Source organism: Orcinus orca, chromosome 17 (genome assembly GCF_937001465.1).
Source record: "Orcinus orca chromosome 17, mOrcOrc1.1, whole genome shotgun sequence".
Classification (NCBI taxonomy): domain Eukaryota; kingdom Metazoa; phylum Chordata; class Mammalia; order Artiodactyla; family Delphinidae; genus Orcinus; species Orcinus orca.
The window spans coordinates 58,110,697-58,182,785 of record NC_064575.1 but is presented as its reverse complement, the minus strand read 5'-3'; the positions used below and the strand labels follow the sequence as shown (position 1 = coordinate 58,182,785).

Genomic DNA, 72,089 nt, shown 5'->3' with positions numbered 1-72,089 from the left:
ATTTAAACCCAGGTCTGTCAGATTCAAGATAATATCATCCCAGATACTTCTTCCACATGGTGCCCAGAGGAGACAAAATCATTCTTTGTTGCCTAAATGGACCTGCTGATAATCTACCCTATTTAGCCTGGCAGATAAGACCAGCTTCCTGCAAGCCCCATATTCCATGTTCTCCCCTATATCTGTGCCTTTGCACAAGCCAGTCCCTCTGCCTGCAACGTCCTTCTCACCCATTTTGTTTACTCATTTTTCAGGAATTAGTTCAGGCCCTCATCTCCTAAAACATTTCTATTCCTCCCCAGTGTTTCCATAACATCTTAAATAAATCTGTTTTGAAATTTATCACAACTTTGCTAGTCTGACACCTTTTCCCCCTACCATGAGTCATTGAGCTTTTTGGGGAAACTCACTTTAAATCCACAGTGCTTGATATAAAACATATGAATTACTGAGGGTATTTTTGACTGCAAGGAACCAAAACCCCAACTCAACATGGCTTAAATGAAAAGGGAATTAATAGGTTCAGATAACTTGGAATCTAGCTCAAAAAAATCTACAGGGATTTTGTGAAAACTAGATATTTTATACACATACATAAAAATATCTAATATCTATTGCAGTGGCATATAGTATGCACTAAGTAAAGAGGAGCTGTCATTACCTTGGATGTTATCTTTCATTTATTCACATCTGGATCACCTATATAAGGATTATTTGCAAAAACTAACTCTAGGCTGGATTTTTTTCTCTATTAGCTAGGACAGTGTTTCTCAAAGAATAAGGATCGCATATATGAGAATCACGTGAGGTACTTGTTAAAATGCAGTCAGTTATGTCTCTTCTTAAATTATTAAATTGGCAGGGTGGGGGGTGGCTAGCAATCTGGGGAGTGGGGTTGAAAAACCTTATTCAAAGCTCTGCAAATAATTCTGGTCCCCATGTCCCTCCTCTCCCTTTTCATTCATAATGGGATTATAGATTCTTACTTTATTACATCTGGGAGAAATGTCTGAAATTACCCATTTTATCAACATCCTTTCTTTTATAGGTGAGGAAAACTAAGGCTTGGGGAAATCTAGTGAAATGTCCACAGTTAGCAAAGTAGTGGCAGAGCCAAGCTTTAACAATTATTTTCTACCTTAATTTGGTTCATTTTTACCATTGCTACTTCTCCACTGGTATGTCAGAGCTCATTCTAGGTTGAGCAAATCAGATCAAATTTAGATTCTCTAATAGAAATACATAGCCTTTATTTCATTTTAGGAACTGTTTCAAGCACTTTTCAATAATATCGCATTTAATACTTGGAAAAATCTTATGATCCTCATTTTACAGATAAACAGACAGAAGCACAGGCAAGTTAAGAAATTCATCTTAGGTCAAACAGCTAGTGGGTGATGCTGGGATTCAACCTAGAGAGCCTGACTCAGCACTTAACTTCTGCATAATCTGATTCCTCTGAGGAATCAGCACATCAGCTGATCTCAGTGATGCTTCCACTCCCACCCACTATTATGATGGTTTTTAGAAACGCAGTGTTTAAAAGTCAAACTCTGCCTCCTATGCTTCAGTCTTCAAGGACAGCGATCAACTGGTGTGGAATCAGTTTTAACCGTAATACAACCATGACTCCAAAAAGAGGCAATTAATTGTTAAATTCCAGTTGAAATCATTACTTCCACTATATCCATGTGGAATATAATCATGTAGTCTTAGTGCTCAAGGAGAAACAGTAAAGGATTTTGACTCACAGTGCCTGGCCCTGGACGTGAGCTTTAGAACTGCCTCCACAATTTTATAAGCTCTAAGTTACTGATTAATTTGCTGATGCCCTCTGATTCTCAAGAGCCTCTGGCATGTTCTTCACCACATTTTAGTTTGGTGAAATCCTCACCGTCCCTTTAAGTCCTTGCTATTGAAACTGTAGTTGAAGGGTCAGTAGCATGAGAAGTACCTGGAGCTTGTTAGAAACACAGAATTTCAAACCTCACAGGTGACCCACTGAACTAGATTCTGCAGTTTAACCAGATTCCCCGGGGGAGTCCTAATGGGCGTCAAAGTTTGCAAAGCACTTCTTTAAAGTATCACCTCTGTGATTCCCTAAGACTCTTCTGGTTGGAACCCCAAGTTTGCAACCTGCCAACTGTAACCTTGGCCAGCTATTTAACCTCTCTGCCTCAGTTGCTTCACCTGCAAAATTAGGATGATTTCGACTGTAGGATTCTTGTGAGCACGAAACGAGATAGAGTGCGGAAAGTATCTGACACACAGTGACAAGTCAAAAAAAAAATTCATTATTATTCTCAATCCACCAGCAGTGATTACAATTTTGCATCTTTTGAAGATAGCCCTTAGGTTTCCGTGTACTCATCTTCAGTCCAGTCTCTGAAGGCTCAGTATTTTATCCCCATGGTGGTTGGCTCAATGCCCTATGTTGTTTCATATACATTTATTGAGTTTAATACTTGTCAACTGATTCAGATTGTTTTCTATGTGGTCAAAGGCCTCTCACATCAGAAAACCAGATTAATTCTTTGTATTTTAATAAAGTTCCTACATTGTGCAGAATCTTCAAAAGAGCACAACATATGGGCCAAGGCCCTAATTAAACACTTGTTGAAAGTAAATTAGTTAATTAGAGTTGACCGCTGCTTCCCACAGAGGGTAATCAACACGGGGTCTGTGGAGAGCACCAACATCCTGTGGGGGCAGAAACAGGGCTGGTTTTCAGGCAAAAATATGTCCTTTAATAAATGCTTTTATGTGCTTCATCCTGTCCATATTAGAAAAGAAAAGAAAAAGGTCACCAAGTCCACAAACAAATAAAATGGTAAGAACCCAGGGAATTTCTGACTCAGTTACTTCTAACATTAAGGTATATCTCACAAAAGGTGCTAACATATTTTCCCCAAGAAAGAGTTATTTGAGGAATTAGAGACTCATGGTTTCCTTTTAGTATATTTTATAAAGAAAGCTCAATTCCTAATTAGACCACTTACCAGCAATGACTGAGAAGATAATTGTAATATGTCATCAATCACTGGAATTTTCCTAACATTTAATGGAGTAGGCTAAATTTCATTTTACCAGTACAATAACAATTTTATTCATACAAAAATCAAGGATCTAAACCAACAAGAAATAAAAAGAAATCCTGATCTCATCAGTTTTTAAAAGATCAAGGATCTAGTTCAGATAAAATACGAGCTAACCTAAGTCATCATTCAGTCACTCTTCACACTAAGCTCAGACCATTTCTGAGGTTCTTTTTGATTTATTTTCATTTTCATCTGGGTATGTAGTTTGGGTTTTGGCTAGAACCTGCCATGGAAATACCACGCGAAGAAAAAGTTACTCTCAAAGTATTTTGGCCTTAACCAAACCTGTTGTTTCATGAAATTGACGTTTTGACTTTAAACTTTTTGGAGAGTAACTGCCAAATAATGCTGGTTTGGGTCATAATAGAGCAATAAATAAACACTTTCCTTCTTCTAAATGGCTGGTGGGAGATGGCTGGGAGCAAGAAGAGCCCTGGAGCTGAGACTTGGAAATCTGGGCTTTAGTTTTATCTCAGTCACTGAATTAGTTTGCCTTTAATACCAACAGCATATCCTCTAATACAAGATGACTGAGAGGTATTGTACGGGGTAGCCTAATACTTCTCTTTACCATCCCATTAAGCATCCCTTTTTTCCTTTTTTTCCTCCCTCCTTCCTTTTCTCCTTTCTTACTTCTTTCTCCTCTCTTTTCCTTCCTTTTGCCTTTCTTCTTCCTTTTTTTAAAAGGGCTTTTCATAAAACACTTTGGGAGATATCTTTTAAAAATGTAAATTATTGCAATCATTTGTTACTAGTATTTAGAAATATAATTGATATCCTATCTGTAGGTCTACTGTACTAACTTAGTTCTAGTGACATTTTTGTAGACTCTGTAGGATTTTCTAAATTGGCAATCATGTCATCTATGAATAAAGAAAGTTTTACTTCTTAAAAAAATAATAATAAACGGACTTTTCAGTGATTATTTGCTCAAAACAATACCTCAGAAAAGGGGTGGGGCTGCTTAATAGGTGTGTGTGTGTGTGTGTGTCTGTGATTTATTATAGTTTGCATACAATGTCAAATTAAGGTTGGTCCTAGGATGAAAGATGCCTACATTCTGAATTGAAGAAACTCACCAGGTGAGCACGGAATGAAGAGGGGGACACTCTGTGGCAGAAGAGAAGCATGGTGGTCCTTCCCTTACCTGACAGCCTTTGGTGGTTTTGAAAATGTTGACACAGTTCCTGCTTGTCAGAACAGCTACACGAAGTTTGATCTGAGTTGCTGTTCACTTAACCCAGCCACGGAGACTCTGTGTTTGAAACCACAAATACTATTTGCACTGAGAAAGCAGTCCCACAGCGGATGAAACCCAACTACTTCATTGGCTCATTTTCAGCATCATGTTCTTCCATTACAAACTGGTTCTTCAATTAGGGGTGAAAAATGCAAATGAAATGTGCCGTCTATTTTTTTTTTTTTGTACTCAAATGTAGAGAAATTTCAGGAGTTGAAGAAAGCTCAATGTGTGCTTTCGGTTTTTTATCCACTTGCCTCCTGTTCCTCTGAATATCTAAACAAATCACAGTGAGTTCAGATAAGAATACATTTTAGTGTAAGAAGGAATTCTCTTCTTCACTCCCTCACATCGTCTCAGCTTACCCTTTCCCCTCCCCATGTCCTCAACTCCATTCTCTACATCTGCGTCTTTCTTCCTGTCCTGCCACTAGATTCTTCAGAACGATTATTTTTTTTCTTTTTTAGATTCCATATATATGTGTTAGCATACAGTATTTGTTTTTCTCTTTCTGACTTACTTCACTCTGTATGACAGTCTCTAGTTCCATCCACCTCACTAAAAATAACTCAATTTCGTTTCTTTTTATGACTTAGTAATATTCCGTTGTATATATGTGCCACATCTTCTTTATCCATTCATCTGTCGATGAACTTAGGTTGCTTCCATGCCCCGGCTATTATAAGTAGAGCTGCAGTGAACTTTGTGGTACATGACTCTTTTTGAATTATGGTTTTCTCAGGGTATATGCCCAGTAGTGGGATTGCTGGGTCGTATGGTAGTTCTATTTGTAGTTTTTTAAGGAAACTCCATACTTTCTCCATAGTAGCTATATCAATTTACATTCCCACCAACAGTGCAAGATTGTTCCCTTTTATCCACACCCTCTCCAGCATTTATTGTTTGTAGATTTTTTGATGATGGTCATTCTGACTGGTGAGAGGTGATACCTCATTGTAGTTTTGATTTGCATTTCTCTAATGATTAGTGATATTGAGAATCCTTTCATGAGTTTGTTGGCAATCTGTATATCTTCTTTGGGGATGATTGGGTTGTTTGTTTTTTTGATACTGAGCTGCATGAGCTGCTTGTAAATTTTGGAGATTAATCCTTTGTCAGTTGCTTCATTTGCAAATATTTTCTCCCATTCTGAGGGTTGTCTTTTCATCTTGCTTACGGTTTCCTTTGCTGTGCAAAAGCTTTTAAGTTTCATTAGGTCCCATTTGTTTATTTTTGTTTTTATTTCCATTTCTCAAGGAGGTGGGTCAAAAAGCATCTTGCTGTGACTTATGTCATAGAATGATCTGCCTATGTTTTCCTCTAAAAGTTCTACAGTGTCTGGCCTTACATTTAGGTCTTTAATCCATTTTGAGTTTATTTTTGTGTATGGTGTTAGGGAGTGTTCTAATTTCATTCTTTTACATGTAACTGTCCAGTTTTCCCAACAACACTTATTGAAGAGTCTGTCTTTTCTCCATTGCATATTCTTGCCTCCTTTATCAAACTAACATGACCATATATGTGTGGGTTTACCTCTGGGCTTTCTATCCTGTTACATTGACCTATATTTCTGTTTTTGTGCCAGTACCATACTGTCTTGATTACTGTAGTTTTGTAGTATAATCTGAAGTCAGGGAGCCTGATTCTTCCAGCTCCGTTTTTCTTTCTCAAGATTGCTTTGGCTATGTGGGGTCTTTTGTGTTTCCATACAAATTGTGAAATTTTTTGTTCTAGTTCTGTGAAAAATGCCATTGGTAGTTTGATAGGGATTGCATTGAATCTGTATATTGCTTTGGGTACTATAGTCATTTTCACAATGTTGATTCTTCCAATGCAAGAACACAGTATATCTCTCCATCTGTTGGTATCATCTTTAATTTCTTTCATCAGTGTCTTATAGTTTTCTGCATACAGGTCTTTTGTCTCCCTAGGTAGGTTTATTCCTAGGCATTTTATTCTTTTTGTTGCAATGGTAAATGGGAGTGTTTCCTTAATTTCTCTTTCAGATTTTTCATCATTAGTATATAGGAATGCAAGAGATTTCTGTGAATTAATTTTGCATCCTGCTACTTTACCAAATTCATTGATTAGCTCTGGTAGTTTTCTGGTAGCATCTTTAGGATTCTCTATGTATAGTATCATGTCATCTGCAAACAGTGACAGTTTTACTTCTTCTTTTCCAATTTGTATTCCTTTTATTTCTTTTTCTTCTCTGATTGCTGTGGCTAAAACTTCCAAATCTATGTTGAATAGTGGTGAGAGTGGACAACCTTGTCTTGTTCCAGATCTTAGAGGAAATGGTTTCAGTTTTCCACCATTGAGAATTATGTTGGCTTGTGGGTTTGTCATATATGGCCTTTATTATGTTGAGGTAGGTTCCCTCCATGCCTACTTTCTGGAGGGTTTTTATCATAAATGGGTGTTGAATTTTGTCAAAAGCTTTTTCTGCATCTATTGAGATAATCATATGGTTTTTTTTACTTCAACTTGTTAATATGGTTATCACATTGATTGATTTGCATATATTGAGGAATCCTTGCATTCCTGGGATAAACCCCACTTGGTCATGGTGTATGATCCTTTTAATGTGCTGTTGGATTCTGTTTGCTGGTATTTTGTTGAGGATTTTTGCATCTATGTTCATCAGTGTTATTGGCCTGTAGTTTTCTTTCTTGGTGACATCTTTGTCTGGTCTTGGTATCAGGGTGATTGTGGCCTCATAGAATGAGTTTGGGAGTGCTCCTCCCTCTGCTATATTTTGGAAGAGTTTGAGAAGTATAGGTGTTAGCTCTTCTCTAAATGTTTGATAGAATTTGCCTGTGAGGCCATCTGGTCCTGGGCTTTTGTTTGTTGGAAGATTTTTAATCACAGTCTCAATTTTAGTGCTTGTGACTGCTCTATTTATATTTTCTATTATTTCTTGTTTCAGTCTTGGAAGGTTGTGTTTTTCTAAGAATTTGTCCATTTCTTCCAGGTTGTCCATTTTACTGGCATATATTTGCTTGTAGTAATCTCTCATGATCCTTTGTATTTCTGCAGTGTCAGTTGTTAGCTCTCCTTTTTCATTTCTAATTCTGTTGATTTGAGTCTTCTCCCTTTTTTTCTTGATGAGTCTTGCTAATGGTTTATCAATTTCGTTTATCTTCTCAAAGGACCAGCTTTTAGTTTTATTGATCTTTGCTCTTCTTTCTTTCTTTTCTTTTTCATTTATTCCTGATCTGATCTTTATGATTTCTTTCCTTCTGCTAAGTTTGGGGGGTTTTTTGTTGCTGTTCTTCTCTATTTGCTTTAGGTGTAAGGTTAGATTGTTTATTTGAGATGTTTCTTGTTTCCTGAGGTAGGCTCATATTACTATAATCTTCCCTCTTAAAACTGCTTTTGCTGCATTCCATAGGTTTTGGGTTGTTGTGTTTTCATTGTCATTTGTTTCTAAGTATTTTTTGATTTCCTTTTTGATTTCTTCAATGACCTCTTGGTTATTAAGTAGTGTATTGTTTAGCCTCCATGTGTTTGTACTTTTTCCAGATTTTTCCCTGTAATTGATATTTAGTCTCATAGCATTGTGGTCGGAAAAGATACTTGATATGATTTTAATTTTCTTAAATTTACCAAGGCTTGATATGTGACACAAGTATGATCTATCATGGAGAAATTTCCATGAGCACTTGAGAAGAAAGAGTATTCTGTTGTTTTTGGATGAAATGTCCTATAATTAGCAATTAAGTCTGTCTTGTTTAATGTATCATTTAAAGCTTGTGTTTCCTTATTTATGTTCATTTTGGATGATCTGTCCATTGGTGAAAGTGGGGTGTTAAAGTCCCCTACTAGGATTGTGTTACTGTCGATTTCCCCTTTTATGGCTGTTAGCATTTGCCTTATGTATTGAGGTGCTCCTATGTTGGGTGCATAAATATTTACAATTGTTGTATCTTCTTCTTGGACTTCTTGATCATTACGTAGTGTCCTTCTTTGTGTCTTGTAATAGTCTTTATTTTAAAGTCTATATTGTCTGATATGAGAATTGCTACTGCAGCTTTCTTTTGATTTCCATTTGCTTGGAATATCTTTTTCCGTCCCCTGACTTTCAGTCTGTATGTGTCCCTACGTCTGAAGAGGGTCTCTTGTAGACTGCATATATATGGGTCTTGCTTTGTATCCATTCAGCCAGTCTATGTCTTTTCATTGGAGCATTTAATCCATTTACATTTAAGGTAGTTATCAATATGTACGTTCCTATTACCATTTTCTTTACTGTTCTGGGTTTGTTATTGTAGGTCTTTTCCTTGTCTTGTGTTTCCTCCTTAGAGAAGTTCCTTTAGCATTTGTTGTAAAGCTGGTTTGGTGGTTCTGAATTTTCCTAGCTTTTGCTTGTCTGTAAAGGTTTTAATTTCTCCATCGAATCTGAATGAGATCATTGCTGGGTAGAATAATCTTGGTTGTAGGTTTTTCCCTTTCATCACTTTAAATATGTCCTGCCACTCCTTCCTGGCTTGCAGAGTTTCTGCTGAAAGATTAGCTGTTAACCTTATGGGGATTCCCTTGTATGTTATTTTTTGTTTTTCCCATGCTGCTTTTAATATTTTTTCTTTGTATTTAATTTTTGATAGTTTGATTAATATGTTTCTCAGCATGTTTCTCCTTGGGTTTATCCTGTATGGGACTCTCTGCCTTTCCTGGACTTGATTATTTCCTTTCCCATATTAGGGAAGTTTTGAACTACAATCTCTTTAAATATTTTCTCAGACCCTTTCTTTTTCTCTTCTTTTTCCAGAACCCCTATAATTTGAATATTGTTGTGTTTAATGTTGTCCCAGTGGTCTCTGAGACTCTCCTCAATTCTTTTCATTCTTTTTTCTTTATTTTGCTCTGTGGTAGTTATTTCCACTATTTTATCTTCCAGGTCACTTATCCATTCTTCTGCCTCAGTTATTCTGCTATTGACTCCTTCTAGAGAATTTTTAATTTCATTTATTGTGTTGTCCATCATTGTTTGTTTGCTCTTTAGTTCTTGTGGGGCCTTGTTAAACGTTTCTTGTATTTTTTCCAATCTATTTCCAAGATTTTGGATCATCTTTACTATCATTACTCTGAATTCTTTTTCTGGTAGACTGCCTATTTCCTCTTCTTTTGTTTGGTCTGGTGGGTTTTTATCTTGCTCCTTCATCTGTTGTGTGTTTCTCTGTCTTCTCATTTTGCTTATGGGGTCTCCTTTTTGCAGGCTGCAGGTTCGTAGTTCCCATTGTTTTTGGTGTCTGCCCCCAGTGGCTAGGGTTGGTTCACTGGGTTGTGTAGGCTTCCTGGTGGAGGGGACTTGTGCCTGTGTTCTGGTGGATGAGGCTGGATCTTGTCTTTATGGTGGGCAGGACCATGTCTGGTGGTGTATTTTGGGGTGTCTGTGACCTTATTATGATTTTATGCAGCCTCTCTGCTAATGAGTGGGGTAGTGTTCCTGTCTTGCTAGTTGTTTGGCATAGCTTGCTGGTGGCTGAGTGGAGCTGGGTCTTAGCACTGAGATGGAGATCTCTGGGAGAGCTTTTGCCATTTGCTTTACATGGAGCTGGCAGGTCTCTGATGGACCAATGTCCTCAACTAGGCTCTCCCACCACAGATGCACAGGCCTGACACCTGGCCATAGCACCAAGATCCTGTCAGCCACATGGCTCGGAAGAAAAGGGAGAAAAAAAGAAAGAAAGAGAGAAAAAAATAAAATAAAGTTATTAAAATAAAAAAATATTTAAAAAATTAAGAAGTAAAGAAAAAAATAATGGACAGACAGTACTCTAGGACAAGTGGTAAAAGCAAACCTATACAGACAAAATTACACAAAGAAGCATACACATACACACTCACAAAAAGAGAAAAAGAACAAATATATATATATATATATATATATATATATATATATATATATATATATATATATATATAAGGGAGACAGCAACCAAATCAATAAACAAATCTACCAATGATAATAAACTCTAAATACTAAACTAAGATAAACATAAAACCAGAAAAAAATTAGATGCAGAAAGCAAACCCCAAGTCTACAGTTGCTCCCAAAGTCCACTGCCTCAATTTTGGGATGATTCGTTGTCTATTCAGGTATTCCACAGATGCAGGGTACATCAAGTTGATTGTGGGGATTTAATCTGCTGCTCCTGAGGCTGCTCTTGTTTGTTCACACAGCTCCCAGGGTTCAGCTTTGGATTTGCCCCACCTCTGCGTGTAGGTCGCCTGAGGGCGTCTGTTCTTCGCTCAGACAGGCTGATTCGGGGGCTCTGGCTCACTCAGGCCAGGGGGAGGGAGGGGTATGGATGCGGGTCAGGACGTTGCAGCAGCCTGAGGCGCTGTGTGTTCTCCTGGGGAAGTTGTCCCTGGATCATGGGACCCTGGCAGTGGCAGGCTGCACAGGCTCCCGGGAGGGGAGGTGTGGACAGTGACCTGTGCTCGCACACAGGCTTCTTGGTGGCAGCAGCAGCAGCCTTAGCGTCTCATGCCCGTCTCTGGTGTCCACACTGATAGTTGTGGCTCCCGCCCGTCTCTGGAGTTCGTTTAGGCAGTGCTCTGAATCCCCTCTCCTCATGCACCCTGAAACAATGGTCTCTTTCCTCTTAGGTAGCTCCAGACTTTTCCCCGGACTCCCTCCTGGCTAGCTGTGGCACACTAGTCCCCTTCAGGCTGTGTTCACGCATCCAACCCCAGTCCTCTCCCTCGGATCCGACCTCCGAAGCCCAAGCCTCAGCTCCCAACCCCCGCCTGCCCCGACGGGTGAGCAGACAAGCCTCTCGGACTGGCGAGTGCCGGTCGGCACTGATCCTCTGTGCGGGGATCTCTCCACTTTGCCCTCCGCACCCCAGTGGCTGCGCTCTCCTCCGTGGCTCCGAAGCTTTCCCCCTCTGCCACCCACAGTCTCCGCCTGCGAAGGGGCTTCCTAGTGTGTGGAAACCTTTCCACCTTCACAGCTCCCTCCCACTGGTGCAGGTCCCGTCCCTATCCTTTTGTCTCTGTTTATTCTTTTTTCTTTTGCCCTACCCAGGTACGTGGGGAGTTTCTTGCCTTTTGGGAAGTCTGAGGTCTTCAGCCAGCGTTCAGTAGGTGTTCTGTAGGAGTTTTTCCACATGTAGATGTATTTCTGATGTATTTCTGATGTATTTTCCACATGTAGATGTATTGTGGGGAGGAAGGTGATCTCCACGTGTTACTCCTCTGCCATCTTGAAGGTCTCTGGGCCCAGGAAACCTTTAAAAGCCCCAGAGGTATTTTGATGTGGTTGTTTAGTGCACTACAATTGGAGAAACTCTATTCTATAAAGTACCGTGGAATATTCCTGTGCAGTAATGAGATTTTTAAAGACAGTATGCACTGGTCCTCAACTACATGGAAGTTTGAAAATATCTGTTTAATATGCAATCTGAACTTAATGAACTAATACAGTAACATTTTCAGATAAAGTCACCCTAAGTATAATAGTAATTAATGTTTATGTCCCTAGATGGTTTCGTGTGTGTGTGTGTGTGTGTGTGTGTGTGTGTGTGTGTGTGTAGCCCATCCATACAGCTGTATTAAAGTAGCAAATATCTATTAAATTCTTATGAGGTGCCAGACACTGTCAATGTGCTTCACATGAATAAACATATTTAATGCTCAAAACTACGCTAAATGATAAGTATTATTCCCATGTAACAGTTAAGGAAACTTGGCACAAAGAGGTTAAGTAATTTACTTAAAGTCACAAACTTCGAAAGTTGTTAACAGTTCAAAATGCACTAATATGTATAAAATAGATAACTAATGAGAACCTGCTGTATAGTACAGGGAGCTCTACTTAGTGCTCTGTGGTGACCTAAATGGGAACGAAATCCAAAAAAGAGGGGATATTATGTATACATAGGGCTGATTCACTTTGGCGCTGTACAGTAGAAACTAACACAACATTGTAAAACAACTATACCCCAATAAAAATTTAAAAAATAAAATAAAATACACAGATTTAAAAAGAAATCAAAATGTTACTGATTTTGCAAATGGCAAGACTTACATAGAGAAAACTAGGTACAAAGTCCTCTTCAAAATAAATCAAGGAGATCAAAGTGAAACAAAGCTTGTGAGTTTCTGTGTCTAATATTAGGTAAAACTTCTAGGATTAATTTCAAAAATAGTCAGTATACCAATATATTATTTTGGCTGTACTTTCTAGAATAATTTTGAGTTTGATTTTAGAGAAATAACCAGAGCAAAAAACAACCCAGGAGTTTCAGATTACCTGATATTGTTATAGAGGGAATATTAATTGAAATTACCCCAAACTCTGATGTGACTCCAGAAACCACAGGTGGAATAAAAGATAGAGCTGCAGGAGCCATGGCCCAGGAGCCCCAGGGAGCAGTCAGGGCGAATGACTATCGGAGCCTTCCCCACCTTTCAGACGGCCTGTGCCACCTGGAAACCTTCCATCGAAAATTGCCATTTTTTTTTTGTTTTTTTTGTTTTTTCCAAATTCAACAAGCATTAACTGAGGACCTACCCTGTGCCAGAAACTCAGCTAGCTTTTAAATTATATATTATCTTATTCCATCCTTACAACCACGGTCTGTGGTATGTTATTCATTATTGTTTTTACCGCTTGCCATTTTATGTATGTGAAAACTGAGGCTTAGTGAAATTAGGTAAATTGCTAGCAAGTGGCAAGACTCAAGATTTAAGCCCAAGTCGGATTCCAAGTTTAAGGTTTCAGCTCAACTGTCTTCAAAAGTGGTTTCAGATTATGCAACAATGGCATAAAGTTTGTGTAATCTGTGGGTTTTATAAAGCATAACTTAAAGACATCACAAAGGTTTTAATATGAGTATATTCTCCACTACTCTTTTGGCAAATACTTAAAATAGCTAAAACAATGTGTGTGTGTGTGTGTGTGTGTGTGTGTGTGTGTGTGTGTGTGTGGCGGGGTGGGGGGCAGTGATGGTAGTATGAGGCATATTCAACAAAATTTATTGAACAGTACGACGCCAGGCACTGTGTTGGGAACTGGGAACAAGATAGAACAAGATATAGAACAAGGTAAACATGGCATTTATAATCCAGCAGAGAATACATTAAGCAAATACAGTTGTGCTAAGTGCCATTCATTTCTTCAAAAAACCCATAGCATAACAGAGATTCAAACTAATTTGGGAAATAACTGAAGAACACTCAAAGACAGTGAGATTTCAGGTAGGACTGAGTGAGAAATCTGAGGGAGGCAAACCAAGAAATGGGCAGCAGAATTCCTTGGAGAATTTATTCTCCCTCCTGCTATCATCTTCTGCAGCAGTAGATTATGCAAACAACTTTGCTTGTGATGTGATCAAATCCACCCCACTCGTTATTGTATCCACCTAAGACCTGTCCAACTAGCTCAGAGTGAGTTCTATACTACAGGGGAGGTCTAGGAACCAATATTTTGAATACAAACAAAATAAAGGAAGCATTGGAACGTTAAATGCTTTTTCCCAAAACTCAATGTCTGCAAGCACTTCAAATGTACTACCTCTACTTTTAAGAAAACGTCAACATTTAGCTTAATTTTTATTATGCCTTTGAAGTCTATAAATCTCCATTGTACATTTTCCACAGAAGGCAGTTTAATTCCATTGATATTAAAGAAAGTACATGAAGCTCTCTGGCCCACTAAATGGGGAAATCAGAATGTGATGGAAGAGTGGCCAAGACTCAGAGTTTCCATTCTCTTCCAAGTGAAGCCAAATGAGAAAAATAATACATCATAAAAGCCAGAGTTCTGATTACAATTCTGGAAGTAGGGATGAAATAAGATATTTCATTTAAGAAAAAATTGTTCCTTGAATCTCCAGCTGAATCTAAAAGGTTATGCAGAGTCCACCATATCACTCTTCTAACTGGGCTTATCTATGCATCCTCCTGGGAATTCATAAAACATCCAGGTAGGCATTCAGAGACACCAAGTTAGGTGCCTTTGTATGGGTCATGAGTTAGGTTCATTAATCAGCAGTTTAATATTGACCCCCTTCTACCTTAAATTTCATTTTAACAAAACTTATTCATCTGGATTGTCGAAAAAGAAATGTTCCCCTGCAGTGAGGCCTTCAATGTAACTGTGATGCTGCGTGTGGATAGTACGTAGGGATACGAGAGTCCTGCCTCATCTAGTAATACGTTCTATCAGAGACCCAGCCCTGCACATTAGAATTATACAGGGAGCTTTAAAAAAAAAAAACAAAAAAACCTCCATGTCCATGTCCCAGCACCAGAGACTCTGATTTAACTTGTCTGGAGAGGTACCTGGGCAGCATTAATTTTTAAAAGTTCTCCCAGGTGATTTTAATGTGTAGTCAGACCTTTACCAGTTCTCTCTTTTATAAGATGAAATCCTAAAGCATTTTTTAAAATTAAGATAAATGGGTAGAGGTTCTATGCGTGGTCATGGTTTGAAAGTTTTCATGTTTACCACATCTTTAATGAATGTTTATTATTCATTAACTGATGACTCGGGGCTTGAGTTAATGTATACACTACTTGATGCTCTAGCTGCTGTTTCTACTGGACTCAATAAATGTAATCATAGATCACATTTATTGAGCGTTTGTTTGTGCTCGGCATTGTGTAAGGCATTGTTTCTCAAATTGTGGCCAGCAGACTGGAGCCCGCAAACTATTACCCGTGATGATGAGATGCATACAAAAATTAAAGTGGCTAGAAACTTTGTAGTAATTTGAGCTTCTATTATTTATTTGCCTTTATTTATATATAAATAAAAAAGAGAAAAATGTGTATATATATATATATATATATATATATATATTGCCTTCATTGTTGAGTGTGTGTGTGTGTGTGTGTGTGTGTGCACGTGGGTATGATTTCTAATAACGCATTTTATTGCATTTTTAAACAGTCTCTTCCATAGCTGTTTGGGAATTTAAAAATCTCCCAAAACTTCACCACACGTGGTTTGAGAGGCAGTGGCATCAAAGCCTCTTATGGGTGTTAATTTAATCCTCACCACCAATTCCAATGAAGCAGTTGAATGTTTTACAACTGAGGAAGCTGAGGATTGAAATAATTTGCTTAAGGTTGCCCTGTTGGTAAGATCTGTGAAGTCAGAAGGATCTGAACTCTGGAAGTCTGAATCCAGAGCCCAGAGCCAGGGGAGTGGAAGGTCACAGATGTGACTTCATTTGACTTAGGAGAGGGAAGTGTGGCCATGTGAGAGAGACCCAGGGCCAGGAAGGGCCACTTTCACACTGTGGGACCTGAAATGTTCTCTGCATTGTTTTTATCCTTTATGCATAATTAAAACTGACCCCAGTTTTGTGAACATTAGTTAAGCTCCTATAAGGAGTTTGAAATTTTAATTGCCTGGATATTTGTAAAACTAAACCAGAGTTCAATGAAAATAAACTGTTTTAAACTGGGAGACAGGTCTTTCAGTGGCAAGTTTGAGTGTTTTTTCTGCCATCGGCAAAGTGAAATTAGTTAAAGAAAATAAAGAAGTTATTTTTCTGCATACTCTGGTCATCTATATGTTAAATTTTAAGCCTGCTAAAGATGTGTGGTGGGCCTTTTTTATCCTCTCTTTATAATCTGGGTAGGAAGAAATAGCTTTTTGGATAAATTACTAAGACTCTCACCCCAGGAAAAAAAGATGTTTTACTGTCTAATATTTTCCTATTTCCTCTCCAGAACTTTACATTTTATACAAAAGATGTGAAATTAAAAATTACTGAATTTCCTCTTTTAAAATATATTTAATGTAATATTCAATATATTTAATTTATTTTAATATATTGAATATTTAAATAACATGTTTATTATCATAAGTGGTAATTCATAAGTAAGAAAAATTAAAACCAGCAATTTTTATCTTGTATCTATTGGATCATGTTTAAAATCAAGTGTTCCCTCCAAGAGCATAAAATAGTTGAGATCTGGTTTACATTCACATTTTCAGAAATGTACCTGTTATGTAGAGTGAAATGTATTGGGATGATCTAGAGTACTGGAAGAGGAAAGTTGATAAAATGTTAAGTGTCATTTGGGTACTATTATGGAAATATGGAATAGAACCAGGAGAGCTGATCTCCACATTTCTCCTAGGTGTGGACACAGCAAGTTGTGAAAAATGACCTCGTTTTGGTATCTAGGGTCCCAGTGACCCTCTCCTAGTGGTGTCGTCAGCACACCTGAAGTCTACATAAGCAACTGTTTTAGCCTTGGGTTATTATTTTTCGTCATTAAATAATGAAAAGGAAATTTAATTTTATACTAAATGCTTGCCAGTGTATGAAGAAGTATAGAAATTGGTGATGGAAAACAGTGGTTTGATGAGGGAAGAGCCGAGGAAAGAGCAAGTGCACAGAACAGGAGGCAGTCAAGTGAGTGGCCTTGACTTAGGGTGTGATGACACTGCCGGGAATCAGCCGAAAACACATGGGATTTGGAATGAAAGGACGTAGTCTTCCCTTCTCAATTATTCGCTAAGCATTTTCTTCTGAGCCTACTAGAGAATACGGTGCTGGTGATAAAAAGGGGCATAAGAAATTGTTCTCACCTTCATAGGAGGCAGACTCTTCCTCATGAAGAAAGAATTCTAAAGCGCCATGGAGAGCATGTAGCAGAATTCCTCACCAAGGCTGTGGAGAGGAAGGAGGGGAAAGTAACTAAGTCTGCTGCCAACTTGGACAAAATAGTTAACCCTTCAGTTTCCTCATTTGTAAGAATGGGGCTAATTTCATTTACCACACAGAGTTGCAGCGGCAAATTAAGTAAGCTAATATGTAGAACTGCTTTTAAGGTGTAAAGCAGTGTTTTTTTATTAATCACCTTAAAATAGCTGAAGGCTACAACAACACTCCCATAAGTACCCATAATTAGTATGGCTGGGGAGAGGCAGAAGGTGGTGCTCCCCCTGGGATGATGTGCATTGAATTTGGGGGGCGGGGTGTCCCTTGACCTCCCCACACTCACTGTGATGCAGCAGCGTAATTCAGTGGCACGGTGCACCTGCACCACTGCAAATCACAGTGCCTTGGAATGCCAAACTCTTCCCTGTGCTGGCAGTGCCATTTCCTTTACTTTTTGTCTCAGTCAGCTCGGGCTGCCATAACAAAGTACCACAGATGGGGTGGTTTAGACAACAGAAACTTGTTTTTCACAATTCTGGAGGCTGGGAAGTCCCAGATCAAGGTGCCAGCAGATTTAGTTCCTGCTGAAAGCCTTCTTCCTGGCTTGCAGCCAGCCACCTTCTTGCAGTGTCCTCACATAGCAATGAAAGAGAGAGAGCCCTGGTCTCTCTTCCTCTTCTTACAAAGACATTAATCCCCTGATGGGAGCCCCACTCTCATGACCTCACTTAAGCCTACTTACTTCCCAAATGTCCCACCTCCAGATACCATGACATTGGGGTGATGCTAGGGCTTCAACATAAGAATTTTGGGAGAATGCAAATATTTAGTCCATGACACTTTTCCAGTAGGTCTGTCAAAACACATATCCTTCAAGAATTTCAAGCATCTTTTCTCTGAAAGATTCCTTTACCCATTCAAAAAGGGCTGATTATTCTCATTTTCCCCTACTGGTGAAATCACTACATTCATCTCCCTATAATTATTGCCTGAATAAATATTTATTGTGATTATCTTGTACAAAATACTCTTGCCTTTTTCATCTTGGTCTTCACTGCTCCAAGCACCAAGACTGCACATGCATGCAAAGAAGTTAATAGATGTATACGGCATGAATATTGAAATAAATGAAGAAAATGGATTAGTACATAAATAGCCCAAAGAAGTAAAAAAGAAGTTCATTAAGTAGGAAAGGGATCCATCATGAGTTTATCTCATGAGGAACAACTCATGAGAATAGGATTGGGAGGAAAATCCCAGGAATTTTTCTTGAAGATTCATAGCCTTGGAAATATACCAGGAGAAAGTCCTGGGAGGTAATGTCAGGATAGTACTTGGACCAATGACACCTTAGGAATGAGACCCCTAAATGTATTTAGCCAGATTTTGAACAGGAATGCTGACTGCCTTTCGGTACTAAGTGCTCTTCCAAAATGAATGTAGTTTTATTTCAAATTCCAATATGGGCTAGATTTGGAGGCATTTTGATTCACTGCATGTTCAATTTTCAAAAACCTCAAGGAATGGCTTGCTAAATTTGCCCAAAGCTGCTTTCTGTTTCTCCACCTGCAATTTGTATCCCTGAAATAAATATTACCAACAGTATGAGCTCCATTTGGTGTGGTCCCCGAGCGTTAGAACAGGGCCCTGTTGGACTGTCTATAGTTCAGCACTTTTTATTGGCAGCTAAAGGAAAGAATGTAATAGTTCTACTACCTCCTGCCCACACCCCGCTCTTTCACCCTTTCCAACAATCAGCCTGCTATAAGAGTTCAGTCCTGGAATAGGAAAATATTGCACCTTATCCAGGCCATCTGACAAAGTGAGTAATGTTGTGTGTTATGTTGTGAGATGTGAAATGGACAATGCCTCAAAACCTGAGACAAGAAAGATTAGGCCAAGAGGAGATTTTGGCAATGGGGGGAAGTTGCTCTCTTGGAACATGTTAGAACTTCCAAGAAACAAATTAAATGTGACTTAAGGAAAACGGGTGTGTTCTTCTAATCTAGACATAAAAAGAAAGTTGCAACCAGGGTTAAAAGCTGTGGATAGTCTTCATGGTGGGCTCCACACAAGTCACCACGTTTCCCATCAAAGAGTGCAGAATGTCATCCTGGTGTTTTTATTTATTTGGTTGGTGGGTTGTATTTTTTTGTTTGTTTTGCTTCACAGCTTGAGACTTTCAGGACATGCATTGGATTCCAGGTTCCAATATCCACCAACTGTGCAGAAGAAAGGCAAAATGAATAGATTTTTATCTTTTTCTAAACTTTTAGATTGATGCCTACAGCAGGCTGACACTGGCCCGACTTGTGGCTTGTGCTATACGGCCCTGAGCTGGGCCTCATACTCCCGCTCTGGTCGATATAATGTATCGACTAACCTGCCTTCCGAATTTCAGCTCTCTCACAGTTTGGCTCGCTTGACCCTGCAGACTCTGTCTCATTTCAGGCAGTGGACTGACCCATCATTCCTCGGTCAGAGGGATTAAAAGGTGCCTGAGTCTGGCCAATGAAGCCAGTCAGCGTGAGTCAGCCCTATTGCTAGTGCATCTCTGAGCTTGTTCCCCACCTTGGATAACTAATCTCTCACCCCCATATTTTTCTTAATAATCAACCAACATGGTACCTCCTCTGGGCTCAGGGCTCTATTTTTTTTGCCTCTGTGTCCCATGGCTGCAGCACAACATCCTCTGCCAATCTTCCATGATCCTGACCTCCTGGCATTACTCACCTTGCTTCGCTGAATCACTACCCAAACTGTCTGCTGTCACCAGAGCCTCTGGATAACCTGTTCGTTTGCTTTCTGCCATCAGCCTCACAGCACTCACTCCACTGGGATCAGTCTTCAAGCTGCAGCCTCTCTTTAACGGCTGAGATTTGGGTGCCTTTGTTCCAGAGGGTCTTCTCATCAGGCCCTCCATGATCTTTCTGACGCTTTAGGAAAGGCAAGAAGAAAAGGCCCTTGTTTTCTCAGCCCCGAATGGGCTCATGGATCAATAGTGGGGTGTTGATACAGACTGACTTGCAAAGTCCAATTTTATGGCATAAAGGGCGGGAACACTGCATAAACCAGTCAGAGAAAAGGTAATATGGCAGCACCTTCAGTGCAGAATGAATTCTGTGCCTTGGAATTTGCAGGGGAGAAGAAATTTTGTGGTTAATCTAAAGGCACAGTAGATCAAGGAGACATATAAGACGGCATTTACCAACAAGTGGCTACTTTGAGAGTAGGTACAACAACCGACCCAGGAGAAAGCAAAGCTAAAATTCCTTTAGTCTATATCCAACCTCACTGTGATATCTGACAAGTCTCCCACCAGTTTATTATAATTATTACTGCTAATTCTTTTTTGAAAATACCTGCTAACGGTACAAATTCAAGGAAACCACAATTGTGTAAAGTGAAGAGTAAAATTTTCCTTCCTATCCATGGCCATTCAAGAAGTGTGCTTTTATGAATTTTTTCCACGAATGTGTACTATTTTTATAATTAAAATGTATATTTTGAACACAAATTAGATAAACATGTATATAAGCCACTTCCTTTTTCTGCAACATCCTTTTATTTTTTTAACTTAATATATCTCAAGCATCTTTTGACATCAGCACACATACTGTTGACCGAACACATTCTTTTTACAAGTGTATGGATCTGGATAATCTAGTTTACCCACATACTTTAGATTCTAAATTCAGAAAACTACAGAAGAAAACAGAAAGCATAATTAGTCTGTTGACGAGCTGTGCCAAAGGCCAGAGTGGCTGGGTTAACCTGCAGTCTTAATTTGCCCCCGAGAAGAATGAGTGTTTGAGAGACCAAGCCAAGAAAGGGTCAATGTCTTTTAAGAAAGCCCAGGAGAGGAGAGCTCATTTGAATGAAAGACCAGAGGGAGGGGTTGATAGATTCACATGGGTTGTTTGTTCATAAAGAAAGGATCCAGATTCTTTTCAGGTGGTTTGGAGGTCAGGAACCAGCCTCCCAGAGGACAATTTTCAGTTCATACCAGAAAAAGATGCTAATGAAGGGGTTAAGCACCACGGGATTTTCTTTTGAGTCATGATCAAAATGATGCCATGCTTTATCTAAGAAAAATCAAGACTAGATTTTATAGATGCACCAGCAAAGCAGTATCACTTCTCCAGACACAAAACCCTGAGTTCTTCTACTAGGCAAGACCTTTTAAGAACTCAGCTGTAACATTTTCTTTTTTGTTTAGAAACCTCAGGAAGAAGAGTATTGTATTGAAAGGAGCAGAGAACATAAGGTATCTTTATGCTTGTACAGCAATCCTGAATTAATAGAAGTGTGATGGGTGCTCTGTGGCACCAGACGACCCTGGAGCTCGGCTTTCGGCAGAGTGCTCTGGAGAGCTCTCTGTTGGCTATCGTTGTGATGTGGATTATGTGGAGGGAACAGCTGGTTCTGGCAGGGAGGCAGCCAACAACATGGTGTTTCGTCACTCTCCACGCCTTCAGATCTGAGCTTTGTTCGCTGCCCATTGTGATGGGTAACCTGCTGTCTGGAACAGTGTCCAAACCTGTCTTCTCAAGTAAGAGAGCAAGACTGCCAGGAGAGCGCTTGCAGGGAAGCACTTTCCTTTGGAAATCTGAGGAAGAAGTGAAACAGTTTCAAAAGAGTTTAAGTCCAGGGTGAGCAGCTTGCCAAAAGATAGATGTTGTGGATGAAGTAAGAGCTCTGCTCCCATGAGGATGGGAGATTGGATGCTTCATCAGGAAATGAGAAGCTGCTGACAGGGAGAGACGCTGTCAACTGCAAGCATCTTTTATACGTTCTTGTTTCTAATGATCACAATTCTGAGGAAGGGCACTGAAATAACTTTCACCTTGTCACTGCCTGAAAGCACTGGTTCCGTGGGGAGCCCGAGCATTGTTAAGGACAAATTGCCCTCAGTTCTCTAAATTCAGGAAAACCCTCATTCAGGATCCCGAGAAGCCAGGAAAATGGATGATTCCTCAAGTAGAATTTCCCATGTCAGTTTCAAGTTTTGATGGTTCTAGCTGGTCATCTGACATCTGTGTGTAGTTCCTTGGTTCACATTCCAGGAAAATAGGAGGAGCTTCAAACCTAGACTTCAGTTAAAAAGGAACTTGACTGATTTGGGACCAGTTGTTGAGATCTAGGTAAGATTGCTGCACAGATCTGGCTTGATTTATTTTATAAAAGAGAAGATGGCTTATGTTTTATATGACCTCAGGGAAAAATAAATTCCTTAACTGCCTGGGAGATTCAAAATTGCATCCTCTGCTGAGCACAGTCCAGCCTTTTTTTTTTTTTTTGCGGTACGCGGGCCTCTCACTGTTGTGGCCTCTCCCGTTGCGGAGCACAGGCTCCGGACGCGCAGGCTCAGCGGCCATGGCTCCGCGGCATGTGGGATCTTCCCGGACCGGGGCACGAACCCGTGTCCCCTGCATCGGCAGGCGGACTCTCAACCACTGCGCCACCGGGGAAGCCCTGTCCAGCCTTTTTGGCTTGTTTCTGGTGAGCCTATTTAAGTAATGTGGCTTTATTTAATTTGGCATAACTTTTTATTATTACTGAACAAGAGGGAAGTCAGGTTTTTGATAAAGAAATATATTATATCCTGGGAATATTCAGATGTCAGTGACAAAGAAGAAATGTAGGTGGTGTTAACAGTAAAAATCTTCACATTTTACTCTTAACTACATGGCTACCACTCATTAAGCCAGTGGCATGGTGGGAGAGTCATGGACTTTGGAGTTTTATAGAACGGGATTCATACTCTACTATTACCAAGTTGTGTGTTTTTTCACTCTCCAAATCTCCATTCTTCATCTGTACAATGGTGTTTGTCACACGTAGTGTAGGTGTTAACCATCATAACACTTACAACATGGCTCACAAATGGCAGGGACTAACAATATCTTAGTTTACTTTCTTTCCTCTTCTCCCTGCCTTCCTGGGCAGGTTCTCCTTAGTAAAAGCCAAGTTCTCTGACAATCCAGAATATTTAGGTCCGCTTCTTTTCTGACCAGAATAAGGTAGGAAAATAAAGTATCTTCCTTTCATATCAGTTTACCCAGTCAATTATTACTGAAAGTGGGGTAGAACTGTTCAGTTTTTATACATAACTTCATACAGGGTAGCCTAGGTGTTAAAGGCATGGGATTTGGACTTGAGAAGCCCTGAGTTCATATTAGGGCTAAGTGACTTGTCTAAGATCAAACTCATCATCTGTGTGACTGTGGATAAATTACTTAGCACAAACATGCCTCCATGATTTGGGAGAAAACTAATCCACTGCCATCATTAAATGTTCATTTACTCAAAAATATTTTCCATTCTAGGTACAGAGGACAGAGCTATAAAGAGGACAGATAAAAATAAGGGGCTTCCCTGGTGGCACAGTGGTTGAGAGTCCGCCTGCCGATGCAGGGGACACGGGTTCGTGCCCTGGTCCGGGAAGATCCCACATGCCGCGGAGCGGCTGGGCCCATGAGCCATGGCCGCTGAGCCTGCGCGTCCGGAGCCTGTGCTCCGCAATGGGAGAGGCCACAACAGTGAGAGGCCCGCGTACCGCAAAAAAAATAAAAAATAAAAAAAAATATTGCATTCACTGAGGCTAACATTTGAGCAGGGATGGACAGACAGAAGTATGTAAACAAACGAATACAGCAGATATATTCCGATAATGCCATGTTCTATGAAGAACATAAAACAGAGCAATGGAATAGAGGAAGAGTGATCGAGGCAGATGGCGTGACACTTTAGTTAGGATGGTCCAAGATGACCTCTCCAGAGAAATGACACTTGAGCTAAAAAGCTAAATGATACAAACAAGGCAGTCTTGTGAGAAAGTCTAGGGAAGAGGATGATGGAAATCCAGATGCAAAGGCAGTGAGTCAGGAATGAGGTTGGCAGTTGAAGGGAAAGAAAGCTAGTGTGAGCAAGGGAGAGAATAAAGTTGGGGAGATGGGCCAAGGGGAGATGATGAGGGACTTCGTAGACTATGATAAAATCGATTTTACTCTAAAAGTACTTTAAGCAGGTTGATTGGTCAGATTCACACTTATAAAAGATGACTCTAGATAGTGAGTGAAAGGATAAACTTTAGGTTTGGTGTATAAATTAAACTAGTTAATGTGTCATAAAGTTCTTAACACAGTGCCTGGCACACAGTAGACTCTCAATAAATGTTTGCCATTATTAATTATTTGCTTTTATTGATGGTGTATGTGAATGTGTGTCTGCTTCCTAGAATGAACGTGACATGGTTAAAAACCAATCATCTAACAAAGTATTCACGTTTTAAACCACAACCAGGGCTGCTTGAGGAGAGGTCAGGGGTAATTTTTAGAGTGCCACAACAGAAATCACTAGGAAGAAACTGAATTATAAATATTATGTTGGGGAAAACGAGGAGAGAGGAACTTTTGAATCAGCACCCACAATAGAATTCTTTTTTGGGCCCTTGTAGTCTAAATTCAGAAATGTCGATAAACCCTCTCTTGTTAGAGTAAAGACATCTTGCAGCAGGCCAATTCAGAGCAGTTGGCCAGACACAACAGGTGTAATCTGCAGAATGAATCGGGCTTGAGTTTCTAGCGCATATCTGTATAATAGCAATATAGGAACAGAAATAACGAGTGCTGAAAAAAATAGTTGATATAGATTCTATTTGTTGGACAAAGCAACCATGATTCCTTCATGTACTCTTGCCTATGTACAATCCTAATATAAGAAAGTGAAACGTTTTTATACGGACCAGTATGAGACACAGAATTAACAGAGATGGATGCCAACCAGGACAAATGAAGGACGCAGAAATAAAGCAGTCATAGAAATTACTACGACAGGACTAGGACTGGTTCTTAAAGCCACTGATATCATAATAAAGGGTGATTGGAATTTGTAATGGAATTATACAGTAGTTACAACTGCTTAGTATGATGGGTGTGTATGTGTGTTTACGTTAACTATTCATTTAACTGTTGAGTTCATTCCATAGGGAGGGTTCAAGCATTCTTACCTACTTTCTTTTGTTATCTTTATGAAGTCTGGACTTAAAAGAGCCTCTCATCTATCATTAAAAAATATATATCTGAATCAAGCAGACACTACTGACATTTGAATCCATGCCTCTGATGACTAGTGGGTAAAAAACATATGGGCAACGTCTCCTACAAAATGAAGCCTAATTTGGGCCTCTTATTGGTTGAATCCCTTTGAAAATCATCCATGGGTGTCCCCTGAGCAGTTGGTCAACAAATATTTGTTGAATGTCTTGGTGCCTGGGTACCAGAAGACAGGTACAGCTTTGTTTCATGTCCGTCTGGATTCTTTTAGAAACTATTAGGATAACTTACTTTTCCACTTTCAGTAATAGGGCTTCCTTCTGATCTACCAAACAATGCTGTCAGGAGACGAACCCTCCCAAATTTGATCATAAACTTTGTGTCTCAAATCTTCCAAAGAGAGGCCACTGCCTACAAGCTTGGGTCAAGTGCTTCATTTTTCTATTCTAAGCCCTTTCTCATACTATTTCCACTTCTTAGTCCTGTGAGAAGAGGAGGGGGGTAAGAGATGGGAAGGGAAGACAGGAGAAGACAGGAGAGCAGAGAAGAGGAAGAGTGGACAGGAGCGGGGTAGAGAGGAGAAGGGCAGGGAAGGGGAGGGGAGGGAAAGAAATTTTTCATGGTCAAATAAAACAGGAGCACACCATATCCTGTAGTAACTTTTTGGACATTCATAATACGCATCTCTAAGTTATCTCTGACACGCTGTCACAGTGTCCCTTAAGAGCGACGCTAAGATTGGCTCAGCGCCCCGTCCCATGACATAGAAAGTGTAATACTCACTCCGGATCTTTGGCGACTTCACAAATGACTTACATTCTCATGGTCAGTACTGGCCCAGTGGTGCTTATTCTACTGAGCTGGTTCAGCTTTCCGAGCAGAGCGTGCTGTCCTTATTCCACAGAGCATTCGGCAAAGTTCTTTTACATTTCCATGAGAAAATTACTCAGGTAAGACACTGTAAATTGTTTGTATAATGCCACAATTATTTCTCTTCCTGTATCTTCACCCCTTAACACTGTGACTTTGCAACTCCTCCCATCAAGAGTGGGGACAATTTGCCTACCCCTTGATTCTGCACCATACCTGTGACTTGCTTTGGCCAACAGAAAGCTGGGAAATGATAGTGTGCCAGTTCAAGATCAGGCTTCAAAAGACGTCGAGTGCTTCTGCTTTCTATCTCTGTCTCTGTCTCTCTCTGTCTCTCTGTCTCTCCCTCTCTCTCTCTCTCTCTCGGCCCTGCCAATACCATGTTCATGAACCAGTCTGGTCTCATCCGCTGAAGGCTACATGCAGCAGAGATAAGCCGTCCCAGTTGAACTATCCTACACCAGCCAGCCCCCAGCTGACCCAGCAGCTGATTGATACATAAGTTAACTGATGCCTATGGGCTTTGTGTAGCACAGATTTTACTCGACTTTTAGGGGAGATGGATTTCACATGTTGCATTAATTCAAACAACTTGGAAGGAACTATTGGATATCCATTTCCTGATATGCTGTTTGTCCATCACCCACCCCTGCCAGCTCCTCATTCTCAGGAGGCAATCGCCCAACCTTTCTTTCTCCAAAGTCCTTGCATCTTTGAATGCAGAGCAATACAACCCTCTCCAACCCATGTCACCAAATTCAAATCAGGACTTCCCTCTGCATACCCAAAGAGTCATTTCTGCACGTGTAGAAGGGCCACTCCTCAAGATTCATCATTATTCTGACATATTCCATGCAGTGTTTCTCCACTCTCACTTCACACTGGCCTCTTCTTTCTCTAATCCCTTGTTTTTCCTCCCACTCATGTAACACTTCCCTCAAAAGTAACGTTGCTTTTTCCAGGCACTATAGCTTATTTCCATAATTAAAACAAACTACTTGGGGCTTCCCTGGTGGCGCAGTGGTTGAGAGTCCGCCTGCCGATGCAGGGGACGCGGGTTCGTGCCCCAGTCTGGGAAGATCCCACATGCCATGGAGTGGCTGGGCCCGTGAGCCATGGCCGCTGAGCCTGCGCGTCCGGAGCCTGTGCTCCGCAACGGGAGAGGCCACAGCAGTGAGAGGCCCGTGTACCGCAAAAAAAGAAAAACTAGATTATCAACTTCTTCAGGACAGGAACACTATTTCATACTTCTTTTGTGTATCCCACAGTGCTGGACACCTAGCAGGCCCTGACAATCTATTTATTGAATTGAGCTAATAATAAAGTAATGAGAATAACTATTTTATTGAATGCCTTCCATATGCCTGGCTTTATGGCACATGATATACATTATCATATTTCATTTTCAAAACAATCTTATGAAATATTATTATCCTTATTTTACGAATGAGAAAAGTAAAATTGGCCAAGTTGACAATCAGACCCAAATCTGACTCCACAGCCAATGTACTTTAACCACTATGCAATATTGCCCCAGTTACACTTTACTGATGTTAACCAAATTTTAAGGCATCGCACATAGCCAGAGATGTCTGCACTTACCTTAACAGACATGATAAATGTGTGTACTATTTACTGAACTATCGAAAGTTCCAGGCTTAAGATTTTGCTTACTTTCCTTCTCCAGTCACAATGACAATATCCTGTCCCAGCATACTGGCACAAAAGCAGGGTCACTATGAGATAACAAGAGCAGCAAAATATACCGGGACAGAATTAAAATCATTAAAGGAAGCATTAGGAGATTGTGATGAGCCATCAAGGAGATTCACAGCCCACAAGCCTAGAAGACTGAGCTATATTTGCCATAATTATCTTAGGGATGGTTATGGTTTGCACATTTATTGTATTATACTTTGAGATCCTGTACATCATTTAAGTAAGGAAAGTTTTTTAGGGATGATATTAGTTTCAGTCTAAATCTAATTTTTTGAAAACTAAACAACGCATAGGACATCTAAACCACAGAGTGAAAGTCTCAGCTTGGTACCTAATAGCATATCTTCTTTGGAAGCTTAAAAACCCAAGCTCCCACCACCTCCACCTCAAAAACTGATCTTGATTTAACTGTGGCTCTGACACTCAGCTCTTTAATTTGGTCTTTGCTGACAGCTGACTTCAATTTTTGCCTGTTTATGGAAGTAAATTAAAAGAACACACTGTCTGTGATCCAGTGGCTCTTTGTGGCAGAGTCCTATTCAGTTCCTAAATCAAAACCCAGATAGTTGTCAGGAGAACTAATCCTTTCATAAACACATCTGCAGGGCAGAGCACACAGAGGCCCCGAGTGACCAGTAGGAAGTCTGCCACTTTCCCAGGTACTTCAAGGGTCAAGGTCTCTGTTGTTTCCGTTTCTATATAGTGAGTTTAGAACAATTCACATCAGGTTCAGAAGCTTCTGACAGTTGGTGTTTGGGCCGTGGCCTTTGTTTATGCCCACGTAAGAGCCTCTGTTATTTAGTGTTTGCAGAGCCTCCCTCTGGCGTCAGTTCTTACAGAACATGGGAGACAAATACCTGAAAAGAAGCTTCCAATAGCCTCTAACCCATATTACTTCCCTCAAATTCAAGACTGCTTTGGTAAAAGATAGCACTCAGTCTCATAAGAGGGGGCTTGATTTTAAGTATAAACCAACTGACAGTATTGCAAATGCTATTTCTAGTTTTCCTAAGCAAGTGAAAAAAAACCAAACGTGATTTCACTGGCAGCAGAAAAACACTTATTAAAGCTATAGGACTGATTACATGTTCCTAAAATCTTCAAATCGAGAAAGCACCAGGTCAGAGCGATTGCTTTTTCTCCTTAAGACATTATCTTCTTGGAAATATTTGAAATCATCACTGAGAAATTTCCCCATGAATGTCATGCTGCTTTATCAGGTGTAAACTCTCTACCTTTTAGTAATGAGACAGTGTGTTGCTCTCTAGTCTGGTGATAGAAGTATAATAGGATCTTATGAGCTGAATAAAAGTCAAGAAGGATATTCTATGATTTCTACAAGGAAGAGGCTATTTAAGTGACAACCTTTGGGTATTCTTCATGGGTAATTCTAATCCCGGTTTATAGTATAATAAAAGGTTCAAGCTCTATGATATTTTACCCCAGAAGTGGTTGCATTTCATCAGAAGTGGATGATAATTTCGCTGTAGACTTGAAAAAATTTTGAAATTCCATTTAGCTAACTGTGGACAAACATACTCCAGAAGTGCAATACGTTATTAACTTCTTATCCTTTTTAGAAAAGGAACTATGGGGAGAAGAGTTTAAGAAAGGGTTAGTGTGCTACTTCTGAAGACAATTTCCTGCAATAATATTCAAGGTATATCATATATCTTTTTCTGGGAGCTAAGTCCCATGGATTCCAGGCAGATAGGACAGCATGGTCAAAGGTCCTGAGGCAGGGAGGAGGAACTGAAAAGAGGCTGGCATGTCTGCAGCAGATCAACAAAGGCAAGAGTGGAAGGAGCTGAGATCGTAAAGGTAGGCAGTGGGCAACTGTAAAGCCACGAGAAGGACTTTAGAGCCTTTTACAAATGCAATGGGAAGCTAAGGAAGGGTTTTAGGCAGATCACTCTGGCTGCTGTCTGGGATACAAGGAGGTAAGGGTGTTGATAGCAGACAGCTAAAGAGGCTTTTCAGTCATCCTGGAGAGGAATGAGGGCGGCTTAGACTAGGGTGGCCAGTGTGAATGGAGAGCTCCAAATGCTTTCAAATCTGTTTTGTGTGTTCTATTATATATGAAAAGTGCTATGCTAGGGAGGAGAGGTAAGTGATAAAGGCCATAATCTGTGTGAGTGAATTTTAATTTTCAGGAATCTCAGCATTTACTGGAAGGATAGGTAATAAACAGAAAGTTGTACTTGAGAATGATAAATGCTATAAGAGAATCCAACGCAGGACACTTTGGAAAGCATGTGGAGTAGGAAACCAACCTACAGGAAAATATTACATGTAAAAAGTGTTGGCCGCTAACTGATTATCAACTTCTTGCTGAGAAAGCCGTGCATGAATGCAGTTGCAGCACGGTATTAGAGAATCTCAGAGCTATTTCTACAGTCCATATCTATGAATTTACTGATGAAGAAACTGGAGTTTAGAAAGGTTGTGTCTTGCCTAAGAGTAAGTAGATGGGCAATAGCAAATTCACTTAAACGTTTAGTCAACAGTGACTTGTTTGTGGTGGCAAATAAGAAACGTGGCTCTTCTGCTCACCAAGCTTTCCTAATTAAGATGGAGAGGTTGAAGGTGATGCTAAAGTTTCTTGCTTGAGCACCTGGGAGGATAGCAGTGTCAATGATTGAAATAAGGAACGTTGGAAGGAACAGTTTTTGAGGTGTCAGGAGTGCACAGGAAGAATGGAAGAGATTCCATTTGGAGGTGCCTGTGAGATGTTCACGTGGAAATATTAGAAAAGACAATCATTTTAATAAAAGACCAGTGTCCTACCTAATAAACCTAGTTTAGTGACATCAATTCACTTTAATTCCTAACTCAAATTAGAGCCAGGGGCGATTTGTTTCCAAATAAAACTGTTATTTTAAATAGGGGTATCATAATAGATGTGTTTACATTCTCAAATGTGTTAAATATTCCCAAATCAAACTGGCATGGTTTTCTATCTCCTGGGAGCTTAAAGAGAATTTTATTTTTTGTTTGTTTCCTTGCTTTAATTAAATTCACCTTATAGGCTTGAACAGCAGACACTTTGCATTGTTTTAATCATTATAGAGAAACATGCATAGCAGAATTCATTGAGAAAAAAAGCTCGTTAATTATTCCTTCTTCCAGGATTGTTCTAGGTGCTGAAATTGCTTAAAAGGACAAACTTTGGATCTGCTCCATGCTCCCTTCAGGTTGGCTATTCAACATTCATGGAATGTGTTCCTGGGTGAGGATAGTGCTAGTTAGTGACAGGGAAGAGAAAAAAGTGACGTCAGGGGACTTCCCTGGTGGCGCAGTGGATAAGACTCTGTGCTCCCAATGCAGGGGGCCCAGGTTCATTCCCTGGTCAGGGAACTAGATCCCACATGCATGCTGCAACTAAGAGTTCACGTGCCACAACTAAGGAGCCCGCCTGCCACCACTAAGACCCGGTGCAACCAAATAAATAAGTAAATAAAAATATTTTTTTAAAAAAAGTGACGTTAGTCTGCGGCATAATGAATGACATCTCTGGAACCTCATCTCTCAATTTATGACCTTGATTAATTGGTTTGCTATAAGTTTGATTAAATAAAACAGTCTAGGAATCCAAAACACACAAACAGAATCTCTATATTTGAATTTCAATTTTCCTAGAAGTGGAGTAAGTCACAAGAAAAATTCATAGCAGAAATTTGTCAAGTGAAAACACATATACACACACAAAGTAATATGGCCACTACCATCACAAGAATAATACTCCTGCTATATTTTGGCACTGTCATAATTCAAGTATTCCTTGATTTAAAACAACAGGTTTATAAATAGTCCTTATATACAAATAAAGGGAGAGGTTCCTTAGGAAGGTGGACCTTGTGTTGGGTCATCATCACGCCTTATTCTGATTGGAGGAAACCCTTGAGGGAAGGAAAGGGAAGAGCTCTACTCACTGGAAGAAGCAACAGGGATCACTACCACTAACAAACCTTCCAGGTCCTGTTGGCCAAACGAAGAGATTCAGATAAAAATCAAGTTCCTTTCCTGCTGTAGAGCTTGGATAGAAGGGACCACTTTTTTTTTTTTAATTGGAGTAAAATTGCTTTACAATATTGTGTTAGTTTCTGCTGTACAATGAAGTGAATCAGCTCTGTGTATAACTATATTCCCTCCCTCTTGGACCTCCCTCCCACCCACCCCCATCCCACCCATCTAGGTCATCACAGAGCACCGAGGTGAGCTCCCTGTGTTATACAGCACGTTCCCACTAGCTAGCTATTTTACACATGGTAGTGTATTTATGTCAGACCTAGAAGGGAGCACTTTTGAAGGTGTTTCTTTATCTTCTGTTTTTTGAGATCTCCTGGTGGAGAAATAGAGATGTCCAAAATGAGGACGGTGTGACCGGGTAAGATCAGGAGGACGTGGGGTGGGTTGTTGGGGGAGTACTGGAAGTTACTCCATTTCATTAGCTTCTTTGGTGTCTGGAAAAAGCTTATCAATCATATCTCACAAGGGGTTTAGGTCCAACACTCTGAAACGCATCTGGTTATCATTCCCAAGGGAAATTAACCCATGTTGTGTCATTATCCTGTCAAGAAATCAAAGGCCTCTTCCTGCATTAGAGACTGTGATTTGCCTTGTCCATTCTTTGTGACCTGCACCTGTGATTGGCTTGCAGTTGCCTGAATGTACAGCTATCACTACACAGCCCTTCTTTGGAGGCTGGCTGACTATATCCACTTCTCATGTTTTTCAGAGTAGTCCCCCTAAAGATGTTTTGAATGAACTTTGAAATTTAATAATAATTCGTAACATGTTTATAGGGCAAAATATGTTTCAGTTTCCAAGCAATCAACTTCAATCAGACGGTATTTCTACCACCAAATGAATTGGGACCCTTGTATCTATTTGACCTAACTTCCTGTATCTTCTTCAACAACAGTATAATACTCCTATGAGACAAGCAGTGTAGTTATTAAATAAGATGACATTAACACAGAGATTTCTTCCATTGAGTCTTAGGGCTGGAAGTTATCATTAAGTCATGTAGTCAAATTCTCTCATGTTACGTTTGATTAAATTGTGGCCCAGGGACTCATAATTTATTATGAGTGATCGTCTAATCTATTGTTCTTTATGAGTACTCTTGGAATGCTGGAGCTACAGGTGTAAAATGGGGCAATGTAGGGCACAATGAGAAACATACCCTACTCATATTCAAGCTTGCCCAACATTCTGTGTTAATGACAGTATGATAAGCCTGGGAAGCCTGAAGCTCTGTCCTTATATCACACTGAATAAAAAGAAATTTGATTCACGCAATTTGGAGAGATTTTTCATTCATAAATTTCTCTCTCGTCCTGCATTAACACAAGATAAAACATATTTTCTATGTTAATTTAACTTTATACCAAAGTCAATGTCCAAAATATTCTTGTTAATGTTTTACTAATGATAAAATTCATAGTGATGATTATAACATTTATTAAATTTTATTTAAATTGAAATATAGACAGTACATTCCCTGCCATCTTTTGATTGGTTGTGAGAATCACATGGATCTGAAAGTTTTTGATAAAGTATATACCTATACAAAATCCAAATATCAATAACCTTTTACAGAATACAAAATGAAAGTCAGTAAAAATCAAAGGGAAACTATCATAGAGAAACATCTAGTAAGTCACAGCCACAGCACTTTCAAAATATATTCATTTTATGAGAAAATATATTAAAAAGTGGTGAAGGTTATTTTAGAGAATAACTTTATTGATATAGTATAAACATAGGCAACATTCTAAACTATCACATGATTGCTGGTGACAAATTCTAAGCTATCACAATTGCAGTAGACCCCCTTTAAAGCAAATAAACTGGAGATGACCTAAATGGTGGAAACTGGAAGACTAAGAATACTATAGTCCCACTTCTTGGGATCCCAAGATCTTGGGTTTCCTAGACTCAAACCACTGACTCTTAGCAATTATAGCTCAGCATTATTTTCCCTTTTTTTTTTTTTTTTGCGGTACGCGGGCCTCTCACTGTTGTGGCCTCTCCCATTGCGGAGCACAGGCTCCGGACGCGCAGGCTCAGCGGCCATGGCTCACGGGTCCAGCTGCTCCGCGGCATGCGGGATCTTCCCGGACCGGGGCACGAACCCGTGTCCCTTGCATCGGCAGTTGGACTCTCAACCACTGCACCACCAGGGAAGCCCTATTTTCCCTTCTTTTCAACTCCCTGGCCGATGGTGGCCAACCGAAAATAAATATTCTCATTTCCTTATTCGAAAGACAGTGTCTTACATTAGAGCTACTGAAAGGACGAAATCAAACTCACTGCAATGTGAGGTGCAAACTTGGTCAAGTAAATGAATTATAAAAGAGACTGTGGGATTAATCTTGTAACAACATCCAAAAATAAAGCTAGTCTCTGGGAGATCAAAGTACCTTATAGATCCCTAGCAACACAATTACATTTTCTCTTCACAATAGTCAGGCTGCTAACCAGACCTAGGGTGTTTGATAGATAGGAAGCAAGCCACTCACATTTTTACCATCGCTGTTTAAGTACCAACTTAAAAAAATCTTTATAATTCTAAGGAAAAAAGAAAAGGACTGCTTCAAGTGAAAAGATGAAGGTTTGGTATAAGTATCCCTTGTAACTGAAACATTCATAAGAATCATCTGAGGAGTATGGCAATTTTCCGGATCCCACCTCTAGAGCTTCTAAGTCTGAAGGGCTGGAATGGAGGCCAGAAATCAGAAGTTTTGAGAAGTACTGCTGAACCTTTCTGCAATGTGATTTTGATGAAGGTGGTTCATAGACAACAATTTGATATACAAATAGGAAACTGCTTAAACTGGAAAATTTGTCTGTAAATTCCCAACAGTATTTGCCAACAAGTTTTCTAAGTTTGTATATGTTTTAAAAAATTCTTTGTATAGTTCATGAACTCAGGGTAAGAAATATTTTAAGGGCTTCCCTGGTGGTGCAGTGGCTGAGGGTCCGCCTGCCGATGCAGGGGACACGGGTTCGTGCCCCGGTCCGGGAAGATCCCACATGCCGCGGAGCGGCTGGGCCCGTGAGCCATGGCTGCTGAGCCTGCGCGTCCGGAGCCTGTGCTCCGCTGCGGGAGAGGCCACAGCTGTGAGAGGCCCGCGTACCACACACACACACAAAAGAAATATTTTAATAGTTTTTCTCATTAAATATTATCATCATGGGAAAAGTAAATATCATGTTATTGTGTATGACTAATTTTTCATAGCATAGGAACTGTGTGTGTTGTGTTGAGGGACTGAGAAATCTAGATGCAATAATTAATCCATTTTATCCTTTACAAAAAGTAAATTTCTGATAAAATTGATTTGTATGTAAAAAAGTAGTTGTTTAGATAACAACTACTTTTCTATGGGCTTCAAAATATGCTTTCTCCTAAAAAACTTACAAATTTTATCTGGTTTCTCGTTTAACTATATAAATATCTCTTCAAAAGAGGATAACATTTAAAAGGATAGTGAAGAGCAATGGAATAGAATCTCAAATAACTTTGACTTTTAAGAAAGATACAAAAATTGATATGGATAAGCACAAAAACAAGGAAAGTCCCGAGGGAAAGGTTTAGGAGCTGGAATTGTTTAGTCTAGAAAAGAGATGATTAGGGAATAATTTTTATGATGGCCAAGCCTAAAACATTATTTTATACTAAGAGAGCTGACATTTCTTCATCTCGACTGGACAAAGAAAGTATGCTTCTGATGATTTTACAAGCATTTGTTTACATCTTTTTAATAAATATATTTTTTCTCTCATCTCCCTTTTTCTTCTCCATTTCTTACTTCCTTGTTCCCTTCCTTCCTTGTGCAAACAGAGCATCTGTTATATGCCAGGCACAAAGGAAATGTGTTTGGTTTAAGTGAGGTACATTTCCTGGTTAGGAATGCTTTCAGGAAGAAATTTCCTTGGCTATTTTCTAATACATCTGTGTATAAAATGACACATAGTATGGCTTATACAGGAGGTTTCTCACACAGACCACTTACTTTGGGAAATTTCAGTCTAACTTTCACTTTGTCAATCTCCAACAAGAGATTCTAGTAACATGATTCAATTTCAGAGTGTAAAATATTATGGAAATTATTAAGTCCAAAACAGTTAAGAGGCCAACAGAAAACTTTTTTCTATTCCTAGTTTCACTGATAGCACTTGGAAAAGATTATTAAGTCCACTTTTTCCTCCAAATTGCCACTCCTTTCTTTCATTTAACAATCAAAGAAAGAGCCTATTGACCAAATGGAGTGCCCAGTCAAATTTCAGGAGTATCTGGTTCTATTTTTAGCAATAATTGATAAGAAGTTTTGAATAAGCTGCTTAACTGGTCTGAGGTTCATCTCTTCCTCTCCATCAGGCTTCCTGTAACATTTAGGTGACACCCCTCCCTTTTTAAAAAAAAAAAAATTCCTCCCACATCTTAGGGCTTATTTTGGTTCAGGTTAGGACCTGGAAATAGAGCATCCTACTAGGTACACTGCTGAGAAACGGGTTCATTAGCTCCCCAAAGAGTAAAATGAGTCAAAAAAGGTCAAAAAGAGTGAACGTATCTGGGCTCAGTCCAAGCAAATATGCAAGGCTGAAGCAGTGGAGGCTGCTGAAGAGATGCTAAGCAACATGATGGAGATTGTGACAGAAAATAATTATAATCAGTACCCAGGCAAAATGGTGGTTGGCACTGAAAAATATTTATTGTTAAGCAGTTAGTCCCTGGGAGGGAGACTGGCAGGGACAAGAAGTAGAACCATCCTTGCAGTCAACTGGGTTTTAGCCTTAGGACTTCTAGACAAGAATTTGAATGAATCAGTGAATGTCTTTAATTAGAAGAAATGTACATACCTTAAGAATGACTATATTATACCTCCTTATGAATATAATACAACTATAGGTTTTCACTAACTCAAACTTTCTCTACGTCAACTCCAAGTCAGACTTTCAACTTCGTCAGCAGCCTCCATTTCATGTCATATTTTGCCATCTAGTGGCTGATCATGGTATAAGGAGGCTAAACCTACTCAAACCCAAATTATTTATGTATGTTTTGTTGAAAACCTGAGGCATTCAACTTTGCAAAATGTTGGAGATCCTATTTGTTTTCTTTACATGCTGTCTTGCTCCAAAGAGAATACATGGTGCATATGCTTTGGGGTTGAAATTTCAGGTCATGAATAGGCAGGGAAAGTTTGAGAACGTAAAATCAAACAAAATTATAAGTACACTTTCACTCACTATTTTTCTTAGCATTAAAAAATCATTTTTCTTGGTATTTCTTTCCCACTCAAAGTTTATATAAACTGAAATACAATAGGTTTCTCCAATTGAGTCATTCTGGTTGGTTCATTTTATTATTGTATGCTAAAACCAATCTAACTCTCATTTAATTATGTCAAATGGTGTGGATTATTTTTTCCCCAGACTTTGTCCAGCATTTCTTTTCCCTTCCTGTCCCTTGTGCATGAAGGAGATATCACTTGACTTCTTTGCATTATTAAAAACAATCTACAGTTCAGCTTCTTGTTGTCTCAGGTGAGATTTTGATTATTATTAAATTAGCTTATAATTTAAATAAAATATTCTGGAAACTTGAATTCTGTGCTCTCTCCAGCACCAAGTTCCTTTAGCACTGCTTAACGCAGTGTTTGTAACCCAGGAAATGTATGAACTGCTATCTGCATTCACCATCCAGCTTGTGCCGATGGATGGTCAGACAAACAAAAGAGGAAGCCCTTGTGGTGAACAGTTTATGTGATGCTTCGAGAAGAGCACAGCATCCTTCAAAACCACATTTGCAGAAAATGCTGAATGCACAGGCATTTAGTTTAGTGGTTAAGAGCATGCTTTGGAGGGAACTGACAGATTTGTGTTCCAATTCCGATACTCAGTAGCTGTGGTGCCTTGTTTAAGTTACTTAACCTCTTTAAGCTTCAGTTCCTCTGTCAAATAAGGAAATTGTAAGGATTAAATAAAATATTTTACATAAACCTTAGTATTAGCACAGTGTCTGGCCCATAGTCAGGATTCAAGAAATAGAAGGTATGATGATGATAAAGCTGATAATGACTGACAGATAATTCATGTTTTGCCATAAATTTCTAATTCTGCCTAAATTATAATGTAATTTTATAATGTAAATTATAAAATTTTTAATGTAAATTATAATATAATTTTATATTATAATGTAAATTCTTGCCTCACTATCCTGTAATGACGAGATCCTCTTTGGCACAGCCTCCGCTCTAAGTCCTGTAGCCTGAGAAATGACTGGTGTGTGATGGTCAAAGATATTTACTTCAAACAAGAGAGGAAAGAGCGTCGAAGAAGAGGAGCCCCAAGTCATGGGTCTCATTCATTCATCACCACTGGCCCTGGCTGTGTCAAGGGGAATGCTCTGTGGCCAGTCTAAAGCATGAGCAAGGGAGAGAATCCATGTTTATATCCCTGAAATGCATTTTCAGTACTCATGAAAATTTGAGCTGCAACAGGAACTTAACAAAAAATAAAGGCCACCTGGTTTGTAATAAGAAACTCTTCTCCAGACTATGCAGGAGATGAGAAGGGAGGAGCAGAGTCTGAGAACAAGTGAGCCACGGAAAGGCAGATTGGGGCTCTCATTCTACCATTTCCCAGCTAATGTGATTTGGGGCAAATCATTGAGCACCATGAAGTCTGTTCTTTTGATATTTGCAGGAAATGACTTGGCCTCTGGAGGCAAATTACAGTCCTCTGTGGCTGTACCTTTGACACCTACGAGGAATGATGCCACCAGGATGCTCACAGGCTCACACTGTCCTGTGACTGGGGAAGCTCCATGACAGCAAATACAAACATGCCTTGCCTCTCACTGCATTTTCTGGGCACAGTACAATGCTCAACACACCATAGGTGTTCACATCTCGTTTGCTGAAAGAGTGAGCCACATGCACTCATGGCATTTATCCATCCTGAAACCCAGATCTGTATCCATAACTGCCTCAAGGAGATTCCCCACTGGACATGTTGAAGGCTGCTCAAGGTCAGTGGGCAAACCAACCTCCTGATTTCCACACCTGTTAGCCTAGTTGTAGGCTAACCTCCTCATTGTTCATGTCAGAAACCCCATTTTCACCCGTGCTTCTTTTCTTTTCCTCACTCTAAGAATCCTGTCCTTTCAGCCATACCAGGAATCCTGTCCTTTCAACCGTACTTGGAATCTATGTAGCTTTCTCAACCTCTTCTACCACATCACCATTTCAGAACACTGGACTTGCCTGAATCACTGCAACATTGTTTTCCCCACATCCACTCTTGCTCTCCTCTGATTCATTCATGATGAAGGACAGACCTCTGGGTAATGAAAACATTCAAGCATATGGTCAAAGCTGAGGGAAGGAGGCACATGTTATGATGGGTAGAGTGCTGAGATGGAAAAGAAGAGATCTAAGTTCTGGTTCTGGCTCTATTACTGCCTGCATGAGGGAGCTTGGGTATTGTCTGCCTCTCTGGATATTGGCTTCCTTATCTGTAAAATAAGACTTTGGGTCAGATGATTTCCAAGGACACTTCAAACCTTAGAATTCAATGATGCTGTTAAAGATGCTTCTAATTCTGAAGCAAATGCCTTTTATGATGCTTTAAAATTGATTTTAATAACAGAGATGTGTCAGATATCATGATTTTTGAAATCTGCAGACTTAAAACAGTGGCCAGATTTAAAAGGTTTAAGGACTCAGATTGACACAATCGCTAAATGCTGGGAAAGAAATTCACCATGTATCAAATACTGACTTTTAACATGACTCAACCTTCTCTCAAATTTGAAGATCCTCGAACTGATAAGTGATCTTTTCTAGTCATGAACCTTCTGGCAATTCTTATACTCACAGTTTTGAAAGAGGTTAACAGATTTTACATATAACCTTTTGAAATGTGAAGTGAAAATACCATATTTGCTTGTACACTACCAAAATGGAAATGGGAGAACGGGAAGGCAGGTTCTGTGAAAACAGGGATCCTGTCTATTTTTGCTCAGCATTGTCATCCCAGAGCACACAATACCTGTTCCAAAAATATTTGTTGAGTCAATTAAGGTGGATAAAGTGTTAGCTTTATCTGCACCTCCACACTCATAGCAGTACTATTTGCAGTAGCCATGGCAACAACCTGTACCCGTCGGTGGATGAATGGATAAAGAAGCTGTGTGAAAACAGACCTGTGGATCAGTGGAAGAGAATAGAGAGCCCAGAAATAAACCCACACACTTACAGTCAATTATCTTCGACAAAGGAGGCAAGAATATACAGTGGAAAAAAAGACAGTCTCTTAAGCAAGTGGTGCTGTTAAAGTTGGACAGCCACATGTAAATCAATGAAGTTAGAACACACTCTCACACCATATACAAAAGTAAACTCAAAATGGCTTAAAGACTTAAAATATAACACGTGACACAATACAACTCCTAGAAGAGAACATAGGCAAAACATTCTCTGACATAAATCGTACCAATATTTTCTTAGTTCAGTCTGCCAAGGCAATAGAGATAAAAATAAACAAAGGGGACCTAATCAAACTTACAAGCTCCTGTACAGCAAACGAAATCATAAACAAAATGAACAGACAACCTATATACTGGAAGAAAATATTTGCAAATGGTGCAACCTACAAGGGCTTAATTTCCAAAATATACAAACAGCACATACCGCTCAATATAAAAAAAAAAAAAAACAATCAAAAAATGGGCAGATGTCCTAAACAGACATTTCTCCAAAGAAGACATACAGATGGCCATAAGGCACATGAAAAGACATTCAACATCGCTAATTATTAGAGAAATGCAAATCAAAACTACAATGAGGTTACACTTCACACAGGTCAGAATGGCCATCATTAAAAAGTCTACATATAACAAATTCTGGAGAGGGCGTGGAGAGAAGGGAACCCTCTGTTGGTGGGAACTTAAGTTGGTGCAGACACTATAGACCACAGTATGGAAGTTCCTCAAAAAACTAAAAATAGTGTTGCCATACGATTCAGCAATCCCACTCCTGGGCATATATCAAGACAAAACTATAATTCAAAAAGATACACGCACCCTTATGTTTGTAGCAGCACTGTTCACGTAGCCAAGACATGGAAACAACCTAAATGTCTATTGACAGATGAATGGATGAAGAAGATGTGGTAAATATGTACATATATACAATGGAATATGCAGCCACGAAAAAGAATGAAATATGCCATGTGCAGCAACATGGATGGACTTAGAGATTATCACACTAAGTGAAGTAAGTCAGAAAGAGAAAGACAAATACCATATGATATCACTTACATATGGAATCTAAAATATGACACAAATGAACCTATATATGAAACAAACAGACTCACAGTCCTAGAGAACAGACTTGTGGCTGCCAAGGGGGAGGAGGGGTGGGGGAAGGATGGATTGGGAGTTTGTGGTTAGCAGATGCAAACTACTATATATAGAATCAATAAACAACGAGGTCCTACCGTATAGCACAGGGAACTATATTCAATATCCTGTGACAAACCATAACGGAAAAGAATATAAAAAAGAATGTATACATATATATAACGGAATCACTTTGCTGTACAGCAGAAACTAATACAACATTGTAAATCAACTGTACTTCAATTTTAAAAAAGTTGTTATGTGTGTGTGTGTGTGTGTGTGTGTGTGTGTGTGTGTGTGTGTATATATATATATATATATATAATTCAGCCATAACAGAAAATGAAATCTTGACATTTGTGACAACATAGGCAGACCTTGAAGGCATTATGCTAAGTGAAATAGGTCAGAAAGAGAAGACAAATACTATATGATCTCACTTATATGTCAAACCTAAAGACAGAAACAAAAAAATCCCCACCAAACTCCTAGTAAAAGAGATCAGACATGGGATTGCCAGAGGTGGGGAGAAGGGGAGGGGGAATTGGAGAATGGAGGTCAAAAGGTACAAATCTCCAGTTATAAGATAAATAAGTACCAGGGGTGTCAAGTACAACACGATGATTATAGTTAACACTTCTGTATGTTATACAGGAAAGTTGTTAAGAGAGTAAATCCTAAGAGTTCTCATCACAAGGAGAAGTTTTTCTTTGCTTTTTATTGTATCTATACGAGATGATGGATGTTAACTAAACCTATTGCGGCAATCACGTCACAATATATGCAGATCAAACCATCATGCTGTATACCTTAAACTTATACAGTGATGTATGTTAATCCCTTCTCAATAAAACTGGAAAAAATAAAAATTAAAAAAAGAAATCATCAGGCAAAAAACTTTGGCTATTATTTTACTTATCCAATTGTCTAGCAAAGTCAAGCATTGTGGACTATAGCCAGACGTACTTAAGCCTTATTGATGGCGTATGTGGTAGACTGATTGCAAGCGTGGCCCTAAATCTTCACCTCACATCCATATCCCTTGCAATGTGATTTTGAAACTTCTCCCATCAAGAGTGGAGTCTATTCCTTCCCCTGAGACTAGGCTGGCTTTGTAGCTTGCTTTAGCTGATAGAATGGGACAGAAGTGATGGTGTGCCATGTTCAAGCATAGACCTCAAGAGGACTTGCAGCTTCTGCTCTGTTGAACACCACCAGCTTCTGCCATGAGATCAAACCTTGGTTGATGTACTGGGGCTTGAGAGACCATATGGGGCAGAAATAATTTGACCCAGCCAAGATTATTGTAGATCAGCCAACCCTCAGCGGATCTGGTACTGACTGCAGATGAATTGCAAACCCATCTGAGATAAGGCAAGACTGGCCCATATCAGCAGAATTGGCCAGAGAACTCATAGTTTCATGAGAAATAATAAATGGCTATTATTTTAATCCACTAAGTTTTGGAGTGGTTTGTTACACAGCTATTCTGGCAATAGATAACTAATTAAGGGTGAAAGAGGCTGAAGGCCAGCCCATGGTCCTCTTGTTAAGCCAGGAAGCCTAGTGTGGATTTGTGTCTGTCTCTTTTCTAGTTTGCATTTGAGCTAGCAGTAGCCCTGACTCTAGCTGCTGGAATAGGCAGCACAATTTCCCTTGAAGTGAAGACCAAATTCTGAAAATTTGGTCAGAATAACTAATTACTGCTTCTACAAAATCATCCTTTTACTTTCACCAACCAGATGTGGAATTTAACACTACATTGTGAAAGTAGGGTTTACAAGGCTGTTTATGCAAAACCTTCTCACAAGGAGCTTTGTCTTAGTCAGGGCACCTTCTGCCAGGTGGGCTGTGTTTGGTATGTTGGTCCACTGAGCAGTGAGGCTTCCCACAGGAGAAATCAACACACATTTCCGCTTGCTGATAATTCTAGAAATACTAACACACTCTTTACAGAAACAGTTCAGCACAAACACTGATAAATGAAGTAGATAGTTTTAATGATCTCACTATTATTGGAAACAAACATCCAGGAACAATTTGGTAACTTTCCAAAGAAATCTTTAACTGTTATTGACCTGCTTAAATTAACCATGTTTTTCTGCCCAAGTATAAGTAATGTGCCACTTAAACCTCACTCTGATATTTTTTAATTAGGAATTTTTAAAAAATCAAATATTTCCTAGGGCTTATCTTGTTAAATGAGAAGGAAATCCAAAAAAGAGGGGATATATATGTATACGTATAGCTGATTCACTTTGCTGTACAGTATAAACTAACACAATATTGTAAAGCAACTATACTCCAATAAAAAAAAAAAAACTGGTTGTGTTTTTAGATATATACTCCTTAAAGGCATTCATCCATGGAGGCCATACATTGACTAATCCCCTACTGGGCTGATGATTCCAAATAAAATCTGGTCATTTGTTCAAGCTAAATCCCTGTTTTCCTTACCTTATTTTGTTTATACAAATGTTGGATGAGATCAATCTTTATGTTCTTCTTTGCCTGTCCTGTAAAGACCTTCCAGGGTCTTTAATCCATTCAGAAAAAAAAAAAAAGATGTCTGTTTATTTCTCTCACAAAATAACAATTTAACTAGAAATTGACTTAATTAAAAATAATATATCCTCAACTAGCATCGATTGATTTAATCAATTAATTAAGAGTTAATAGGGTGATCTGATTAAAAAATGGGCAGGGGAACTGAATAGACATTTTTCCAAAGAAGACATTCAAATGGCCAGCAGATGCATGAAAGGTGCTCAACATCACTAATCATCAGGGAAATGCAAATCAAAACCACAATGAGATATCACCTCACACCTGTTAGAACAGCTATTATCAAAAAGATAAGAGATAATTGTTCTTGAGGATGTGGAGAGAAGTGAACCCTTGTGCACGGTTGGTGGGAATATGAATTGGTGCAGCCACCGTGGAAAACAATATAAAATTTCCCCCCAAAATTAAAAATAGAACTACCATACGATCCAGTAATTCTACTTCTGGGTATATATCCAAAGGAAGCGAAATCACTATCTCAAAAAGATATCTGCACCTCAATGTTCATTGCAGTATTATTTACAATAGCTGATACATAGAAACAACCTAAGTGTCCATAGATGGGTGACTGGATAAAGAAAATATCATGTGGAATATTAGTCAGCCATAAAAATGAAGGAGATCCTGCCATTTGTGACAACATGGATGGATCCTGAGGGTATTATGCTAAGTGAGATAAGTCAGACAGAGAAAGACAAATACTGTGTGATCTGACTTATATCTGAAAAAAATGAACTCATAGAAAAAGAGACCAGATTGGTGGTTGCCAGAGGCAGGAGGTGGGGCAGGGGTGGGCAGATGGGTGAGGGTGGTCAAAAATGTTATGAGATAAATAAGTTCTGGGGATGCAATGTACAACATGGTGACTATAGTTAATGATACTGTATTGTATATTTGAAAATTGTTGAGAGTAGATCTTTAAAGTTCTCATCACACACACATAAATTGTAACTACGTGAGGTGATGGTCAACTAAACTTATTGTACAATATATACATATATAACCTTATAGTTATATATAGTTTGCAATATAGACATATATAAAATTATTATGCTGTATGCCTTAAACAAGTACAATGTTATATGTCAAGTTAAATGATTGATTAATTAATTAAAATTAAATGAAAGAGTTAGTAGTAGACTGCAGGCTTAAACTATACCAGTAGGAGTAGAGGGATGGGATAGAGAAGATGATGATCTCACAGTGTGACTCACTGCTTGGGCAAAATCTTGAGTTACTGTGGTCAGTCTGAGAGTTGTCTTTTAGGAGGCACGTTGATAAACTAGAATGAGTCATGAGGACAATGTCATGTTGTTGTAGCATTTGAGAACCCTGCTACATGAAACATGGCTGAAGAAGCTGGAGATATCAATGCTTGAAAAGAGGACAATTATGGGAACACCTGTGACTTCAACTTTCTGAAGTTGGCATAGAGATTTGGCTTCCTCTAGTGCGTCCATGAATAGAATTTGGGATCTTTGAAACATTGTAACTCAAATCACATTATTCTCATGTGTTAAAATCACTCCCAAGGTCTCATTGTTCTCACAGGCTTCACTCTATCTGACATCATAGGTACCACCATGCCGCTCACTCACCAGGGGCCAGACACATTGGGTTTTGCTGTTCCTTCAATACATAAAATCCAAACCAACCTCAGGACTCTTGTACTTACTGTTCCTTAACTGAACAAGATACTAAATGAACAAATACATGAAACATTAGTAGTGGGACTTGGATAAAGATAGCAGATTTTGCTCAATACAAGGAAGAACTGAGAATCAGAGCCTAAAATCCAGAGCCCTGGCAGAAAATGAAGACTGTCCATCTGGAATGATTAACGTGAGGGCTAATAGCCTCCCGCCAGTGAAGTTGTAGAAGGTGACTTGGTTGCTTTGGGTTGTATGGGACAGAAACTCATCATAAATTGCCTTAGGCCCAAAGGGGAATATCCTGGTTTATTTAACTGAAAAGTTCCAGCATGGCTGAATCCATGTAATTAAATAACATCCATAGAGAGAATATTTGTTCCAACCACAACTCTGCTACTCTCTGTCTTTAAGGCTGCCTCTAAGTGGAGGCAAGGTAGCCTCCAGAAGTTTCAGGATTACATCCTGCCTGATTAGCAACCCTACAAGAAAGACAGTTGCTACTCCCTAAAAACCCCAGCAATAGTCCCAGGATTAAGTATGTTTGGTTTGACTTGGGCCACATGTCCACCCTCAGCCAACCCCTGAGCCATGGAGATGTGATACTTTCAGTTGCTGCTTCTAGGACTGGTGATAAATCACACCTATCACTGAAGACAGAGGTAGAATCAGCCTCACCAGAATTACATAAAATGAAACTGTGGGAGGGCTGGTTGCCCAAAATAAAATAAGGGAGTAGCTAACGGAAGACAAAAGAAAGGGATGCTGAAAAGACAAAAATATGAGATTCCTGTTATAAATGATGTTCAAGGTTTTTATAACTGGAAAAAAAAAAACAGATTGCCTGACTTCTAAGAATGCATCTGACTCTGTGTTCTATAATAGAGCAAAAGCCATTCATTTGTCTTCACCTGCTCTGGTCCATCTCTCAGGAAGATCCTGTCGCATCTGGTGGCTTGACATGAAGGCAAAATAATTTGTTTGTGGCAGATGCGCGACAGATGTTAGGGAAGGGAAGAGAAAGCTGGACCTGATCTGAGATCAGAATGGGTAAGAGTTGGGGGACATGACCCAGATGCAGAGCCTGGCTCTGGAGGTACCCCCCTGTGTGGGCTACTGAGAGAACATTGTCATCTTGCTCACAATTCCAGAAATAATTGGAATCAAGAACCCTGAGTCCTCATGCTTCTTCTCAGCAGCCCAGAACCTCTCACTCTTAGGCTCAATCTGTCTATGCTTCTTTGAACACGGCTACCTGACTTAGGTTTATGGATCCCCCTACTCCTATAAAACCTATCTCAAGTCCCAGTGTGTAAGGACTTTGCTCCAACCAGTATTCCCCATGTTAAATGGGCAACAGCGTTTTGATACCTTACCCTTCTCAGGGTAGTACCCTTGCATAGTAAGATGTTTCTTTGCCAGAAAGTGTTCCAGTTGAATGTAAACTGGAATTCAGAGCTGCAAATGGTAAATAAGTGAATGGTTGACCCTTCCCTCACCGTACCACCAGCAATTTCTTTGTATAAAGCAATTAGAAAGCTCCCCTTGATAGGGAAGTTTTGGGCTGGTCTCAGGAGTTGGGGACAGATTAAAAAGAGATGGTGAGGGCTGCATTGTCCCTGGCTCAGCCTGGCTCTAGGGACTAGATCTGAACCGGCAAAGATGAAGGCTATGGGCAATTTTCATAAATAACTTTGTGAGTTACAGTTACAGAAATATTTACCCACAGCGTGGGTGAGCCCAGGTGGCAAGGTGGGAAAAGGAGCTGGAGTGAGAGACAGTCTTCATTTCTGAAAGGAAGCCAGCTTCGCTTTGGGCATTGATGAGGGCTTACATTAAAGCAGCTACATTTGTGGTAGAAAGAAGTGACCAAGGAGAGCTGGATAGAGAAGGGTGAGCGATCAGATGGGGGAGTGAGAAAGAGAACCAGGGTCACTCCCTAGTTTTTGTCCCAGTGTCTGTGTAGATGGAGATAATGGATGCCATTTACCAAGTTGGGGAATATAGGAGGAGTTTAGGTAAAATCTCATTAATTGAACATATTTATTGGTAAGCATGTCTATGCAATTCCAGTTCATTTTGAATGTAACTGATATTTGTATCCAAGAATTGAGTCTATGTCTCTGTGTGAATCTGACTGTACGTATGTGTGTCAGTGGGTCGGTGTGTACAGCCAGTGGGGTCTGCAAGGAAGGGTAAGGAAGGGTTCAGATCTGAGATTCAAATGACAGAGTGACATTAGCCAAACAAACCCACTCCACTCCCCAGGGGAGAGTAAATATTCTCATTTGGGTAGTAATATATTTATGAAATCAGGATAAAAGGTAGACTATGAGAGTGATACAGCAATAAAAGTGTTCCACTTTCTTAGATTACGTTTTGGTTGTTTGAAATTCTACTACATTGAGAAAAATGCTCAGTGTCAACATAGGTGAAGTTCTTTCAATTGTTTCAAGAATGGTTATGGTTTTGGCTTCCTTTGTGACCACTTTATGTTACATTATTTTCAGGAGTTAAAAATAAAAGCCTTCTCTTTTGAATACATATTATTAGCTAGAAAAGCTACATTATATCCTATATAATTTTTACTGAAGTATAGTTGATTTACAATGCTGTGTTATTTTCAGGTGTACAAAAAAGTTTTTAATGTAATATTAGCTAAAATTCACTGAATGTCTCCCATACGCCAGGCATTACCCTAGCTTTTGATTGTGTATTATTCATTGAATCCATGTTGACTTCTTAAGATCAGTAGGTACCATTCACAGTTCCATTTTACACATGAGGCAACTGAGGATCAAAGTAGTTAAGTAACTTATTGAAGATGACAGAGCTAGCAAGTAATAAGGCTAAGGTTTGAATTCAAATAGTCTTACTGCTCAGCCCAGTGATGAATCATATCAACACGTGTGTTAGGCAGCCTCTAAGATGCCCCCAATAATCCCCTCCTCCTTGTATTCACACCTTAGTGTAATTCCCTCCCCCTTGCATGTGGGCCGGGTCTAGAGAATTCCTTCTAATGAATAGAATATGGCAAAAATAATGGGATGTTACTTCCAAGATTAGGCTAGGCTATGGTCTAAATGTTTGTGTCTACCCCCCGCAACAATTCATATGTTGCAATCCTAACCCCCAAAGATGATGGCCTGAGTAGGTGGGGCCTCTGGGATATGTGTAAGTCATGAATGTGGAGACCCCTTGAGTGCTTTCTGAAAGAGGCTCCAGAGAGAACCCTTGCACCTTCTGCCAAGTGAGGATATAGTGAGAAGTCTCCAACCCAGAGAGGACCCTCACCCAACTCTACTGGCACCCGGATCTCACCTTCCTCCTCCAGAACTGTGAGCCATAAATTAACTGTTCATAAGCTGCTCAGTCTTTGGTGCTCCGTCATAGCAGCCAAATGGATTAAGGCAGATTACAATAAGACCGCAGCATCTAGCCTGCTCGCTCTCTCTCTTTCTCTCTCTCTCTAACTCTCTTGTTCATTTGGCAGAAGCCAGATGCCTGGTTGTGAGCTGCACGGTGGAGCACCTTACAAGGCAAGACGAGTAACTGAGGCCCTCAGCCCAACAACCCTTGGGGGACTGGATCTGGCCAGCGAGGCTGTGAGGGAACCAGGAGGCCGACCCTTCGGCCTCAGACTCGAGATGACTGCCGCCTCATGGGAGACACGGAAAAAGAGGCACCCAGCTCCACCACATCCACATTCCCCACCCACAGAAACTGTGAAACCTCAATATTTGCTGTTTTAAGCCACTAAATGTGAGAGTAATTTGTTACTCAGGAATAGATCATGAATAAAACACATCAATAAACTAAGATTCTGACCGCTTCCTTTCTCCTTTGCCTTACACCTTGCTCTGTATCTTATTTGCCTTTCTCCTCCTGACACACCCTGTCCTGTAAATTGTTCGTCAGGGCAGCGGGGGCTGTGATTTCAGAGCTCTTCCTTCACAGTGTTCCAGCAGGATGATTGTGGGATGTGCCGTCTGTGCCTAAGTCCTCTATGCCCCATCTTTAAAGTTCCCATCCTGCCTCGCAATGTTTAGAAGAACAAATACATTACATGGGTAAACACTTGGGGAAAAAAAATGACAAAGAACAAAAGCTCTATAGCCAGTTTACGGTACCATTGGCAGCAGCATCTGCCTGTTAATGTTATTTTCCTAAGCACCTAATTTCTTTTTTTTATTAAATAATGATTGCCTTCCTACAAGTCGTTCTCTGAAATACCGACTTCTTTTCTGCTTCTGACAAAAGAAGGTTTAGAAGCATGGGTTTTGGATCCATATAGACCTGGATCCAGAGACCTCCTTCACTAGCTAAACGCCATCGTCACTTAGGGGAGTGAACATGTAAACATGTCTGAGACTTAATTTCTTCATTTGTTAAATGGAATAATAACACTAATGTTAACTTTTTTTAACTGAAGTATGTGTGAGTATGTGAAGGGGATTGAGAGAGAGAGAGAGAGAGAGAGAGAGAGAGAGAGAGAGAGAGAGAGAGAAAGAGAGATCTCTTTCTTTTTTGGGGAAAGGTAAAAGGACCATTGTATTTCCTATCCTTTAGGAACCCAAACCAGGAGCTTCTGGAAGATAATCTCTCTTTCAATATTTCCTGGAATTCTCAGCTTATTTAGAGTTGACTTTAAATACCCCTGAAGAGAGAGGGGAGCAGAGAGCAGGGGAAGCCCCAGGCAGGGAACGGTAAGAAAACTGAGTGTGCACACCTGGGAAGGTGTTCTGTGTGTACCTGGGAGGCTCGTTCCCTGGTCCTACAAAGACCCTGTAGAGCATCATGTGCCCAGGGTAGCCCCAGAGTAGCAGAATCAGCTGCCTTTCAGGATACTACCGGGCATCTCAGTTCTAACCACTGTGACCCTCTCTGGATTCTTTGCTCTGCAAAAGAAACTGAGGACTTTTGCATCACTTGGAGGCAGGTAAACTAATGAGAGAGTAACTAAAGATGGAGAATTAATTCCCTCTAGGCTGCATGAACCCTAGAGCTGGATGTCTGAAGATGATTTAAAGGTAGGAAAGTAATGAGATTTCCCTTAACTCCCAAGTGGTGGTTAAAAATATACACTCACATGCTTGTAGAGAGGCATAGAATGTTCTCCCTGTTGGCACAGAGGGCCTTGGAAGCACCTTCCAAGAGGCCTGTATTGATGGAGCACTGTTATTGCTTAAGACACATGTTTTCATGGATGAACTGCTCTTATGCTCCGTGCAAAAGGCTGATTACTTTCTCCCTAGAGCCTGAGCATTTTCCAGGCTTTATTCATTCCTAGCCTGATAGTTGAGCAAGATATGCTTGTACAGATAAGACAAATATGACCTCGTTCCAGGACTCCGATATAAAACTTGTGATTTTCATCGCTCTTTGGGTTACCATCATTTAGGGTGAAGATTTTCCAAAAGGCCAAGTTATCATTTTTGGCTTATGATGACTCCCCAGAGGGTGATCACTGATTCCAGATAGAGACGCTGATTCTGCTTTGGGAGCTATTTGCAAAGGAGCTTTAATTAGGTGCTGAGCTCGTCATCAATCCTCAGCAACCTAAATTAGACATTCTATTCCCCCGAGAGTCCCTCAGTACTGAGTTCTCAGCCTCTTCCCTCTTCCCATCTCCAAAGTCAGTAGGAGATTGTCCTGTGTGAGGACCAATAACACTGTTACAAAACTTGCCTTTTAGGTCTCAGTGGTTCTAAGTCATGCTGCAGTCTGAAAGCTGAACTATAGTTAATGACTTGATTTTTATAATATTTAACAGGCTTTAAGGGAGTTTAACTATTCAGAGTTGAATCTGGAAGCACTTCAACTCAGCTATCTTTCAAAGATGTTTATTTTCTGTATTTCTGGCAGTGTTTTGTTAAGAAATGCTGCCGACACGCTCTCTCAGTAGTGGCATTCCAGACCCCTGTAAAAACCCCTGAGATGAGAGAAATAAAGGCCATGTTGGACAAAGGCCAGACTTACACAGAATGCTGGAAATTTAAATCAATGTAAGGACATCTGAGTATAACAAAATGAGTCTCCCTTCTTTGCCACGTTGGAAAATGCTTTGTAATTCTAGGAATAAATTATCAATGTTTCTTTATGAAAAACAGGACTTTCCTAAAGGGAAGACAAAAGGAGATTTTATAATAAAACTTGTGCAACTTGGGCCACAGGACTCTCATCTTAAGAAAAGCTTTGAGGACCGATACCTTAAAGGATTATCAGAAGGAAATGGAATGGTTTTAAGATCTAACCGCAAAGCACAAATTTTTTTTAAAAAATGCAGGTGTGAAAGTTAGCTGTCAGTATCATGCATTAAATGCTTCCTGGCTTGGAATTATTTTCTTAGTTTACACCTTTTCCTTTGCAAGGAGGTGGGCAAGTGTTTCCTTTGCTGGTATCAGCAAAAATACCGCGTATCTTGAGCGAAGGCCTTTTATTTTCTACCTTATTAGACTGAAATCAATAGCCTTTTGTTCATTCAAATTTCACCACTCATCTTGTTTCTTCCTAGCTGTTTGAACTTGACACATTACTAAAATAAATCCATATGCTTTCTGTGATAAGCTAAGTCAAAGAGCTTCTTCTGATTGCATTTTGAATTGTTTCCTCTCGAAATGTTCATGCTCAGTTTGTTACTGTGATCACCATCTGTACATATCTTATTTCTCTTGAATTTGCTGATGGACAGGAGAACTAGCTCTTCTCCTAAAAACTGGTCCTTTTAAACTGGCTTGAAGAATTTTCAAGAACAGGGGTTAGAGACCAACACTGTTTAACATTCTTCCTTTCATCATTGCTTATTTACTGGGGTCATATCACGTATTATAAATTTTTGGAAAACAATAATTATATCTAATAATGCTTTATAGTTTAAAACATTTTGAATTATTTTATATTATTCACACAATTTCACATGTACAAAAAAGAAACACAGAATTAGCTGACTCCCCCAAGATGCCTCAAAAATGTCATAGCAAAGTCAAGGCTTGAGCCAAGTATCTCACTCTTCAATCCTGATTCTGCTTCTGAACTTGCCATACTGGTAAACGGCACTGACATTCTCCCCGTAGCTCAAGCAGAAACCTGGCAGGAACACTGGTGCCTCTTTCTCATTATCCTCCCTGTGCAAGACACACCATTTTTCTGAATCCTCCCCTCCAGCTCTACCACCTCTTGGCTCAATTTATCTAGACCAAGGCACAAGTCCCCTCTAGTTTTGATGCCTAGAGGAGCTCTCTACAATATAACAGCCAGAGTAACCTTTCAAAATTACAAATATGATCAAGTTACCTTTCAGTTTGATTTTCTTTAATAGTTCTCTATTACCTAAACCCTGAACATCATTGCATTAATGGAGGAGTATTTTGATATTAACTAATTATTCCTTTTATTTTAAGAAAAAATTTGCAATAAAGTTTTCCTCTATTTGCAAAAAGTGTTCCAACAATCAACACATAGAGAAAACAGTAGTAAGATGGTGGAAAGAACAGTATAATGAACCCTCATGGGCTATCACTTAGCTTCAACAATGATGAACATAGGGCTAATCTTTTTTTTTAAACATCGTTATTGGAGTATAGTTGCTTTACAATGGTGTTTTTCTGCTTTATAACAAAGTGAATCAGTTATATATATACATATATCCCCATATCTCCTCCCTCTTGCGTCTCCCTCCCTCCCACCCTCCCTATCCCACTCCTCTAGGCGGTCACAAAGCACCAAGCTCATCTCCCCGTGCTATGCGGCTGCTGCCCGCTAGCTATCTATTTTACGTTTGGTAGTGTATATATGTCCATGCCACTCTCTCACTTCGTCCCAGCTTCCCCTTCCCCCTCCCCGTATCCTCAAGTCCTTCTCTAGTAGGTCTGAATCTTTATTCCCGTCTTGCCCCTAGGTTCTTCATGGCTAATCTTGCTTCATTTGTACTTTCCGACTCCTTCCCTCCCCCCACCCGCCGGTACCCTTTGCTGGGATTAATTTAAAGCAAGTCTCAGACAACCTACTGTGTTTTCCTTTATCAGCAATGTCTTTCTTTTCCCTGATTTCAGACCTGAGTGGAGGGAGCCCATCCGGAGATGGAGCATTCAGGGACTGACAGAGTATTGGCTTTCAAACATCAAAGTAGGCTTTAGAAACTCTCACCAGAGACAAGGTTTTGTTTTTCTTTTTAAAGAAAAAGCTTATGTAAAGGAATAGATCTGGAAGAATAGATCACAATGTAAAAGTCCATTTTCTTATCCCAGGTTCTAGAAGACAGAGGCAGGTAGACAGGGGACAAGCAAGCATACATACACATGAAATCCCAAGGACGGCGGCTGTGTCCTGACCCTCGGCGAGTCTTCTGGTGGAGAGATGTTAGAAAACTCCACATTTGGGGGCATAGGGGCTGAAGAAGAAAGGATACCTGTGATATTATGTCCATCTAAACCCCAGGGGGCACTTTGTGACACTACGGTGTGTAAATAATAGGATAAGAAAGGTTGCTTGGCATGTCAGGTCAGAAATGTACAGATTTTCTGGAGGATTTCAGCATTGTCAAGAGAGAGCTAGACAATCTGGAGGGACCACATGGTTGAGACAAGGAAGACAGTGAGAGATCTGAGTAGACAGAGAGTCATGGACTTCTTAGAAATTTCCAACCGTAGGGAGATTCAGCAGCTGATGGACCCTCAGATGCTGTCACCCTTTGAATCAACCTCAAGGGAAGGGGAGAGGACAGGCCCTGAGTTGACTGATATGCTGAGTTGTCTCATACTCACTGTTTTGCCATCAGATGAAATAAGAGACTAAGATAGAAACTGCATTTATCTATGGATGAGTGTGTACCCCTTCACAGAGAAGTCATCAGCATTCAGACTTTCTCCCTTTCTTTTTCTTCCCAGTTATGCTCTACCTCTGGTCCCTGTTTTCCTCTTGCTTGGCTTTGTTGTCAGGTACACTCTGGGTTGGCGATGGTTGCTGGAAGCTTCAAGCATACATATAACCTATTGGCAATTCAAGGGTAAAGAAAGCACCTCCTTTCCAATAGCTTCCCCCAAAGCACCAGCACTAAGTCTGATGGAAGTGTTTTACATAGTGTCCCCGGACCGATCACTGGTTGTTGAGTTGGATGTGCTCATATGGCTGGCCTGAGTTCATGGCCGCACTGTAGCTGGGGACGGAGTCAGCTGATCTCCACTTCCCAAGGGAGAATGAAGGTGATGTTCCCAGGAAGGCAAAAAGATATAGAAAAGGTTGAAATAACATAAATATTTAATAAAAATATTTGCTTACATGAGTGGAAGAGCACTTCAAAATCCAATGCCAGGGACTTCCCTGGTGGCACAGTGGTTAAGAATCTGCCTGCCAATGCAGGAGACACAGGTTCGATCCCTGGTCTGGGAAGATCCTGTATGCCGCAGAGTAACTAAGCCGGTGCACAACAACTACTGAGCCTGATCTCTAGAGCCCACGAGCCACAACTACTGAGCCTGCATGCCACAACTACTGAGCCTATGTGCCTAGAGCCTGTGCTCCACAACAAGAGAAGCCACCACAGTGAGAAGCCCACACACAGCAACGAGGAGTAGCCTTGCTCGCCGCAACTAGAAAAAGCCTGCGCACAGCAATGAAGACTCAATGCAGCCAAAAATAAATTTAAAAATAAATAAATTTTTTAAAGAATCCAATGCCAGGGCTTCCCTGGTGGCGCAGTGGTTGACAGTCCGCCTGCCGATGCAGGGGACGCAGGTTCGTGCCCCGGTCCGGGAAGATCCCACGTGCCGCGGAGCGGCTGGGCCCGTGAGCCATGGCCGCTGAGCCTGCGCGTCCGGAGCCTGCGCTCCGCAAGGGGAGAGGCCGCAGCGGTGAGAGGCCTGCGTACCGCCAAAAAAAAAAAAAAAAAAAAAAAAAAAAAAAAATCCAATGCCAGGACTCTTGCAACTATACTATGTTGCCTCTGTCTTTATTCCATACACTAACATCCTTTACTGAATAAGAAGTCAGAACTTGGCCACCCTAAAATGACATTAGCTCTGTAAGATGGTAAGCTAATTATGACACATTTTCTGCAAGATTTATGAATTTTTAATGGTACTTCTATGGTACCTAGCTTTCAAGATTTAGAATCTTATAAAAATTTAATACTGAGCTCTTAAGTGTCAAGAGAGTGGCAGAAGTGAGATGAGAGACTGAATTCAAAGCAAGCAATCTGACCAGTTCTAAGTGACATGTGAATTTAGGGAGACTCACACATCCTGAAAAAAAAATAATTTTATTTATTCATGAAGTTTCTGAGTTCTCCTCAGACTTACCACTTATAGTCAAGTGCCTACTGAATCTGTTGGGTAATGAGTCACCTCTGGTTATTCCCCAAGATAGACTACAAGCTCCATGAATGCAGGACCTGTCCTCACCCTGCACCCCCTGTTTAGCATAGGCTGGTCACATGGCAGAACCTCAGTGAGTACTTACTGAATGAATGAATGGATGAATGAAGTATGAGCAGTGGTTTAGATGAAGAAAAGTAGTGCAGACACATTCAATTTTGACTATAGAATGTTATTTTTAAATTGAATTTGTTTTTTCATACTTTCTGTGGGTTGGTATTAGAATTATATTGCATCTGCATTTCTTCCCTCATGGTGGGTATAATGCTTGTTCATAATAATAGCCAACATATTTTGAATCTTACAGTGTAGTAGGCACTTTTGTAAGTACAGTTCACTTCATCCCTGCAACAATTCTAGGAGCTTCTGTTATTACATGTATGGTTTCTTTTCCCCTCTGACCAGGGATCGAACCTGGGCCTTGGGCAGTGAAAGAGCTGAGTTAAGTCCTAACCATTGGACTGCCAGGGAATCCCCTACATGAATTTTTATTACAAAGCTCGTTGCTTGTAGAGTGCTGGGATTTGAGTCTGGCAGTGGGATTTCTAAGTATGTATTCTAGCCGCTAGGCTTACAGGGCCTTTCATAAATACTTGCTTGTCATATGTTTCTCTCTTAGAATGAAAATGCTGTAATACTGTCTTATCCACCACACCTGCACAGGGCTTGGCTCAAGTTAATTGTGTCTAATGAAACAAGGGATTAATTAGCTCATTTCCTTAGCACACACTGATTGATAGGAAAGGAGCTGAGCTAGGCATCAGAGATTTTACCGATTTCTTAGACGATGTAGAGAGCATATAATACATTATGACAAATAAGAATAGCTAAATATTTAATGGAGATTGAAGATAGACAGGTATAGATACAGGTCTTCAGCATTTATAGTCTGCTTTTAGTTAGAATTACTTCTTCTCAACCCTAGACTTGAATAATAAAATCATCATATTTTAGGTCCGGTGGTATACATGTCACAGTTAATCAAAATTTTGATACTTTTCTACAGAAGAAAACAATTTTTACTTTACTGGCTTTTCTGAATTATTTCTTATAAGTCCACTTGTAGACACAATGGAATGGAAGAAATATTTCTAGACCTGAAATACTTAGGTCTATTGTAATTGACATTTTATTCTAAATCATCAGCACTCTACACATTAAAAGAATGATGTAATAAGTTATGAGGAATATTGGTATCAAGTGTTTTTAAATATTCATGTTTATGAGCCATCAAGTACAATAGTCTTCAGCATTTCCTTAATTATGCCAAGTATAAGTGAGAAACACAAAGATAAATCATAGCAAGGATTACATTAATCGTGTATTTCATAATTGCCTTAAGATTTCAGTTGTTCTTTAGAGTTTTAGTCTGTCCAACAGGTGTTTTTAGCTCTCATGGGTCCCTCTAGCTACACATCTGGTTTATTTCATTTTTTTGTGTGTGGGAGCTAAAAGCAAATTATCTTTGGAGGTCCAAAACAAACTCGATATTTAATTTGGATAAGTCATCCAAACTGATGTTGGATATTCATATAATTAGGTACTTAGTTTGTGGAATAAGAAAAGAAAGGAATCTGCAATTTCAAGGAATCTCCACTGAGGTTGCAGATGCTGGAACAGAGGTGTAATTATATGATTTAATTTTCTAGTAATTGCTCGCATTTTCTACTTCAAGGTAGCAATCTCCTTTAACTCCATCCATGTTGAAGTCCGTAACTTTTCAGTCACTTTGCCTCAGGTTAGATCTGCAGATCCAGGGGCATAAGAGTGCGTATATGAGTCTGGTGTGTTATCTTCATCTCTCCATTCTCCTTTTCTCTCGGTGTGCTACCCCTGGTGCTGCTACCCTAGGGAGGAGGTAGAGGACCAATGATACTTTGTTAGGTGAAGGGAAAGTAGAGACCCTCTTCATTTGTTGGTCTAAAAAAATCAAATTAAGGACTGCGCCTGAGGTGTGCAGGATCCTGAGACAGCAAATATATTTTTGTGGGGCCCCTGTCTAACAAACAATTTGGTTAAAAATATACTACAACAACAACAACAACAAAAAATATACTACAACATTCATGGACTCATACAAGATATAGTGATTTATCAATGAAGATTAAATAATGGATTGAAAGGAGGTATTTACATATTTGTTTATTGTCCCATCAGTGCAAGTAAAGATTCTTCACAGTGTCCACACCCCATCTCTTTCTGCTGAGGTGCAGGAACCATCTTTTTGTGTTCTTTATTCTCAAGTGTGCTGTTTCCAGCTAATTTCATATCTCTCACTGTGAGATAAAGGTAGCAAGGCTGTTATTAGTCACAATGTGGGCTCCTGGGAACGTGTTTGTATTGACACAATATCGATCAGCTTGCCTTTGCAGTTCTCTGATGCCGTGTACTAATGCCAGTTGTGTCATTACTCACGAGGCTGCATTATCCTGTGGACAGTAGCTTCCAGGGACTCACTCAAAGGTTCTTACTTTGCTTTCTTGATGATGGCATATGCAACTTCATCCAGAGTATGCAGGAAAATGTGAACAATAATTTGTTTTCTGAATATGTTAAATTTATCATTCGAAATTTTACAGCGTAAACCTAGGACAATTCATCTTCCTTCCAGGTCTTTTCTTGAACTTGTCAGGACCACAATCACTGCACTCCTAGAATGTGAAGTCTTCATTGGGGAAGTCATCCAGATACAAGATACTAGCGTCCTCATTCGGACACATCTGTTGCTTATTTGTAGGGCTACAGGCCCTACAAAATTTCATGGCACGGAAAGTCCAGCTGAGGCTTTCTCCTCACCTCAGCAATGACGAAAAGTGGGCTACCTCATACTACTGTTGTCACCCTTCACCAAGCAAGTAGCCCTCTGTGGGTCAATGAAGATGCTTAGACTCAGGCACCATTCCAACTCTCTGGTTCTTGACCCACTGGAGAAAGCCAAATAATGGGAACTGGGTGACCCCTGACATACTCCCTTTCTTGGCTCTGACATCTTTCTTTACAGTAGCACCAGGACAGTTCAGAACTCAGCAAATTTCAGAAAAGAAATTCAGTATCTAAATTAGTGGAAGGAAGATGGCCATGGGTACTCCCACTCTAATAGGAAAAAGAGAACAGATTGAAGAAGTGACTGGGCGAAAGAGAGGCATGGACATATATACACTAACAAACGTAAGGTAGATAGCTAGTGGGAAGCAGCCGCATAGCACAGGGAGACCAGCTCGGCGCTTTGTGACTGCCTAGAGGGGTGGGATAGGGAGGGTGGGAGGGAGGGAGACGCAAGAGGGAAGAGATATGGGAACATATGTATATGTATAACTGATTCACTTTGTTATAAAGCAGAAACTAACACACCATTGTAAAGCAATTATACCCCAATAAAGATGTTAAAAAAAAAAAAAAAGAAGAGAAATGGGGACAGGATTTGCTTCCCCCAAACAGTTTCTCTCACAGATGCTATTTTCTAAAAAATATCTTGCTGCCCAAATTCCATCTGAGCATCTGCTTCCAGAGAGTCCAGCTGGCAATACTCCTTAACCCACTTTTTATAGACTGGGTGGCAGTGGAAGGGGAGGTGGAGGTTTCAGAGATAGTTCCCACTGGGTCAGTGTTGGGCTTCATGTTTCCATAAGGGACAGTGTGAGGTTTTGGTTTTTTTCTTCCTCCCTCCTGCTCTTCCTTTCTCTCTCACACTCTCTCCCTCTCTCCACCCCCCCCCCCACTTTCTTTTTCTCAGTTGTGGTTCTGGTTGCTGTTTCCTAGAGAAGACGAAACACAGACTCGCCATCACATATCACCTTAGTTCCACAGGTATTAGTTACTTTGTATCCCAATCAGACTGTAAGCCTTTGGAGGGCAGGAACTCATCTTAATATTTTTGTATCTTTCCTGAAACTAATACAGTTCTGAGCACATAATTAGTGCTTAATATATATATATTTTTTGCGGTACGCGGGCCTCTCACTGCTGTGGCCTCTCCCGTTGCGGAGCACAGGCTCCGGACGCGCAGGCTCAGCGGCCATGGCTCACGGGCCCAGCCGCTCCGCGGCATGTGGGATCTTCCCGGACTGGGGCACGAACCCGTGTCCTCTGAATCGCCAGGCGGACTCTCAACCACTGCGCCACCAGGGAAGCCCAATATATTTTTTCTTTTGTTTGTTTAGAACAAAGTTATCCACTTTGTTCTAAACTTCTAAACTTTGTTTAGAAGTTATCCAACTTATCTAGTTCTCTGATTGTTCTGAGGTTGTATACGTTCCTCTTTCCATGCCCACTAATGCAGCCCTCAGTAGCCACCACCCTCTCTTGCAAGGACTACTGCTCCACACTCTTGAGATCATCTTTCCTCTCTTGTGCCTCCTCAGGCTGACCTCCTGAGAGAAATTGAGAGTCTCTTTAAAGAGTCAATCAAATCATATTATTCTAGCAGCTTTCCACTAGTCTATGGTGGTATTCAGACTCCTTACCATGGTCTAGAAAGCCCTACCTAGTCTAGCCACTGCTCCCTCTCCACTGTCAGCTCCCTCCACCCTCCCCTTTGTTCACATCCTCTAGTCACAGTGGCCTCCTTAGTCCCTTAAACGTGAGCCCTGGTGCCAGCTTGGGGACTTTGTCCTTGCTCTTTCTTCTCAGAAGGCTCTTCCGACATGCAGCTGTGTGACTCTTCCTATTATTCACGTCTCAATTCAAATGTCACCGCCTCAGAAAGGCCTTCACTGCCCATCTTAACTAAAGCAGCCATGAGGACCTTCTCCCTTACATTAGTCTATTTTATCATTTGCATGTACTCCTCACTGGCTAAAATTAATTGACTATTTCTTTGGGTTTGTCTGACTCCTCTTTCTTGACTGTAAGATCCATGAGTGAGGGCCTCAGTCACATTTTCTGCTCCATCCCTAGTGCATAGAATAGGTCTTGGCATAAAGAAGCTACTCAGGAAGGATTTATTGATGACTGAACTATGAGTCCTAAATTTCTCATTCATATCTATAATTATGTCTCCTTTCTTGTTCCTAATGTTTTTGGTGGTGTATTTTCTCTCTCTCTCCTTTTTTTGCTTGATTATACTTGCCAATCCATTATATATTTACTATTTTTTCAAGAAACTGATTTTTGGTTTTATGGCTCAGGAGTCATGTCTATGTTTTCTAATATTTTTAAATTTCCATTTTCCATTTCTTGGTTTTATTTTTTATTTTATCAGCATTGACCTCACTCCAGGACTTCTACCCAACATGGCACATAATTCTGGGTCTCCTGTTTGCTCTCCTTTAACCACTTAGGATAGTCAAAGTACACCTAATGCAGAGATGAAATGTCAACAGAAGGCAGCTGGTCAGACACTGGCTGGGATGCAGCTCCTGATCTTCCCTGTCAGTGAACTCTTTTGCCAGTGAAGAGCTTTCTGATTCATTGCTTTTAGACTGCTCCATTGGATAATAAGCCCAACTACTGGAGCAATGAGAATTTAGGAATTTAGTCTAATGAGAATTTAGGAATATATTCCTCGAGTACCTGTGAGATTGGGTGACCCCAAATCTACATCAAGAACAAGAGCAGAGGGCTTCCCTGGTGGCGCAGTGGTTGAGAGTCCGCCTGCCGATGCAGGGGACACGGGTTCGTGCCCCGGTCCGGGAAGATCCCACATGCCACAGAGCGGCTGGGCCCGTGAGCCATGGCCGCTGAGCCTGCGTGTCCAGAGCCTGTGCTCTGCAACGGGAGAGGCCACAGCAGTGAGAGGCCTGCATACCGCAGAAAAAAAAAAGAACAAGAGCAGAGATGCACCCTGGCCTCTTCACTCTAGATATCTGTCTTGGTATCTCTTTTGTTCAGTCCTGCTAAAAAGGAGTTAGATCAAACTCCCACCTTGTGTGAGCCTTTGATCTTAGACTGTCCTTGAGATCTAGAATAGGAGAGTGGATTGTCTTAGATACCACAAGAACAAGTTGGTAGACATGCTCTGATGGCATGATCCCCTATTTTGTTTCCTAATTTGGGGAACTAAATTAAGAAGAATACAGGGTAAAGGCAGACTATGAAGTATTTAGCTGGGGACAGTCAAGGACTTTTGGTAGGTAGGCAAACTGCTATGTCATCTCAGTGTAGGACTGACTATTTTCCTCACCACTCAAAGAACATAAAGTGCACATTTACTGAAGACAAATTTGAATGATTTTGTTTGAACATTGACAAGGTGAAAAACTTGGAATATTCATCTTTCTATACATGTTCTTTGTGCGGAAATTAGTTCCTAGTTTAACATCTGGTTTTCTAAACCTTTCTTTATTGGTCACAAAGGTAATTAGAAATCCATTTCCTGGCAGCAGATTCCAAAATAGAAGCTAAGGACAATAAGGTCTTGATGAGGAAAGCACACATCTTATGTCCAAATAGCTTACTGAATGAAAAAAGTAAAAGCCAGACTCATTGTTTGTGTTTCTTCCTAAAACGGTAAAGACACACACATATGGACTACAGGTTCTTTGTCTTAACTTTTGGTTTTCTTCAACTTGTAAAATGATTCACACAATTGGGAATTATAACTAGTCTTAAAATATATAAAAATCTATATACTGGGACTTCCCTGGTGGTCCAGCAGGTAAGACTCTGCGCTCCCAATGCAGGGGGCCTGGGTTCGATCCCTGGTCAGGGAACTAGATCCTGCATGCCGCAACTAAGACCCAGCTCAGCCAAAATAAATAAATAAATATTTTAAAATACATATATATATATATATATATATATATATACCTATATATACACACACATATATCTATATACATACTTACATACACATAAACATACATATATACCTCATATAGGTAATATTTATCTCAAACGTGTATAGCCAAGTTATGTGAAGCATAACCCAGTCATCTGAGCAATAATGTTGTCATTTAAAGCAGACTCCTCTGCATGTTTTGCTTTTTCAGAAAGTTGGAAATCAATCCTTGGAATTGAATTTTATCATGCAACTTCTATGTAACTCTATCCCACAGTTTATCTCATAGAGAGAAGGAATAACTCAAAATTATTCTTCTTGATCATGACCTTATCTCATGGGAAGTGGAGAAATATTTGACCATGAATTTTCCAAAGCTATGGTAAAGTGATTCGTATCAAATTTGGCCTGGTCATAGCACTTGATGCTCTCTAGTCACTTTGACATGTAATACTCTCTCTACCCACACAGACTTCTTCAGTTTGGTTTGTCACTGAATTCATCAGAGTAAGGTGCTTTTAATGCAGCTAACAGTATAAAAAGGCTTGGGAGTAGTAATCCCCCAATATATACACATATATTGAGACTACAGGCTTGTAGTAACTTAACCCTGTTTATTGCCTAGGAGAATGGTTCCATATTCACTGACTCACTGTTCCTGGTGACTCTGTAGAACCTATCCACCACGACTAATGAGAATTGCCTGAAACTTTTTTTTTAATGCAGTTGCAAGTCGCTGAAAGGTTTAAAACAGAAGACATGCATGTATGTACACGTCTGTGCCCATTTTGATAACATGAGGGAAGAGATATCTGCCTGTGTATTTTGAATAGCATTTAGACTTAAAGTTCTGTTGTGTAGAGTATTGCAATCTGTAGCAGGCCCAGTATTCTTCATAAATGTAGTGTGTGTGCGTATATATGTGTGAGCATTGCACATGCGCACGCACACACACACACACACACACACACCGGACTTAATTCAACTAGATATAGCAGTTTCTATAGCTGCTTCATTATCTTATTCAACAAATACTTTTCAGCATCTTTTGTGTGCCAGGCATGGTTTTAAGCACTGAAGATTGAATGGTGGACATAAAATCCCTCCATCAAAAGAGTTTATAATCTACTGCAACAGTTCTCAATCCTGGATGCACATAGAATTTTCTGAGAAGCATATTAAAAATCCTGATACTAGGCTCTACTCCCAAACCAATTATCTGGTGATGAGACCAAGTCACCAAGTATTTTTTAAAGTTTCCTGAATGATTCTAATATATGACCAAGATTGAGAACTGCTGTTCTAGGAGGAAGACAACCACTTAAACAGTGCTTATCTTGTGTCAGGCATAGTTTTAAGCACTTTACTGCTCTTTTAATTCCCACAGTAACGTCCCTTTTAATTCCCACTATAAACTTCTAAACTAGGTACTATTATATCCTCACTTGACAGTTGAGAAAACTGATACACAGAGAAATTGAGTAGATTTTCCAAGATCCCAGAGTTACTAAGTATCAGAACCACACTTGGGCAATCAGGATTTAACTGTTACTCCATGTTACCTGTGGCTTCAGGTGGTTGGTTCATACATTGGCCCCCGATTCAAGCCAGTCAATAATCTTCCCTAAGAATTTTTAGTGGCAGGAGTGGTGGGCATGGAAATCTAGGAAGCTGTTAGAGGACATAATGCCTCCTGTGAGGAAAGACTTTCTATACTAGAGATGAAGCTGTTATGAACTGAGAAGCACAGCTGATGAACACTGAAAGCACCCAAGCAATACCTTTATTTTAGCTGTTTCTAAGGCCCAACCAGATCCCTGATCTTCCTGTGATTGGTCTATATAAACTGCAGCTGAATTCTGTTAACCATCAAATTCCCATTTTGTCTAAGCTAGTCCAAGTTGGGAGTTATTTGTGAGTAAAAGCATTGACTAATTCACTGTCCGTTGGCTATATCCTCTAAATACCACATTTAACTCACTCAAGTAGCAATGTTGAATGAGTTTATCATCAACTCTACAACTTCATCATGATCTCAGAAATCTCTCCATTTGTGATGTTGAGACAGTTGCCTAACCTGTTACACAACAGCCGTGTCTTCAGTAGCAGTTGATTCCTTTTGTGGAATTGAAATCTCTCAAGAGCACCACTGATGGTGTTCATTCTGTCATTAAATATTTTAGCCCTTGTTGAATCCAGGATCTTAAGAAATCTTTTTATAGCCTGGGTGTTGACTCCATAAATGGTCAAGAACATATACAACACGCTTCTGTGCAGAATGCTTTGTTCCTTTGTTTTGATTTTGGATGTATATTAATTCAAGACTATACTCTGATTGACATCAAGGCAGTCCTGCACATTCAGGCTACTGTGTGCAGCATGGAGTCTAATTTTCAGACTGTAGAATACATTAATTTGTCCCCCAGTGGCATATAAGAGAGATTTTACACTGCCTGATGTTGTCCAGCTTTTCTTAAAAAAATAAGATTCCCTCAACTCTAGATGATGCTGTTTTAGGTAAAGAGCAAAATGGGCGAGAGATGAGCAAGCCTTCAGTGGAACATGTATTCAGCAGCTCAGATATACTCAGGGATTACTTTATCTTCCATAACTGCATGAATAACGATAGGAACCCAGAAGACCCTATGAAGCACTGTATTCACAACATTTATGAAGTCTCCCAACTGTTAGCAGCATTCTGGCTCCAACCTACTGACCCCTGGCATTGTAAATATCCACTTCCTTGTCTCTTTCCTCTTTCTATAGACCTCTACCCCAGTATATTACAACTTGATTTGTATTTAAAGCATTGCTAGTATTCTATTGTTAACCTTTTATGATTATGATTCCCTAAAGGGGCTTATCTTCAAACCTTACAATCTGTTTAGGCTGCAACAAATTAAAGGGTTAAGTTTTCTCCCTCTGGTTCCGCGCACTAGAAATTCCTGTGTACCAGCAGATGGCAGTAGAAACAAATAAGTCAAACAATGAATTACAAAGATGCAAAGAAATGATGCACTTTATCTAAATCTTCTTCCAGTTTCCCAGCCTCATATCTTCCTCATTTCATTCCTTTCTCCCTAATTTTGCAGAATAATTTATTGATGTTGCAATACTACTCTCAATTTGACTTCTGTGAAAGAATCAGAAAGGATGGAAACAGAGTTATATTTATTCTCTACATCATTTTTCCTGCCTTGGTGTTTGTCTGCCTCCAGGGAGGTCCTCTGGCAAGCCTTCCCACAGAAATCATTGGAAGACAATCCTTCGTCCTGGCTATAATGATAACATGAACTCATTAAGGAAATTATGATGGGTGACCCAGAAAGGGCAGGAGAGAGGTGATTAGAAAGTGTTGAGAGTAGTGATTCTCCAAGACTGGGGGGCAGGAAGGCTGCAGGTTCTGGGAGCAGTGGAGACCTGCATCTCCTCCCCATAGTGTGGGGAGCACACATGGACTTGGGTGTTGGATAAGAGTCAGGGCAATCCAGGGAGGATGGATAACTGAAGGTGCCAGTCCCAATATTTTGCTCTGTACAAGATTACTGGGATCTTCACCTGGACCTAGGGTAGGAGAAGCCCCAGAATAATAATGACTAAAACTGAAGTCTTGACACTCAATGTGATGTGAGCTTAGATTTATTTAGATTCATTACATTACTTTAGACCCTCAGGTTTCTAGTGCAAGTTCTATCCTTTGTAAAATCTTGGATTTTTATTCTGCAGAAACACCTTGTCCGATAATGGGTAGGGTTGCAACTTTGCCCTAGCAACTTCCTCTTCTGGAAGCTAAATCAGCCCTTCTGCTTTAATTCTTGTGACAAGTGAACATGGGAGACAAATGGGCCTGGCTTATAAGGCATTATCTATACCTAAACTGTTCCCACCCACAATCTCAGTTCACAGGCCAAGAAACTCAGGATACAAGAATTACGGTAAGACCTTTAAAACGTAAATCCACATTAACTACCTAAACTTAACTCCCACATCTGCCATCCCCCAAATATTTAAGAAGACTTGTCATCTTACTGATATTCCCTTAAACCTTAAAAAAGCAACTTAGTTTCCAATACATTTTTTATAAGTCCATATTTAGTTGCTATCAATAAGTGTAGATAAATTGAGGTATAAAATGATAAAATGACATGCAAAGCACTTGTTACCAAAAATCAACTCTACAGCCTGTGATAGCCCCTGCATTCAGAAAATTATGTCTTTCACTGAAGTATACGAAGGGATGGCTTCCTCTCTGAAGGTGCAATACACTGAATTTCTTGTCTGTGGTTATCCCTGAGTGCAATGCTTTCATTATCATTATTGAAAACCCCTTAGACAAAGTGACTAGTACAAATGAGAAGTCAAGATATGTATCATCAAGGATTAAATATAATTGAAAGAAATCACTTTTGGTTGTACAGAGATATAGGAAATAAGGATCACACAAGCCTTCCATAAAACCTGAAAACCTATAAAAAAAACTCACTGCAAATGTTTTCAGTAAAATCTTAAATCCAAGTACTATACTCCAGTCAGCACTTCGAAATTTACCCAGTAGGGGGCAGTCAAGGAGTGGCTCATAGAATTCAGTTTATTCCGGCTCTACACAAAGTTCTTTAAAAAGAATTCCTTCAAATAAGCTTCTATAACTCTATAAAACCCTGTGAACCTATTGTATCATTTCTGCGTTCTGGATTCATGTTGCAGTTGTAACATTTCTCTCCTTTCAAAGTCCTGGTTTCTTTTAAATTATTTAGGACCTGAAATTTGTGAAGTGTTGTTAGCTAGATCACCTTTCATTTAATATGGCCTAATTGTTTTTTTTTAATTCACTGCAAAACTGAGAATGAAAATTTTCTCTGAATTTGTGAAAAGTCTGAATGTAATTTAGAAATGGTGAATGAAAGATTTATCTATAGCTTGAGGGAACATACATAGAAGGAGTTGCTAGATGAGAAAAGATAAGTAAGCCTTCAAATGTTTTAGAGTCATATCAGAAAAGTCAAACTCTTGGTTTCAATTTCCTGGTTACTCAAACTACTAAATCCCCCTGAGAGACAGTGGGATGGAAATGCCCTTTTGGGGAGAATTTCTGGTACTTTCAGAAGGAAACTGTACAAAAATAGGCATGTTTGCAGCATTATAGCTTCAAGTCTTTCCTGATTCATATCCAGTCTGCTCTGGAAAGTGGTGAATAAGAATTAAGAACTTCAAATGAAGATGATATGAAGTTTAGTTTTAAAAATGGGTGAAAGTTCAAGACTGACATATATAAAATCTTTTCAAAAATTGTTTTCACACGCTAGTTAGCATGAAATCAAGCAACATATTAATATTCAATCCAATCCAGCAAACGTGTCACCACTGGGTGCCTGCCCCTGCGCCCATCACTGATGAAATGGGATGCTCTTTACCACTTTCTGTGCCAGTGGGCCTCAAAGTATGGCGTGTCCTCCTTCCCTCCCCCACCAACCACCAGCATCAGCATCACCTGGGAACTCATCAGAAATGCAAATCAATATTGCTGTGGGTGGAGCCCAACAATCTGGGGTTTGACAAGTCCTCTGGGTGATTCTGAAAGGCGCTCAAGATTGACACCTTAGTCATTGCCCCTGGGCAGGTAATAGATCAAAATACCTGTCACAATGGAAGACAGAACTGGGCAGGCTTCACTCAGCTGTCCTCTATTCCTATTGAGTGAACTGCAGGCAGAGAGCAGGACTTCTCAGCTGCTTCATATCAGAGAAGTCAAACTCTTGGTTTTAATTTCCCAGTTACTCAAACTACTAAATCCCTCTGAGAGACAGTGGGATGGAAATGCCGTTTTGGGGAACACAGGCTCTTCCTGCCCATCTCGGGATTTTAATTCTAGAGTTCGGCATCACATTTGCCTGCAGATATACACTATATTTTTCAACCTACCTCTCTTGGTAATAACGGTAATATTATGGCTTTTATCAACCCTCTTCCCTGCCTTACATTTCAGTTGATCCAGAATCCAGGCAGGGAAGAAGGATTGTGTTTAGTGGACCCCCTTGAAGTGATACAGACACAAGAAATTTCAACATTTTGACTTAGATATGAAATTTCAACATTTTGACTTAGATATTGGTAGATTTGACACCATGACCTATGATAACTTACAGAATATAAAAGGAAGTTTGAAGTCACGAAAACCTTTATGAAAAACTCATAATCCTTTTCTCCTTAATTTCCCTTTTTCATAGACGTATATGAAGTATGCTAAATCTTGCTCTATTTCTGGGAGGATTTTATTTCTAAATTCCAAACCTTTTTCACATCCAGAAAAGGGAGTTCTTCAAACATTGATTTCTCACTTAAGATGGAAGCCTTGGTGACATGTTTTAATATCTGCTAAAGAAATGGAGGCCTCTCTCCCGGTGGTCCTGCACATCTGGCTCCTGCATCAACAGTGTTTGGTCGGAACTGAACAGACCCAGGACTCTGCTTATTCCAGCCTCCCTCCGCCCTCCATCCTCCTCTCCAGTCACAACCTCCGTATCATCTTGACCATTCCCTGCCTTAGGGACCAAGCAACACCGTTGTTTGTGGTTAGCTCTTTTTGCCAACCAACCACGAGCTCCCACATTTGTCAGAATTATTCCACTGAGGTGAAGGCTGCCGTCAACCGCCTATCCACCAGCATCTGCGGACCTCCTGCACCTACCTCTCTCCCAGCGTCTCTTTCCACTGCGAAGATGCGAATCTGGAGGGCGTGGGCCTCTTCTTCCTCGCGTTGGTCAAGGAGAAGCACAGGGCGAGAGCATCTCTTGAGGATGCAAAACCAGCGTGGCGGCTGCATCCTCTTCCAGGATGAGCAGAAGCTGTCCTGAGATGAATGGGCAAAGCCCTGGAGGCCAAGAAAGCGAGTGCGTAGATCTTTCTATGAATGAGTCTTCCCCATTGCCACAGCATGTTACCTGTGCAGACGGGAAAGTAACAAGCATTAAAGTGTCTGCTGGGATGAAAAAACAGAAATTAGAAAACAAGGTTATGACAAAATACTGGATTAGAGTAGGTTCAAATCCTAGTTATTTAATATGCTCAACCAGTATAAGCCTTGCTCCTAATCTCTAAACCTAAAAGCATACTGTCTACTACAGGATCTAATAAAGACTAATAATGATAATTTGTGTGAAAGTGTGTATTACACTGTGGAGACGCAGTAAATTTTGATTTATAAATGAATGAACACAAAGTGCATATTCTGTCAACCATATAGGTCCTCTTTTATTTACATAGAATGCTTTATGGCAGAAATTCAAAGTGCTTTATAAATGTTTTCTTGTTACTCATCACCCAGCTGTGAAATTGGGCCAAATATCTGAAAAATTTGTAAAATTTGTGGAAATGGTATTAGGAAGGGACAAATAATAAGTACAAACAAGAAATCACTCTTATTTTAGTGTTTTCATGTGGATCGATGGTATTACCAGTGTTAGTACTATAATTTTCATTACTTAATTAATTCAGCAATATTTATTCTCTCCTAAGTGTCTGATATTATTTGGGCACTAGAGATAAACAGCCAGCAATGAATGAGACAGCCCAGGGCCACCATGGAGCTTACCTTTTAGGAGAGGGAGAGAGACAATAAACAAGTAAAATAAACAAAGCCTGGTAGTGAGGGGTGCTAATGGGTTAGCTGAAAGGATTTGGTTTAGCATGCGATTAAAACCTATCCTCAGGGTTCTTTTTGCTAATCCTAAAAGACAATTGGACACTTGCAAACTACTGATCCTGCTACCAAAATATCAGCTGTATTGCAGTAGAAAATCTGGAATAAATTCTTTCTAATCAGAGAACTATCTAACATAGATCATCAACTTTTTACAAAGCACTTTACCGGTTGGAAAGCACCTTCAGGTGTGCACACTAATAGAACAACTTGATTTTGTTTTTGTTAAAGGCCAAGGTGCTGCACTCAGCAGCGCTCTCAGTATTACCTGTGAACAGCCACTACCACCTCCAAGCAAAACCTACTCCGTTAGGGAAGCCTGATCAATAACATAAACATCTCTATGTTCTTGCCAGAAAAATATGCTCATTTTCCCCCTTTTCTGGAGAGAGTTTTTATTGTTCTTCTGACTGATTAATCATCTGTTTATCCTCAAACTGCAGGTACTTCCAGGTGGGCCTTTTAGTCAGATGCACTTTAGGATCCAGCGGGAGGATGATGCCTTGTGAACTTAGAGGAGGAATTCATTTTTGTGGCTGTGTGGTTCTGAGGCTTCGGTTAACTTCAAGTGACTATTTTGTGTGTGTGTGTGTGTGTGTGTTTGTGTAGTCATTTTTCAGTGGTAATTGAGTTAAGAGGGGATGACTCTATGAACTTAGTTAAAATTTGGTCCCTAAGAGATGACGGGTCAGCACATAACACTTTATATTTATTTTATCACCTCCTGCCATCCCTTGCACCACTGGGCAAAAGGAAATGCTTTTGAAAGTCAGCTGTTAAAAAACTAGTCTTTAGTAGTATCAGCTTGTAGCTTAGAAAGAGGATGCTTTCTTGAATGTACCACATGGGTTTACTTTCACTTCAGAGGAGAGTATAACCTCCTTACTTTTTATGTATTCTCCAACTTTCTGTCTCTTGCTATTTTTTAAATGAAATATCATTTTAAAGTAATCAAATCAACTGTATAAATATTCAATGCCACTGAACTAAATGTAAAAGCTTTCAGGTTACTGATTTTATGAAACGGTACGTTCAAGTTACAAAACAGTTTTACAGGTTGAACTACGTGACATTGTCATTTTGTAGGTCAAAAACTGGTAAATACTAATGATTTTATAAAATTCAGCATTAAGCAATCTAAGGTCTGTGTTCAGTTTTACTCCATTCTTATGTAGACAGACGCATTGAAATTGGCCAAGTAAATAAACATAAACTGAAATTTCTGTAAGTTGTGTTTAACGTAAAACTGAATGGGCTTCTCCTTCTACTGCAGTTTAGAAAGTAAGTGTAATATATTGCTAGGGAAACCCAAGGGTGAAAATCCAGAGAAAAGGTTATTAGTGAGTCATTTTGCATATTTGATTTTCCATTTCTGATTACCTCAGTTTTGTTTGTAAGGAGCTAGCCCTATACTTTGCAAACAATGAGTGATTCATCTGTGTCACTTGGTTGATCTGAAGGTGGTATTCTTTTATATTTATGCATTAACAGCTTATCTGTGTTCTCTGCCTTGAGAAAATGCTACTGGATACTGAGTGTAATAAGGGTTGTGACACTAAGGTAAACTCAGTACAATGGATTCAATGTAAACTTTGCTTAGGTCATATAACCAGGTTGTTGGTAAGTTGGGAACTGAATTTGATGATGACATAGAATTTGATGTGAACATAGAAAACAATTAGTATTGTTTGAAATGTAGAAATTGTCTTCTCTAGCAAATTGGATAGAAACTACTCAATCTGAGTTTTATCAGGTTGTCATTTTCCAGAAGTGTAGATTGGCATTTTAGGTTGTCTGAAGATACTGGAATAACGAATAACTGGGTTGAAACCTTGCCAAAGGCATGCAGAGTGCAAAGCTGTGAACAAAGTTGGTATTTTATCATTCTTGGTGTTGTTACAGTGCACCAAGCAAGCTCTTCTAAGTTTGGTTACAGTTGCTTTTTAGTTCTGCCTATTGTTGGCATAACATACGTGAACTTAATCTTTCTTGGCAATTCTCTTTGTAGTTAAGTAGTCCTGGCTTTTGTTCATTTTCGCTTTTCTCTAACGTAGT

At 39.9% G+C, this 72,089-nt stretch overlaps 1 long non-coding RNA gene across 1 annotated transcript; it reads right to left on the bottom strand.

Annotated features, from left to right (window-relative positions):
- Window positions 1–39,061: 39,061 nt before the first annotated feature.
- LOC125961631 (uncharacterized) lies at window positions 39,062–54,114 on the bottom strand. The gene is made up of 3 exons (XR_007472577.1): window positions 54,080–54,114; window positions 53,546–53,639; window positions 39,062–39,149 (listed from the first exon to the last, which is right to left on the bottom strand). It is a non-coding gene; the product is annotated as an uncharacterized LOC125961631 (long non-coding RNA).
- Between the last annotated feature and the right edge of the window lie 17,975 nt (window positions 54,115–72,089).